At 39.1% G+C, this 62,659-nt stretch overlaps 1 protein-coding gene across 5 annotated transcripts; it reads left to right on the forward strand.

The window, feature by feature from the left end:
• Positions 1–25,286: 25,286 nt before the first annotated feature.
• C9orf72 (C9orf72-SMCR8 complex subunit) lies at positions 25,287–58,365 on the forward strand. Of its 5 annotated transcripts, XR_004486116.2 has the most exons (12): positions 25,287–25,466; positions 30,149–30,636; positions 31,763–31,822; positions 35,285–35,380; positions 36,099–36,163; positions 37,455–37,527; positions 39,290–39,406; positions 42,285–42,520; positions 44,762–44,819; positions 48,933–49,032; positions 56,923–57,021; positions 57,328–58,364. XR_004486116.2 is itself a non-coding variant. In XM_004275064.4 (11 exons), the coding sequence occupies exons 2-11, from the start codon at positions 30,193–30,195 to the stop codon at positions 46,601–46,603; spliced, it is 1,446 nt and encodes a 481-aa protein (XP_004275112.1). In that variant the 5' UTR covers positions 25,295–25,466; positions 30,149–30,192; the 3' UTR covers positions 46,604–48,239. The 5 variants fall into 5 exon arrangements, 2 of the variants coding, with proteins under 2 accessions (XP_049566989.1, XP_004275112.1); XR_004486115.2 differs by having other exon boundaries at positions 56,923–58,365; XR_007477922.1 differs by lacking the exons at positions 56,923–57,021; positions 57,328–58,364 and adding an exon at positions 52,649–53,309.
• Positions 58,366–62,659: the final 4,294 nt, after the last annotated feature.

Genomic DNA, 62,659 nt, shown 5'->3' on the forward strand with positions numbered 1-62,659 from the left:
AAATGTATTACTAAAATTCATTTAAATTTCCAGAAAGTGTAAAATGACATATAGGGTTTGTATTTTATTCCTATTAGATAACATGGCTTTAAAAGCTGTATTTCAAGGGAATGGGAACTTATAGAGGATGGAGTAATCTGGGTCCGCTGGCAGAAATGGACCTTGAATATGTCTTGCTAAATTTGGAGAGGCAGAGAGAGTAGAAGGCAAGTCAAATCTGGGAAATGGCTTGCTGGAATGAAAGTGGAGAGAGAAGGAAGAAAGGGAACACGAGGAGGAGAAGATGCACTTTGGGGAAGATTACAGAGAAAGCCTGAGGAGGATGGAGGAGGAGAAAGACAGAGGGGAGGCAAGGAGATTGAGTCTCTAAAGCCAGGCAGAGTTCCTCAGAAATAAGGCAACCCCTTGAAAGAGTTTGAGTAAAGAAGATTTTGGATGAAAGCTGAAGTTAAGGAAGAAAATTCCAATAGTGAGTTACTTAAACCTCTCATCATGTTAGAACATTCTCACATAGTCATTAAATTCAGATTCCCAAATAATACCACAAAACTATACAGCTCAGCCACTCAATTCAATAAAAAAATAACAGCACATTCTCACACATCCAATTAACCTTGGCCTTTTTTTTGTCATTTTCAAATGCAATTGCACAGAGGTGCTGTGATTTCTAATAGGGAGGAGAATAAGAAAATGGAAAGTAGAGTAAGTAGGAGGTGTGGAAAAGCTTTTGGATGATGCCATCTGAATTAACAGTCCCCTTTCATCGTCTATAAAAGAAGATGCCTTTCCTTAAAAGCCCTCTGAAATGATGAAGCGCTCATCCATAAACATCAATTCCTTTTAAATCGTAATGTTTGACGGTTTGTCTTCCTCTGTCTCACCCTTTATGTTGGCCCAGAATGTGACTGTCACAAATATCTGGGTGAACAAGATTGTGAAATGTGGTCATAAAACAAGCGATTATTTCTAAATTCATCTTTGTCACACTGTAATGCTCCACAAAACAGCTTTCCCTGGGCTATGACTCATTTTAATTGATCCCATCAGCACCATATCTATATCCTGAATGACTTCTCAATACCCTCCATTTCAAGAAAAGCCAATCAGGTTATGAGTTTGTTACTAATAAAAATTACCAAGGAGCAGTTTATGGACAATAAGAGCAATGCAAATTCTAAAGAGAAGTAGTAAGGAAAATAACAAGTATCTTCTCACTTCTTGGAAGTGAACAACCCAAGCTCCCTGAAGAAACACTTAACCTATCGTATTAAACAGTAATGGACAAATATAGAAATGTCGATGTCAGCTTTTAGAATCTGTTGGCATCAAAATATCATTTAAAAGTTAAGTTCTGGGGCTTCCCTGGTGGCGCAGTGGTTGAGAGTCCGCCTGCCGACGCAGGGGACACAGGTTTGTGCCCCGGTCCGGGAAGATCCCACATGCCATGGAGCGGCTGGGCCCGTGAGCCATGGCCGCTGAGCCTGCGCGTCCGGAGCCTGTGCTCCGCAACGGGAGAGGCCACAACAGTGAGAGCCCCGCGTACCAAAAAAAAAAAAAAAAAGTTAAGTTCTTCTAAGCATTCTTTGACAAGTTTCTTTCTAGAGTGCTCTTTTCCTACTAGGACAGAGTCTTAAACCCCAGAAGAAGAATTTTGCTCTTGTTTTAATGATTTGTGTACTGCTTCATTTCAGAGTGTGAGCTGGAAAAAAGGGAAGTGTCCTAAGTAGTTCTTCATGTTCCATAATTTTCCACTGTGTCACTCCTGGTAGCACTGCCCGAAACCGTTTGCAGAGCCTAGTAAATGAGCATTCGGCAAGCTGCTGCAGAGACCTCAGCACTAACTGGAGCGCAGGCTTCACGAACTTCTCCTTTGCCCCAGCAAGGGGGAACTGCAAGTCCCTGCTAAACCTTTATGATATATCACAGAGCGAGGAAAGTGATAGAACAGCCATAATTACACGGGCGGCTCTTCTCTCTCTCATCAACAAGAATTAGCTGGACTGGAAGGTGAGTTCTTTTGGGAAAGAGGTGATAGAATCAAAAGAACCCGAGAGGGCTTTGTTCTAGCAGACTGTTTTAGGGTCGAAAATAGACTTAATGAGTATGATGTACTTGAAGTGACTTTGGGGGCTCTTTTGAGAAAGCAGTCCAGGCTGAAATAGAGGAACCTTGCAAGATCTAGATTCTGGCAAGCCATGAGGGCTTGGTGAAAAGGAGGCAGGAGCTGAGGGTTGTCAGATATGCAGCACCAGCCTTCTCCCCTCCCACGCTTGGAGCACACAGCCAGCGTTACTCAATCACAGCACTGTTATCACAACCCTTCTTGATAAGGTGATCCAGGCACCACTACGCATGAATGGGCATTTGCACTTCAGGTGAACTCCATTTGCCACATACTTGCTTGACTTTAGGCTTAAAAGTAAAAGAAATCACCTGTTTTCCTTTGTAACTTGATTTAGCCAATGTTGCTTAGAGAAAGAAGGCAAAGATGCAGAAGAAAGCAAGGATAAACAACCAGTTCATAGATTAATAATACCAAGGGCGTAATTATAAAAACAGTTGTCAACCTCTTGAGTCACTACCCTTAAAATGTGCCAGTTATTCTGTGTCATTTCTAATCCTCATAACTCTTTGCAAAGGGCATTAGTATTGTTTCCCCCATTTTTTTTTTTTTTTTTTGGTTGAGGAGCTGGTACTCTAAGAAGTTAAGTGATTTTCCCTAAACCAAAGAACTTGTAAGTAGCTGAGCTGAGATGAGAACTCTTGTCCTCTGATTCCAAAACCCCAAATTCACTCTTCTAAGCCATTTCCCAAAGTAGGAGATGGTTTAAAGATATGCCTTTATTTAATATGTAACTTTTATTTATGAGAAGTGATAGTGTTTTTCCATTTATAAAAGTGAAATAAAATCTTCCTTGAAAACAAATTACTCCTGAAAAACTAACACTGATTTAAAGAAAAATATTAAGAAAGTAATAGCTTGGATATTTACAAGAATATGGCAAATGACACTATTAAATACATCCATTTACTGGTAAGTCAAAGTGAAACAGCTTCAGATAAGTTATTCGTACTGATCACTCCTTAAACCTCATGAAAAAGAGGTAGTACTCAAACTTAGACCTACAGCGTAGGGAAATAGCTTACTTGGCCTGTTGGGCTTTCTCTTCGACACTCTTGGGAAACCCCCTCTGTGTTAAGGGAGCACTCACAGGCCTTGAAGGGAGTTTTCTATTCTCAGTAAACTAAGACAGCAGTCAGGAAATTAAGAGGTATCTATCCTGCACGTCATTCCCTCAAGGTCAGGATCTGTGCTTTTAATAGGGACAATTAGCAAACACATACAATTAAGTCGTGCAAGTGAAGTAAGAGAAAGCTAGGGGAGAAACCCAGGAGCCCGTTTCCCTTCCCAGACATCTTATATAAACAGTACTCAAAGAAGGACTCAAAAGGTGGATGGTTCTTAAGGTGGCAGGAAAGAAGGGTAGACAGTAAGACAAACATTTGAGGGCAAGTGGCATTTCTGTAGAACTCCTGAAATGACACTTTGCACAAATGTCCCCATTACCTCTAAAGGGTATGTCATTCCTACCCTCAGTGGCAGCTGATGGACAGCAATATAAATTTCCAGAGTGACTTCCTGATTTTTTTCCAAATTTTTATTTCTAGAGGAAACTCTACCAACATCAAACCACCTCTGGCCAATATCATCTGCTGATATCATCAGCAAATGGCACTAATATAATTCCTGAATTCCAAGATGTACTTTCTCTGCCAATGCACACACATTTCAACATTTCTGAAACTGGTTGATACCTTCTACCTGACTGGTACATTCCATGTGGTCGCTCTTTTTCCTTCTTCATTGCATCTCACAACTGATTTCCCCTTGGAATTGAGTAAATATAATGCTCACATGGGTTCACAGGAATTAGGGTCAGTCTTCATTTTAGAAGTATGTCACCAAATATAAGCCTCTCTACATATTATTGGCTTTGAAGTCATTTCTTTTTTAAACTGTTAAATACTAAAACATTTTGTTATGGAAAATTCGTTTGAACAAGAGAACATGTTAGTAGAAAGAAAAAAAAATTTTTTTTAATTTTATTTATTTACTTATTTATTTATTTATGGCTGTGTTGGGTCTTTGTTTCTGTGCAGGGGCTTTCTTTAGTTGCGGCAAGCGGGGGCCACTCTTCATCGCGGTGCGCGGGCCTCTCACTATCATGGCCTCTCTTGTTGCAGAGCACAGGCTCCAGACGCGCAGGCTCAGTAATTGTGGCTCACGGGCCTAGTTGCTCCGCGGCATGTGGGATCTTCCCAGACCAGGGCTCGAACCCGTGTCCCCTGCATTGGCAGGTGGACTCTCAACCACTGCGCCACCAGGGAAGCCCCCAGAAAAAAATTTTTTAAATGATCAAAAGAATGCTACTATGTCCCTAGGGTTAGAGTCACCTTACTATCAAGAGAGAAAGTCTAGAGCAAGGAGAACCAGCTAATTCATAAATTGAAAATTTCGGTGCTCATTTATCTTTGTATTTAATAATTCCATTTGTGTTCATGTATTAGATAGCAAGGTCATGATGTTATTCTTCAATGCTGACGTCTCATGTAAATTATAAATGTTTTTATGATAATGCTTTATGGGGTTAGCTATTCATCTTCCTGACAGAGCTACCTACAAAGAAACAATTATTCTACCTCTGACATGGGATGTCATGAAAGGAATAGTTTCCAGATGCTTTGATTAAAAAAGGCTTCAAGAATATATGCAACATAAAATTCCAAAGCAGGCAAAACAAACCTGTTAGCAGTCAACACAGTGGCTACTTTCAGTGAGAAGGTGACGGGAGGGGGTTAGTGACAGAGAATGGGCTTGAAGGTCCCTCCTGGAGCGGGGGAGGCCGCTAATATTCTTTCTTAACCTGGGTGGTGATTACACAGGTGTGCTTACTTTGTGATAAGTCACTGAGCTGTGCATCTATGAACTGTGCTTACTTCTGAATATGTGTTATACTCTTCCATTTAAAAAGTTTACAAAGTAAATGAAACAGACATAGGACTTCCTATAATATATTATTTTTGACCAAAAAAATGGGGGTGGGAGGATTGATTCTCCCTTCGAGTAAACTGTACTAGTGGATTTGATATTACATTGACTAGGGGGTAAATATTGACCCTAGAAACATGAATCTTGATGTTCTCCCAAGTCATTTTCTGTTCTCTAGCATTATCAAAATGGAACACAGCTCTATATAAATGACAGTTTCTGGTCATTCTCAGACAATATCACTAAGCATGATAATCAGAAATATGGATCTTGTGCTGTATAATGATGTTTCTATTGATGTGAAACCATTTCTATAGAATTGTAGACTTACTGTCCTTACACACATAACTGGCCCTGGCGTGGCAGCGTTCAGAAGACACCCACAACTGGGAAGGACTTTCTTCATTAAGCAGGTTCCAATGAGATACTGCAAGAGTATCGATGCTGGGTTCCTCTGTCTCAGCTTTCCCTGGTTACTGAGGACCCGGAAAGGCTCAATAAGTATGACACGCTTCCTGCCCCCAACACAGAACTGAGAGGATACAGTGAATGGGTAGGGCTTTGGGCAGGGGCGATGAGTAAAGGATGGAGCAGAAGAAGCCTTATGTCCCTGGGAATCAGTCAAAATGGGAGCACTGCAAACATGTGTTTGAAATTCTAGCACCTACCAACACGTGTGGGGACATTAAATTGACTCAGGTGCCAAATTTACTTACTCCACCACTGACTTTGGGTGATGTCTGTTAGAGATTTGAACAAAGGCATGCAGGCCCCAATATCTCTTCCCACTGCCAGAGTGAGTATATTTATGTCAGTGGGTAAGGGCTATTATTCTCCCCAAAGGCTCTATACTCCTGTAGAATAATGCCTCCGCCACAAAAGGTACGTCCATGTCAAAATCCCTGGAAGCTAAGAATTTTCCCTTATTTGGGAAAAGGTTCTTTGCAGATGTAATTAAGTTAAGGGTCTTGAGATGAGGTCATCCTGGATTACTCAGGTGGTCCTTAAATTCAACGACAAATGACCCTTAAAAAGACAGAAGAGGACAATGTGATGTGGGACTGGAGCGGCAGAGACTGGAGCCATGTGACCACAAGACAAGGAAGCCAAGAAATGCCAACAGCCATCTGAAGCTGGAAGTAGCTAGAAAGGATTCACCGCTAGAGACTCTCAGAGCGGGGGCGGCCCTGTCCACACCCTGATTTGGAGCTTCTGGCCTGCGGAATAGTGAAGGAATACATTTCTGTTATTTTAAGCCATCCAGTTAGTGGTAACTTGTTACAGCAGCAACAGATAATACAACTCCTAAACCCTTAGAGACAATGCTCACCAAGAAGCAGCCAATTCCCTCCTGATTGAAAAATACTCATTCTTTGGTAAACTCTAGGCATTTATTTTGTCTCTGAGGGACTAGTGGAAGTGTATCTCTTCAGAGAACACAGAAGACAGAGCATGTACCAGGGACAAGTCATTGCCCCAGCTCCCCCACGCACAGACCCTGTGACAGGGTGTCAGTACACACCTTTTTATCCTCCAAACTATTTCATTAACTTTATCATCATACAAGTCTGATGGATCCAAGCACCCCAGAGTAGATGATAACTGGTTTCTACTTATGAAAGGAGCCTAATTGTTACTGGCAGTTACCAAGCAACACCCTTGAACTCAACTTCACTGAAAATATAACTAATGACCAGGAATTACAGTGCTTCCCTGGCCCTTCCTGCATCAGCACTATTCTTTCTCACTTATCTCAGGCAATGCCTCCGGTCTCTGCCCCATTTCTTTCCTCACTCAGCTCACTCTGGTCCTGATCACTCATAGAGACCTCTGCATCTGCTGAGCACACAGAAGGGTTCAGCCTTTCTCTCCCCTCTCCCTGCCCAGCTGGGCCCATGTCTCTTCCACCCCTTCCTCAGCACTGGCTGAGTTCCACTCATCTCCCTCACCCTAGTCCACAACACAGTCTTTTCAAAAAAGATATATGATCATCAGGGAAATCAAACCAAAATCACAATGAGATATCACCTCACACCCATCACAATGGCTACTATTCAAAGACAACAAAACAAAACAGAAAATAATAAGTGTTGGCAAACATATGGAGAAATTGAAACCCTTGTGCTCTATCAGTGGGAATGTAAAATGATGCAGCCACTGTGGAAAACAGTATGCATTTCCTCAAAAAAACTGAAAACAGAATTACCATAGGATCCAGCAATTACACTATTCAGTATTGAAAGCAAGGTCTCAAAGAGATATTTGGTACACCTATTCTCATAGGAGCATTTTCATAATAGCTTTCAAAAGGTGAAAACAACCCAAGTCTCCAGTGATGGATGAATGGATAAACAAAATGTAGTTTATACATACAATGGAATATTACTCAGCCTTAAAAAGAAAGGCATTTCTGACATGCAACTACTCACACAAGCCTTGTACTCATTATGCTAAGTGAATAAGCCAATTATAAAAAGACAAATACTGTATGATTACATTTATATGAGGTATCTAGAGTAATCAAATTAATAGAAACAACCCACACCTATATGGGTAATTAATCTATGACAAAGCAGGCAAAAATATACAATGAGAAGACAGCCTCTTCAATAAATGATGTTGGGAAAACTGGACAGCTACATGCAAAAGAATCAGTCTGGACAACTCTCTTACACCATGCACAAAAATAAATTCAAAATGAATTAAAGACTTAAATGTAAGACATGAAACCATAAAACTTCTAGAAGAAAACAGAGGCAGTATTCTCTTTGACATCAGTCTTAGTAATATTTTTTGGAAATTTCTCCTCAGGCAAGGGAAACAAAAGCAAAAATAAACTAATGGGAACACATCAAACTAAAAAGCTTTTGCACAGTGAAGGAAACTACCAGCAAAATGAAAAGGCCACTTACTGAATGGGAGAAGATATTTGTAAACAATATATCTGATAAGGGATCAATATCTAAAATATACAAAGAAGTCGTACAATTCAACTTCAAAAAAACAAAGAACCTGATTTAAAAATGGGCAGAGGATCTGAACAGACAATTTTTCCAAAAAAGACATACACATGGCCAACAGGCACATGAAAAGATGCTCAACATTACTAATCATCAGGGAAATGCAAATCAAAACCACAATAAGATATCATCTCACACCTGACAGAATGGCTATCATCAAAAAGACAAAATAACAAGTGTTGGCAAGGATATGGAGAAAAGGGAATCCTCCTGCACTCTTGGTGAGAATGTAAATCGGTGCAACCACTATGGAAAACAGTATGGAGGTTCCTTAAATATTAAAAAGAGGGACTTCCCTGGTGGCACAGTGGTTAAGAATCCACCTGCCAATGCAAGGGACATGGGATTGAGCCCTGGTCTGGGAAGATCCCACATGCCGCGGAGCAACTAAGCCCGTGCACCATAACTACTAAGCCTGCACTCTAGAGCCTGCAAGCCACAACTACTGAAGCCCACGCAACCAGAGCCCGTGCTCCACAAGAGAAGCCATGGCAATGAGAAGCCCGTGCACCTCAATAAAGAGTAGCCCCCATTTGCCACAACTAGAGAAAGCCTGTGCACAGCAACAAAGACCCAACACAGCCAAAAATAAATAAATAAATAAATAAATTTATTTTTAAAAAAACTAACAAGAAAACTACCATATATCCAAGAATTCCACTCCTGGGTATTTATCTAAAGAAAAGAAAAACACTAATTAGAAAAGATACATGCAGCCCTATGTTCACTGCATCATTATTTGCAATACCCAAGATATGGAAGCAACCTAAGTGCCAATAAATAGATGAATGGATAAGGAAGATGTAGTACATATATACAATGGAATACTACTTAGCCATAAAAAAGGAATGAAATCTTGCCATTTGCAACAACATAGATGGACCTAGAGGTTATTATACTAAGTGAAATAAGTCAGAGAAAGACAAATACTGTATGATTTCAATTATATATGGAATCTAAAAAACAAAACAATTAACAAACAGTGTTGTAGGTCAAACATACTTCAAAAACAAACAAATGTACAAACAAACTCAAAGAAAAAGAGATCAGATTTGTGGTTACCAGAGGCAGGGGTGTGGGGGGGAGGGGAAATTGGATGAAGGTAGTCAAAATAATTATACAACTCACCATAATGCAGAATCAGTGGGCTTGTTTTCACTTGCCACTCACTGATGGGGTTTTGATATGAGTCTGCAAGCAATTGATATATTATGGTCTCTGTGCAGTCAAACCTGTCTGCTAATGATAATCTGTATTTGCAGCCACTCCCCAGAGCTAGCATCATCCCTCAGCTCCACCTCAGATCATCAGGCATTAGATTCTCATACAGAGCACACAACCTAGATCCCTCGCATGCGCAGTTGACAGTAGGGGGTCTCACTCCTATGAGAACCTAATGCCACAGCTGATCTGACAGGAGGTGGAGCTCAGGCAGTAATGCAAGTGATGGGGAGCGGCTGTAAATACAGATGAAGCTTCGCTCACTCGCCTGCCACTCACCTCCTGCTGTGTAGCCTGGTTCCTAACAGGCCCACGGACCAGTACCGGTCCGCGCCCGAGGGTTGGGGACCCCTGGTTTAATGGGTGCAGAGTTTCAGTTTTGTAACATGAAAAGGTTCTGGAGATTGGGTGCACAACAATGTGAGTATACTTAATACTGAACTGTACACTTCATGGTTAAGATGGTAAATTTTATATTATGTGTATTTTACCACAATTAAAAATAAAAATTTAAAAGATATAAAATATATAGGAAAGTCCAGAGACTAAAGCAACCAATTTAAACCCAGATTTAAAGCTCCACTCCCACCCTCTGTATTCCTTCCCCTCCATCTCCCAGTGGGTATGTGTCTGGGTCATGCATTATTCTTTTACTTTGTTTCTCTCTACGCCCAAACAATATGTATTATCCTGACATATCTCAAAAGCATCTTGAGATGGGAAAAAAGCAAACTGTAAAAGAATGCTATTAATTTAAATTTTAAAGGCATACAATCCCACAGCAGCTTCAAGCAGAAGGGACTGTGTCCACACTTATAGACTAGACTCTTCTAAAGCATGCTGTTCTCAGATTTAACTTGTTAAAACATTGGAAATAACCTGCCTGCTTTTTGGTGAGCAGTGTCTTATATTTCATTCAAAGTCCTATATTTGTTCTCACTGGATGCCCCTCCCATTCAACCTGCCTAAGACCTCAGTCCCCCTCCTAATTCTGGCGTCACCTCCTGGCCTGAGCAACACAGTCATAGACACCTTATCACAGATTCACAGGTTCAATACCTAGCCCCATGATGCTCCTACTTGTCCGTTCACGGCTGCAGGTGCCCCAATTCCTGACCTACCACAGCCTAATAGGCGTGCCCCGGAGACTTTGGGGATTAACAGATAACTTTGAAAATATGCAGTTTTATTTTAGGTTTATGCTAAAACATAGCTTTTTGCATCATGGAAATACATAAGCAATTCAACTATCAAAGAAAGAATCAAAACACTGAAACTGGGACTTGCCTGGTGGCGCAGTGGTTAAGAATCCGCCTGCCAATGCAGGGGACACAGGTTCGGGCCCTAGTCCGAGAAGATCCCACATGCCACGGAGCAACTAAGCCCATGAGCCATAACTACTGAGCCTGCATGACACAACTACTGAAGCCTGCGTGCCTAGAGCCCGTGCTCCGCAACAAGAGAAGCCACTGCAATGAGAAGCCTGCGCACCGCAACAAAGAACATCTAGAGAAAGCCCGCGCAGCAGCAAAGACCCAACGCAGCCAAAAATAAATACATTAATTTAAAAAATAAAATAAAACATACACAGATATAGAAGTTAAAAAAAGAGAGATAACTATCAATAGTGTAGAATAGAACTAAATAAATACTGAAGGAAAATTACTTCTAGATCAGAAGAGAAAAACGTCCCATTGCTGAACTCATCAAGACAATGAGTAATGTTTTTGTTGTTGTTATTGGGTTCTAAACAAACCTTTGTCACTTTTGCATTTAAAATAATTAATTAGCTAACAATGTTTAGATTAATTGCAAAATAGGACATTACAGCATACTATATTAAATGTACCATTTAATCATCTAGTTGATCAAATTCACTTGAAAAATAACATTTTTCAGTAGTGCATCTTAAACACGTAAAATGATAAGTAGAATGCTAATTGTCTTCTAAGCATGCACTCTGAAGTACCTGAGTAGCTCCCATCATTGTAGGACCCAGGTGCTCAAAGAAACAATATTCAGTATTGATAATCAGGAGACAAGCCTACTTATCTTCCACCAGAGTTATGGCCACATAGAAATAAAGTGTATGAATGCTTTTCCTGGAGAATAAGAATTATTTTGAATAAAGTGCTGTCACCTAAGTTAGTAATACCCCAAGCAAGTTTTATGGCTCTGTCAGGAAAGAATTAGCCTACTCATTTGGGAATTTAGTGGTGTTTCGAATGCAGAAAGTGACAATGAGGTTGGAGATGGGCTGGCTTTGGGGCTTTATAAATAATAATGAACCTTTTCCAACATGAAGTAATGAAAAAAAAAATCTATCCCTAGAGTATAAAATTACCTCATAAGCCAATTTACATTTCTCCACTCTAAGCACATTTTCTGTGAGTTCCACTTAGAGAGTGAAAGCTGCTGTATGATAATTAATTTAACAAGCACTTGGCAGACTGAGCTGGCCCATATACAAGGTACCCTAGACCAACTGTGAATTTGAACTGCACTTTTTATGGTGTTTTTTTCACAATGACATTATTTAGGCCTTTAAAATCATACAGACTGTAACTTTACTTTTGTTCTTTTTTTTTTTTCATTTGGATTTTTTTCTTGTAATTCTACTTGAATACACAAGCAGTTTGTAAAAACTGTTAAGAAATGTGGGAGATAATTGGATCTTGGTATAGCAAAACCAGAAGGGTATTAGGTATTTGCTATTCATCAAAGGGGTCACTTGTTTTTATTTTCTTTTTCCCCTGTGTTCAGAAAAGAAATGTGCATATCGCCTGACTTATAATGTACAGTTCATTAGTGGAAAAAGTGCTTTAGAATTAGATCCTTATGCCATTTATCATACAGCATTTTCATTCTTAAAGCACTATTTGTAAAAGCAGGTGATAGTCAAGAGATGCAATGAGCAATGTTTGAGCACTATTTCTCTTTTATACCCCTGCACATGGAATGTGGGCAAGCAAATAATGTCACTTTGGGGCAGGAAAATAAATTTGGAGAGAACTTCTACTCTGATTTCATAGTAATAACTTACCTCTCATCTATCCATCTAGTTTATTGTTCTATACTAAATGATTTATGCATGTCTGTATGTTTATAATTTATATGAAAATTTGCAAAATCTTAATTATGGTAAAATAAAAGACACTGTAATTTCCCAGGCAAGCTACTAAAAAGATAAATATCTCTCTACATATTTTAAGATGAAAAACAATGACATGATAACTCATTCCTTTTTATGTTTTTGAAAACAGACTTACTGCCTGTGACTAAGTTATTTGCTCTCACAAAGACTCCTAATTAACCTTCATGATAACAACTCATCAAATTCCATTACTTCCGTAAAGGCAATACTTTCTCATCTTTCAGAATCAAATTTTAAACTGGTGATTAATGCCATGGGCACAATTACCAGTTAAAAATGACGTGTCTGAATTTCTCATCCTTTTCACTTAGCAGTATAAGAAATGTTTATCTAGAAATCTTGATGCCAGTGGCCTGTTTGTGTCACCTAAAAATGCAGTAACATTCAAGTTAAGCTTTTCCTTACTAAGATCACCTGATAATGTGCTATATTTGGAGCTTAGCAAAATTCTTCAAAGTCAAATCTATGCACTGATTAAAGGAATCTTCTTAATTTATTCTTGTTCCTGATGGGAATTTTCTTAGGTTAAATTGTATTCACCATTTACCGAGAATCTAACATGAGCAAGGCACTGTGCTCGCAGGCAAGGGGCAGACAAAGGTGAATCAGAGAAGCTCCCTGCCCTCAGGAAGCTTAGTCTAGTGAGGAGATAAACTTATGTTCACCTTATGTTGATCAAGCAGAAAGAGCCCACACCTACTTGTTAGCACACAAAAGTGTTAGTTACAGATCTGCCCTAAACTAAAGGTATGACCTTGAGAAGGTCTCTTTTTTGCCCTCTCAATATCTTCATCTGTAAACTAGGAATTGGGAATAGATTTATTCAACAAATGCCAATTGAGTATCTACCATATGATATTAGTGGCCAACCTGAATGAGCAATTACCATGTGGCAGGTATCAGGGTAAACATTTTACATAGATCATCTCTTTTAATCCTCAAAGCAATACCATATTCAAGAGGAAAAAACAGACATTCAAAGATGTTAAGTAGTTCTAACAGTTTTTTGATGGAGTCTTTAGGGTTTTCTACATATAATATATCATCTGCAAATAGTGAGAGTTTTACTTCTTCCTTTCCAATTTGGATGCCTTTTATTTCTTTTTCTTGCCTAACTGCTCTGGCTAGGGCTTCTGATACTATGTTGAGTAAAAGTGGTGAGGCATCCTTGTCTTGTTCCTGATCTTAGAGGAAATGCTTTCAGCTTTTTACCATTGAATATGATGTCGGCTGTGAGCTTGTCATATATGGCCTTTATTATGTTGAGGTATGTTCTCTTTATATCCCTTTGTTGAAAGTTTTTATCATAAATGGATATTGAATTTTGTCAAATGATTTTTCTGCATATATTGAGATTATCATACGATTTTTATCCTTCATTTTACTAATGTGGTGTATCACATTGGCTGATTTGAGATGTTGAACCATCCTTGCATCCCTGAAATAAATCCCACTAGATCATGATATATGATCCTTTTAATGTATTGTTGAATTTGGTTTGCTAATATTTTTTTTGAGGATTTTTGCATCTATGTTCATCGGTGATATTGGCCTGTAATTTTCTTTTCTTGCAGCAACCCTGTCTAGGTTTGGTATCAGGCCAATGTTGGCCTTATGAAATGAGGTGGAAGAGTTCCCTCCTCTTCCAGTTTTTTGGGAAGACTTTAAGAATTGGTATATTAATTCTTCTTTAAATATCTGGCAAAATTCACCCATGAAGCCATCTGGTCCTGGACTTTTGTTTGTTGGGAGGTTTTTGACTACTGATTCAATCGCCTTACTAGTAATCGATCTGTTCCAATTTTCTATTTCTTCATCATTCAGTCTTGGTAGGTTATATGTTTCTAGAAATTTATTCATTTCTTCTAGATTGTCCAGTTTGTTGGCATATAATTGTTCATAGCAATCTCTTATGATCTTTTGTATTTCTGTGATATCAGTTGTAACATCTCCTCTTTCATTTCTGATTTTATTTATTTGAGTCCTCTCTCTTTTATTCTTGGTGAGTCGAGCTAAAGATTTGTCAATTTTGTTTATCTTTTCAAAGAACGAGCGCCTAGTTTCATTAATCTTCTCTAGTGTCTCTTTAGTCTCTATTTCATTTATTTCTGCTCTAATATTTGTTATTTCCTTCCCTGTACTAACTTTGGGTTTCATTTGTTCTTCTTTTTCTAGCTCCTTGAGGTATAAAGTTAGGTTGTTTATTTGAGTCTTTTTTATTTTATTTTATTTATTTATATATTTATTTATTTTTGGCTGCGTTGGGTCTTCGTTGCCACACATGGGCTTTCTCTAGTTGCGGTGAGTAGGGGCTACTCTTTACTGCGGCGCGCGGGCTTCTCACTGTGGTGGCTTCTCTTGTTGCACAGCACAGGCTCTAGGTGCATGGGCTTCAGTAGTTGTGGCTTGCGGGCTCTAGAGTGCAGGCTCAGTAGTTGTGGTACACGGGCTGAGCTGCTCCACAGCATGTGGGATCTTCCCGGACCAGGGTTCGAATCCATACCCCCTGCATTGGCAGGCAGATTCTTAACCAGTGCGCCACCAGGTAAGCCCTATTTGAGTCTTTTTTCATTTCTTGGGGGAGGCATTGATCACTATGAACTTCCCTTTTAGAACTGCTTTTGCTGCATCCCACAAATTTTGATGTATTTCTACCATTGTTTGTTTCAAGGTATTTTTTTACATTTCTCTTTTGATTTCTTCTTTGACCCATTGGTTTTTCAGCAGCATGTTATATAATCTCCACATACTTGTGGATTTTCCAGTTTTCTTTGTATAATTAATTGCTAGTTACATACCATTGTGGGCAGAAAAGATTTTTTAAATAATTTCAACCTTCTTAAATTTATTAAGCCTTTTTGTGGCCTAACATATGATCTAGCCTGGAAAATGTTCTATGCACACTTGAAAAGAATGTGTATTCTGTTGCTTTTGAATGGAATGTTCTATATAGGTTTGTTCAAACATGTCATTTAAGGCTGATGTTTCCTTATAGATTTTCTGTGTGAATGATCTATCTATTGACATAAATGGGATATTATAATCTCCTGCTATTATTGCATTGCTATCCGTTTCTCCCTTTAAGTCTGTTAATATTTGCTTTAAATATTTAAGTGCTCCAATATTAGGTGCATAAAAATTTACAATTATTACATCCTCTTGTTGGATTGACCCCTTTATCATCATGTAATGCCATCTTTGTCTCATTATTATTTATTATAACTAATAAATTCAGTAAAGTTGCAGGATACAAAATCAATACACAAAATCTGCTGCATTTCTATACACCAATTACAAACTATCATAAAGAGAAATAAAGAGGGCTTCCCTGGTGGTGCAGTGGTTAAGTATCTGCCTGCCAATGCAAGGGACATGGGTTCAAGCCCTGGCCCGGGAAGATCCCACATACCGCGGAGCAACTAAGCCCATGCACCACAACTACTGAGACTGAGCTCTAGAGCCCATGAACCACGTGCCACAACTACTGAAGCCTCCGCACCTAGAGCCCATGCTCCACAACAAGAGAAGCCACGACAATGAGAAGTCCACACACTGCAACGAAGAGTAGCCCCCGCTCAGAGAAAGCCTGCGCACAGCAACAAAGACCCGACACAGCCAAAAATAAATAAATAAACAAACAAATAAATAAATAATTTTTTTTAAAGAGAAATAAAGAAAATAATCCTATTTATAATTGCGTTAAAAAGAATAAAAGGGGCTTCCCTGGTGGCGTAGTGGTTGAGAGTCCGCCTGCCGATGCAGGGGACACGGGTTCGTGCCCCGGTCCGGGAGGATCCCACATGCTGCGGAGCGGCTGGGCCCGTGAGCCATGGCCGCTGAGCCTGTGCATCTGGAGCCTGTGCTCAGCAGCGGGAGGGGCCACAGCAGTGAGAGGCCTGCGTACCGCAAAAAAAAAAATAAAAATAAAATACCTAGGAATAAATTTAACCAAGGAGGTGAACAACCTGTATACTGAAAATTATAAGACATTAATGAAGGAAATTCAAGAAGACACAAATGGAAAGATATTCTGTGCTCATTAATTAGAAGAATCAATATTGTTAAAATGTCCACACTACCCAAAGCAAGCTACAGATTGAATGCAATCCTTATCAAAACTCTAATGGCTTTTTTCAAAGAAACAGAACAAATAATTCTAAAATTTGTATGGAACCACAAAAAACCCTGAATAGCCAAAGCAATCTGGATAAAGAAGAACAAAGCTGGAGGTATCATGCTCTCTGATTTCAGACTATTACAAAGCTATAGTAATTAAAACGGTATGATATTGACATAAAAATAGATACACAGATCAATGGAACAGAATAGAGAGCCCAAAAATAAACCCACACATATATGGTCATTTAATTTACAACAAAGGAGCCAGGAATATACAATGGGGAAAGACAGTCTCTCCAATAAATGGTACTGGGAAACCTGGACAGCCACATGAAAAAGAAAGAAACTTGACCACTATCTTATACCATACACAAAAATTAACTCAAAATGGATTAAAGACTTGATCATAAGACCTGAACCCATAAAACTCCTACAAGGAGACACAAGTGGTAAGCTCCTTGACAAAGGTCTTGGCAACGATTTTTTGAATCGGACAGCAAAAGCAAAAGCAACAAAAGCAAAAATAAGTATGTGGAACTACATCATACTAACAAGCTTCTGCACAGCAAAGGAAATCATAAACAAAATGAAAAGGCAACCTAGTGAACAGAAGAAAATATTTGCAAATCATATATCTTATAAGGGGTTAAGATACATATAAATATATGTGTATATATTCAAAATATATAAAGAACTCATACAACTCAATAGCAAAACAATCTATCTGATTTTTTAAATGGGCAGAAGATCTGAATAGACATTTTTCCAAAGAAGACACACAAATGGCCAACAGGTAGATGAAAAAATGCTCAACGTCATTAATCATCAGGAAATGCAAATCAAAACTACAATGAGATATCACCTCACAGCTGTTTAGAATGGCTGTAATCAAAAAGACAAGAAATAAGTGTTGTTGAGGAAATGGAGAAAAAGGCACCCTCCTGTGCTGTTGGTGGGAAAGTAAATTGATGCAGCCACTGTGGAAAACAGTATGGAGGTTCCTCAAAAAATCAAAAATAGAACTATCACATAATCCAATAATTCCACTTCTGGGTATTCATCCAAAGAAAATGAAAACACTAACTCAAAAGGACATCTGCACCCCCATGTTCATTGCAGTATTATTTACAATAGCCAAGATATGGAAACAACCTAAGTGTTCATCGATGGATGAATGGATAAATTGTGGATATATAAAATGGAATATTATTTAGCCATAAAAAAGAGGAAATCTTGCCATTTGCAACAAATGGATGGACCTTGAGGGCCTTATACTAAATGAAATACTGTATTATATCTCATATGGAAAAAACAAACAAACAAGCTCATATAGATGCAAAGAAAAGATTATGTGGGTGCCAGAGGTGGTGAGTGGGGGAGAGTGGGAGAAATGGGCGAAGTGGGTTGAAGGTTAAAAAAGGATTAAATAAACACAGTGCATTACTAAGAAACATAAGAAAATAGTGTACTATTGCCTAGTAAATTGTGACCATCACCTATAACAAATAAATAAACAAACATATTTGTGTGTGTTGCTATATAAACTGAGGTCTGTAAAAAGGATAATGTCATTAACCTTGGTGTTCTATCATCAAGAAGTTCTACTTTTACAATTCAAACAATCAACTTTTCTCCATACGCAAAAAAAAGTCACCATCACTTAAAATAGACGTACTTTAACAATGAAAATGTTTGCATCTTTGTCAAACTAAATATTATGTTGAGATATTTCACACATTTCCACAGAGGGGAATAAAAAGAATGACATTGAATTTACTTCCTTCTTTGTGGTATAATCAGTGCTTACATTAAGATTGGATGACACACCATTTCTTTTGGAGATAGACTGAAAAAGAAATGGTAATTTTTTTTTGAAAAGATTGTTGGAAAAACTTATACCTGTTGACAAATACATTATTTAGTAATTAATTTAATCAGATCTAGTACATATAAAGGAAAATTTTCTTAAGTCTTTCTGGATCTCAAGAATTCTAATCATTTCAATGGCTCTTTGCTTTGTTTTGGTTTGCTGGTATTTACTAACATTCTGATTTATATTTATTTGGAAGCAGTACCCATTATCTCAAAATAACTCTATCTCCATCTCATTCTCTCTCCCTTTCTCTCTCTCTCTCTCTCTCTCACACACACACACACACACACACACACACACACACACACACACACCCCTATACTCAGAAACAGTCTATTTTGCAGGAACATAACTGGATTCCATCTCCCTCATTCTACTTTGAAGGAGTAATGCTGTTATGAGTTGATTAAGATGGGAAGATGGCCTTAATGTTTCCATCAGCTCGACTAAACTTCAAACTGGCTTCTCTCTAACTCTAGGCCCCGATCTCCCTTTTCTTAGAGTCTTTACATTAGAAAACTTGTCACTTCTTTATCTTCCCTTCTGAGATGTAAATTTTTAAAAGCCTCTTGCAAGTTTTACAACACGGAATGTCTTTCTGGGATCATACCTTTGAAATATATTCATCAAGGAAGATAGCAGCCCATCTCCCAGTCTCTGTAGGAGGGTAGGAGCCCACCTTCAGTAGGCAGGCAGCCTTGCTCCAGGTTGTAAAACTACCTCCTGTCATAAAGATAAGGGAATGATTGCTTTTCCTTTTGCCAGTTAACAAATATAGGTAACCTAAGATTACCCTTCAGGTCTTAAAGACCTCAGCTCTTAAAAACTTTCCCAACTCTTTTTTTTCTACAAGTACCATGTCAGTTTGGTTTTTTTTTTTAATATTTTATTTATTTATTTATTTGGTTGCCCCAGGTCTTAGTTGTGGCAGGTGGCCTCCTTAGTTGCAGCTTGCCAGCTTCTTAGTTGTGGCACATGTGCTCCTTAGTTGCAGCCCGCAGGCTCCTTAGTTGCAGCCCACAGGCTCCTTAGTTGCAGCACATGTGCTCCTTAGTTGTGGCTTGCCGGCTCCTTAGTTCCCAACTTCTCTTTCAATGGAGTTTTCTGTCTCTCTTCCCTATTGCAGTAGCCTGCACAAAGTCCTCCTCACCTGTTTGACTTTGGTCAGTTTGCTGTTTGCTGTGACAGAGCCAAATTCATGATGTCAGGAAACAATGCTTTTTTGTGACGTGGGATGATATTGAAAATCTCCTGTTCCAATTCTTAGTCTATAACCTATTTCTGAAACCCTTTTTCAAAAAACAAAAGCAAAAAAAGATGTTACATAACTCACCCAAGGTTACAAAGTGGTTGGGCCAGGATTCAAGCTTTGGTTGATTCAAGCCTAAAAGCTGATACCTTTAAACCCTACATTGTGTTGCTGTAACCATCTCCAAAAGTTTCTAACTTCAATATTATATGACCATTATTTGCCCTAAACATGTAAAGTATAAATACAAGGTGTTTAGTTTTTATATTAATAGTGGAAGTTAAGGGTGCACAAGACACATCTTTTCCTTCCTGAAGGAGGCAACATGTGGTGCAATTAACAAGATTTCCTCGCACAGAATTGGAAGGATAAGGGTATTCCAGGCTGAGAGAACTGAGTGGTTACAGAACAGTGAACACTCGTGCATCAGAAAGCAATGAGGGGAAAGGGCAGTAAGAATGAAGTCTTGAAAAGTCAGCTGGAAGCAGATTGGGGAGAGCCTTGAGAGCCATACTAAGGACCCTGGACACTATAAAAAATATGGGCAGCTACTGAAAGTTAAAGACCATGAAATTGAAATGACTAGTACCTTTTTGTTTGAGGCTTACTTCTTTGTTTTGTTGTTTTTAATTATTATTTACAATCAATAAGAACATTTAGCAAGGTTGCCAAAAACAAGATGGACATACAAAGCTAGTGTAAACTGAACACTAGCAACAAATAATTTAAAATGTCATTTTTAGAAGAAACAATTTTCAATAGCAACACAATTACAACATAACTCCGAAAAATCTCACAAAAGATGTAAAGTGTCTTTTCTGAGAAAAGTATAAAACCTAATTAACGAGTACAAGAGAAGTTGTAAGTAGAGAGATAGACCATGTTCCTAAATGGAAAGACAAGAAACTGATCTATAAATTCTATGCAACAACAATAAAAATCTCACAAAGGTTATTTGTGGAAGTTTACAGGCCAGTCGGTCCTCAAGTTCACAGAAGAAAAATGACCAAGTTGGTCAAAATGATTTTGAAGAAGAAAAAGAATAAATGTCAAAACTGCCCAGGTGTTAAAACATTTTAAAACTAAGTGACCTGACAGAGGCAGATATACAGAACAAACTAGTGGTTACCAGTGGGGAGAGGGAAGGGGGCAGGGGCAAGATAGGGGTAGGGGATTATGAGGTACAAACTATTATGTACAAAATAAGCTATAAGGATATACTGTACATGGGGAATACAGCCAATATTTTATAATAACTGTAAATGGAGTATAACCTGTAAAAATTGTGAATCACTATATTGTACACCTGTAACTTATTGAAAAAAAAAACTTAGTGACCTGTGATTTTGGCTCAGAGACATTAGTTGTGGTTTTATATTTCTTTGTTGGGTTAAAGAAATAGTGTGGAGAAGGGAGATAGGAAAAATGACACAGATGACAAAAAAGAAACGGTCTCCTTCACAGCTCCTCATCCACTTTAAATCAGAGTGACCCTGATCCTTAAACAGAACGACCCCAACTCTTAAACAAAGACAAAAGCTAGTTTCAAAAAGAAGCACTTACACCACAGGAGCCTGACCTAAGGATAATAACAGTTGGAGGGAAGCTTCAATCAGCCACCTGGCATTTGCCCATCATCTGATATGAGCTAAAAACAAAGGAGTCGGAACATGAAACTGTAAGCACACTGCCCTGGGTCTCAGATAGCCTGGGACAAAGCTGAGAGGCAGAAGTCACACGGGAAATAAGGAACCTACTTACAAAGCAACATCCTAGTAAGTACAATAAAGTGCAGGTATAAACACAAAAACATGCTGAGAGTTGCAAGCAGAGGGGTAACCACAGGCAGATGTGCTCCGGGGCACATTCTGAGGTGGGTCTGGGAAGCTTATGGCTAGTGAGGGAGTCATTGCAGTTGAGAGCGCTTTTGCTCATCTGTTCCTGGTCCACTGCAACTCAGGCCTCCAGTAGGGCAGCACCAACACCACCACTGCGCACTGCTGATTCCACCCAAACTCCATAAACATATGATAAACTCATCAAGCTAAAACTTCATAATCTGTCTTCTATAATAAATTAGCTAATGATCTTGTCTTAAGATTTTCGAAAATGGTCAGCTTGTCTTCCTACTTCTTGTCTTTCTTGCTGTGTGTTACATGGGGCTGCAGTGAACTAGGAATTTCTTCCCCTGAAGACTCTTTATCTGAGGCTTTAGATCACTCACAACTGTTGCTTGCAGATCACCAGTATGGAAGGAACAGAGGTTAATACCTGGCCAAGAATGTGATTCCTCCCACTGAGGGGCTTACTGACTTGTTTATAGAATGGTGAGTCCCAGGAGGACCCTAAAAGAAATACATATTGGATCCTAATGATGTTCTCTTTGCAGGGGCACTGCCTACATTGAGCATTATTAGAACTATAGACTGTTAGCTCCAATCATGGACCCACTACAGCTTTCTAAACCATTTATATCACACTAACTCACTAACTTGATATATCCAGGAACCAAGATTCCAACTGGAAGTACCTCAGTTGGGTGTTGGGTCATTCATATTCCAACCAAAAGGTAACATAAATTGCATATTGATAAGTCTGAAATGATTAAGGCAACCACATAAAATCTTATTACTTAAAAGAAATTAAACTCACTGTGGTTTATTCAGCAATATTCCTCCTCCATGTCCAAAGTCAGATTGTTCACCAGTTAAATCTAATTTGCTGTAATCTTGGTAAATAGGAGGTAATCAACAAGTCCTCAGCTCCAGCTCCGAAGCAACACATAACACATTTCTGAAATACATTAATAAAAAGAGGATGGGGAAAAGGCTTTCTGACCATAACTGACATTCATGATGTAGCAAGAAGGTTCTCTGAGTTCTGACATTCTATTTGTTGGAATTATAAATACGTACATTGCTTACGTGGTTTGTAATTTGTTATTGCTTCTGTTATCCCTGCATAGTTACTGAGATTAGAGCCCCAATTTCTTGACTGTCTGTCTTAAATTACTAGCTTGCTTGATCTCAGGTCAGCCTCACAACAACCCTTCCGGAAATTATTCTGCTTGCCATTTTGCAGCTGAGGAAACTGAGGCACAGAGAAGTTAAGTATTGCCCAAAGTCTCATAACTAATCAAGGGCAGAGACAATACTTACAACAACTCTGATGCCAGAGCCCAAGCTCTTCAACATGAGCTCCACGGCTCCCCTAGGGTAAAGCCTTTTTGTATATTTGCTCATTAATTATATGTGGATTGGTGGTTAGCTCAAACATTTCTAAATAGGGTCTTAGGCCTATCATCCTGGTTGGAAATGGGGAACTAGGGCTCTTGCTTGAAGATATGTTTCAATAGCAAAACCTATTTTCACTTAAACAGTATAGTTATTTGGGGTGGTTTATTTGGACTGATGAACAGAATTTGGAGGGGTTAAGGGTTAAAGTCCTCCCAAGCCATCCTTTGGTGCTGCTAGTGTGGATCACATGACTACATACTTAACATCATTTTTTTTTTGGTTTCCTGAAGAAGCAATGTGTGCTAGGATACCTGTCTTCCTATTTTACACCTTTGAGCATGAAAATACTCTGAACCACAGTATTAAGTCACAACTACTTTTTCCCTCCGACTGGATTTTTCCTGCTCTGATCCATTGAAAGACATACAAGCTACTGCTACACAATGCCTAAACAATTGTTCAGTTAGATGTGTGGGGGAAAATGCACATTCACTCACTACAAAGCATCATGCATGCAGAGCCACTTTCAATATGTATCTTATTCTCATGGTCATGCAGAATTTAGACCTTGGTGTTTGATTCTTTCTTAGGAAGCATAGTTGTTCTAGGGTTGATATTGCACAAAACCAGAATTGGAGACAAGGGAAATTTTGTCCCTAGGCAGAATTCTGAAGTAGGAAAAACTGTTCTTGGCACTGTATTCCTTTCTTAGGCACTTAATCTGAGTCCCAATCTTACTCTGAACTGGAGGTGTTGGTACTGTCCCCCATAGGTATTCTGAGAAAGGCTGTCATCCACTCAGTACCAGCCTGGTGTCCTCAGGACTCAGTGGGCTCTGGAACTGCGCAAAACCGGCCTGAATCAGCTAGCTAAGTGGCTTTGGGTAAATAATCGCTCTGAACCTTGGTCATATCCTCTGTAAAACAGGGATGATAATATCTATATTCTAAATGTGTTAGGAGGATTGAGTGTAATTCTTTTTTTTTAATTTATTTATTTAATTTATTTATTTTTGGCTGTGTTGGGTCTTTGTTGCTGCGCGCGGTCTTTCTCTAGTTGTGGCGAGCGGGGGCTACTCTTCCTTGTGGTGTGCAGGCTTCTCATTGCAGTGGCTTCTCTTGTTGTGAAGCACCGGCTCTAGGCAGGTGGGCTTCAGTAGTTGTAGCACGTGGTCTCAGTAGTTGGGGCTCGTGGGCTCTAGAGTGCAGGCTCACTAGTTGTGGCGCATGGGCTTAGTTGCTCCGTGGCATGTGGGATCTTCCCAAACCAGAGATCAAACCCATGTCCTCTGCATTGGCAGGCAGATTCTTAACCACTGCGCCACCAGGGAAGCCCCGAGCGTAATTCTTTATGTAGGCTGAGAAGCACAATACCAAAGACACAGTAGGAACTAGATAAACGGTAGATTTTTTGGTGTTTGATATAAGCATAAAGCATAGGTAAAGGGTCTATTTCTGCAGAGGGTATAGGTTTGAGGGAGTTATTTTGTGTATTTCTTCCTCTGAATGATAAAGATGTCCGCGATTTTTAAAGATGAAAAATGTTAAGTGCCACTCATCTGTAGCGAATAACCTGAAAATACACTTGCAGACCAAAAGACTGATTTAACTGGAGATTAAAAAAAAAAAAAACTTACAGCACATCACAAAACAATAAAGTACATTTTCAAAGGTGAAAAAAAAACCCCACCCAACTCATCCACATTGTGCAACTAGCTTATAGGATGTTTAAAGACATGAAAATCATCCTTGAGAAAATGCTTACATGTAAAGAAGACAAAATTGTCGTGACTATATATTGTGGGAAAGAAAATTACCTAACGAGGCTTGGGGTGAAGTTACAGCGTACTGAACTGTGTCATTAAAAAAAACCAAATCCATTCGTTCATCAAATATTTGTTGAGCGCCTGCTACCTGCCAAGCACAAACAAAATCATTCACAACCACCAACTCTTTGCTTTCTTGGGGCCCAGAAGTCCTCCCCGTTAAGAACGGAACTATCTTGGTTATCAGCTTACGCTAAATTTACCGACCGCGCCACTGAGCAAAGGGACAGAGTAAGTACGCCCCGAACCCCGCCTCGCGCAGACCTCGTGCGTTTACGTATAATCGCATCTCGAAAACACCAAGGCGTACCTACGGTGTCCCACGAGGAAATGGTAGTGCAGCAACAGCGACTTGTTCCGCCCGCGTGAAAGATGGCGCTTCGCGCGTCAGCCATCCCTGCTGCCCGGTTTCTTCCTTGGGGGGCGGGGCCTAGAGAGAGCAGGGGGTGTGTTTAGGAGGTGTGTGGCTTTGTTTTTCCCGCCCTTTCTCTCCTCCCCTTGCTCTCACAGTATTCGCTAAGGGTGAATGAGGAAAGAACTGATAAAATTTACCAGGAGAAGAGCACAAGGCGGGAAACGACCACGGCGTGAAGCGGGTTCGCGGACGCAACGCGCGCGGGGGCGGGGCCAGGGCCGCGGGGGCGGGACTGCGGTTGCGGTTCTATGCCCGCGGCGGCGGCGGCGGCGGAGGCGGTGGAGGCGCAGGCGGTGGCGCGTAGGTGAGTGAGAAGCCGGCGTGTAGGTGGCTGTTTGGGCTCCGGGTACCTGGACCGCGCGGGGGCGGCGGCGGAGGCTCTCGCCAAGGCTCTGCTCGGCTGGTCCTCTCTTTGCCGCTCTCTTCCCTGATCGAAAGCCGGCATCGGGAATTTCAGCCCGGCGACCAGTGGAGTTGCCTTCATCCGGGCTTTCTGGCAGTGGCGGCGCAGAGGCAGGGGGATAGGGGTCGGTCCGTTTTTCCGCCCACAGTCCCCGAGCTGGCTCTTTCTCGGGGTCCCGGCGTGACACTCAGAGGGACCCGTCGGACCCCCTGTGCCGCGGGCTCAAGGGGAAGGAGCCTCGGGCACCGAGAGGCCTGGCCCGGGGAAAACCAGAGGGTGGGCGGCGCGCGGCTGCTCCGTACCAAGTCGGGGTCCGAGAGGGGATAAAGCGGCGTGGCGTGGGGTAATACTACTAGTCTACAGAAGTTGAAGTTTCTAAGGATTGCTGTTGTCTTGTAAATTTGGGCAGCAATTCTAGACTGTCTTTTGCTCCCGTTCTGTGGTTCATGACCTGCTTACTTCACTTCTCCAAGGATACACAGACTTACTTAAAAGAATTGACCATTATGACTTGGGCATCACTTGACTGATGGTATCGGTTGCAAAAAGAAGTGCACTGATTACGCGTCTGCTGTGACCATTCAGGGTCTGACTGGCCCCGGTGAACTCCACCAGGCTTCTGTATTCAGGAGACCGGGAGGTCATGCACTTGCCCGAGAGACATGGCCCTTTCAGAAACAATGAAGTTTGTTAGGCTCTCGTTAAAACAGTCTGGTTGTGGCCAGTGGATAAATTTCAATTCAAACTGTTCTCATCTCTCTTGTGATTCAGAGCAAGGGGGCACAATACATCTGGCACTTTAATTTGTACAAAGAGATTGGAAAATACTGTTAGATACGATCTTAGACATTGGAAAACTTTTAACATAAAGGGAACATCACAGAAGCAAGAATACAATATATGGGAAATTAATAATATGGAGTCAGAATACTTGAAGTATGATGGTGTTATGTGACACAGACACTGTTGCCAGCACCTTGGCAGTCTAGGAGAGCCCTGAATCAGTTGGAAACTACCTCATGATGCCTGTTCTCTTTACACATATGAAACAAAAACAAGAGAAGTGATAGACCACATTGCAGACTGTGCACTATGCCAGGACTAACCTGCTCCAAGGAAACAGTTACATGGGGGCTAAAGTGTTTTTTCCCCACCTTTTAAAGTTGATAAAATAGTGTCTTTCTTTGGCCCTGTTAGCAGTTCAGAATTTACTTTCAGAGAGAGAGAAAACCAGAGGAGACGCCTATCTTTCAAGCCTGCCCTTGGGCTCTATTTTAATTAAGGAATTCTAAGGAGTAGTAGGTTAGCCTGCCTATTTGAGAAACTGGAGCTGTGAGAGATGGCCTGATAGTGATATGATGAACTTAACCTCTGAGTCTTGAAGTGTTGCGAACTATCTGGTGTTACAAGCAGATCACTGTCAATAGTTGGTCTGGGCAGCTCCTGTTTTGGAAGGTGGGCTGGTTTAGGATCCTGCTTCTCTTAGAGCTGGGAGAAAATAAACAGAAAACATGGTTACAAGAAGTGTGGGCCTTATGATGGTTGAATTCTGATTTGCAACAGCAGTGGACCAACCAACTTTCTAAATATCAATCAGAGAAGAGATGACTGATTTTTAGCAAAGGTTTAAGAAAAAGCAAAACTTCAAAACTACCCCTGTGCTAACAGTTTTAACAGATGATAATTAGTATAATCTTTACATCTGCATATGTTGGATGATTTTCAGGAAGTATATTGGGTACATCCTCATGAACTCTGTTTTTTGTTTACAGGAGTGTGGCAAGCCACTGTGTCACCCAATTTGAATCCTGGCTTCCCTCAAAGACTCTTACGGCTTTTGTTTGATAACTGTCTGGTGTAGCCAGCACTGCATGTAAATAAGATATATAGATAAAAGACTCTTGGTTTTGAACTGATTTTTTTGAGCCATGTCTGTATGTATGGATTGTCTTTACCAAAGATGATGACTCTAAGTGTTAGTAGACTCATTTTACTACTCTCCTAAGTGTACTCCTCTGTGACTTTTGGCAGGATTTAAAGCTAAACAATTCAACATAGCCTTTGTCCCTTATTCTCTTTCTAATGATACTAGCAATGAGATTGAATGTAATTAGTGGTCTATAATAGTTGAGTTTTCACAATCAGGTAAAAAGTTGTCCCATAATCTAACCATATTTGCTCCAGGGCTCAATTCCATTTAAGGAAGTGTTTTTATTTTCAACATAATGATGAAATGTTTGAGTAGCAGTATTGCCTTTATGATTATTCACCTTTTTTATCCAAAAAGGAAGAACAAAAGAAGAATATGTTACCATATAATTTTATAGCTCTGTGTTTACTTAATTCGTCTCCTTGGCCTCCAGTTTGCTATTGTTAATTATCATAACATCATTACAGTTTCAATTCAGATTATGTTCCTATAGTCTGCCATTATAAACTGACTGTTTAAATTGTATCCATAACAGTGGATATTTTAAACAAACTATACAACTTATACCCAGTATAGTCTCTTAAGTCTATTAAATTGATATAACACATTAAAAAAGTGAATATTTCCTAAGTGAATTTCTAAAATAAAAAATACACAAGAACTGTTCTTGTGTTAAGCCATTTCTGCACATATCCACATACCTACTGTAAAGCGTTTTGCCAAGCACTGTATAACTGTTCTTGACATCATGATAAAAGTGCTCATACAGTACTCTAAAATTAGAGTCGGTTTTTGTTGGGTTTTTTTTTTTTTTGCTTTTCATCAGTCTCTGAACTCTTCTGACAAGATGTAGATCAAATTCTTTATTTTAAGTAAAATGGTTTATTTTGACATGAATTTAGTTACAGATAAAATGTTAATTCCCAAAGCAAGCATACAGGCAAAGATAGATATATCATAGTTCACCTATTATTAACTACTATCCTTTACCACTATATGACGAATAGATTCCACAATTTTAGACTTGTTTAAATGAAATTGGTATTGAATATGCATAGGTATTCAATTTTAACACTAGGCAGGAATGATTCATTTTACATTAACATCACATTGAATGTACACTTTCAGAGTGATACAATGGGGTGGGTTAAGATATACAAGAGACCTGGATTCCAGCCTGGCTTGGTGAACTTGGGCAGTTCCTCTTCTCTGTTTTCTCAGTAGATTGAAAGGTTGACCGGGCCCATCCAATCATTTAGTTCTCTACATGTTTTAAATAACTAAAGCTTTTTTACCCGTTTAGTATAACTCTCTTTGCAATGATAAAAGGCTACGCTGCTGTCTTGAATAGCATATTAAATGTATTTATCTGTCATTTTAAACACCAGTATTGGGCTTTACCCAAAGAGCATCACTGAGTGCATTGAGGACTTTTTGCTTATTTTCTCTTATGGTTCTAGATTGTTGTATTCTTGCAAGCTTTTGCCTTTTTTTTTTCTTTTCTTAGCAGCTTTTAAGGTTTTCTCCTGTCAGGTGTGGACTGCTGTAGTAAAGTACCACAAACTGTGTGATGTAAAAATGAGGAAAATGTATTCTCTCTCTGTTCTGAAAGCTAGAAGTCTTAAATAAGGTGTTGGCAGGAGCATGCTCCTCTAAAGTTTCCACGGAAGAATCGTTCTTTGCCTCATCTTAGCTTTTGATAGTTACCAGCGATCCTTCACATTACTTTAATGGCTTGTTGCTGCATCACTCCAGTTTCTGCCTTCGTCTTCGCATGGCCCTATTTTCCCTGTCTGTGTGTCTCCAAATCTTTCTCCTTGTAATGACACCAGCCATTGGATTAGGACCCCATCTTAACTTGATTACACCTATTTCCAAATAAGGTCACATTCACAGATACAGGGGGTTATTAGGACTTGAACATATATTTTGGGGGGACATAGTTCAGCCCACAAGAAGTGTCATGGTCTCTAGCTGAGCCCTCCCTTTCTCAGTTTGTTTCTCTTTAGTTCCTATGGTTTAGGAACCAAATATCCAATCATATTAGAATTGCATATAGGCTGGATGTTTAGAAACAGTGAGGATCTATTCTATGAGCTTTAGTATATAATAGTTTATATTAATGTTCAGAGGCTTTTTTTAAGGCCATTATTATTTTGGATTTCTAAGTGTATGCCCTGAATATAAGTGGCATGTTACTATGTATGGTAGTACATTATCATCATATCGCAAACACTTAATATGCACCTGCCATGCTAGTTTAATGTCTCTTTCATGTAGGAGACATGCTTCCAAATCGTTTTGACTGAAGAGGAGAAAACCACATATACGTAAATCATTTGAGGGTTTGGGGTTTTTTTGACCTTAGAATGCCCTTTATTTCTTTTGTAAAATTGATTTACAATGTTGTGTTTCTGCTGTACAGCAAAGTGAACCAGTTATACATATACATATATCCACTCTTTCTTAGATTCTTTTCCCATATAGGTCATTACAGAGTACTGAGTAGAGTTCCCTGTGCTGTACAGTAGGTTCTTATTAGTTATCTATTTTATATATAGTAGTGTATATATGTCAGTCCCAAAATATGCGTTTTTGATGGATGGCTTAAAATCGCTGAACCTAATCACTCGTTTTGTTTGTCATTGTTTAGATAACCTTGGAGCTTTTGGATAATGTGACAGTTGGGATGCAGTGATGTCGACTCTCTGTCCACCACCTTCTCCAGCTGTTGCCAAGACAGAGATTGCTTTAAGTGGTGAATCCCCTTTATTAGCAGCAACCTTTGCTTACTGGGACAATATTCTTGGTCCTAGAGTAAGGCACATCTGGGCTCCAAAGACAGAACAGTTACTTCTAAGCGATGGAGAAATAACTTTTCTTGCCAACCATACCCTCAATGGAGAAATCCTTCGAAATGCAGAGAGTGGGGCGATAGACGTAAAGTTTTTTGTCTTGTCTGAAAAAGGAGTAATTATTGTGTCATTAATCTTCGATGGAAACTGGAATGGGGATAGGAGCACCTATGGACTATCAATTATACTTCCCCAGACGGAGCTGAGTTTCTATCTCCCACTTCACAGAGTGTGTGTGGATAGATTAACACACATTATCCGGAAGGGAAGGATATGGATGCACAAGGTGAGTGGGTTTGGAAGCGTATTAAGCATGCCAACCTAGCTACTGAAAGTTTACCTCCTGATACATTTTTATCTAATTTTTAGAAATTATATGCAATTAAGTTCAAACAGGAGCTGTTATTTGCTTCTACCCTATTAGGTACCGGTAGATCTTAGGCTGATGTCTGTGGTCTTCTAACTCTGCAAAGTAGGAGATGATAGCTTCACATTGTAAATAGAAAGCCAAAGCTTAGAGAAATAAGGAAACATAAGTTTTAGAGTCTGGATTTGTCTTGGGAGCCTTTGACTCTAAAAGCTTTTTGTTTCTGCATTGCATGACCCTGTCTTTCACTTACCACTGTGTGGGCGTAAGCAGTTCAGAACAATAGTTTCATAAGCCTTTGCCCAAATAACCTTTGGTCCCTTTAATTTCTTTGCCAAGTTCCCAATTTGTAAAATGAAGACGTTGGACCAAACGGTTTTCAGGAGATACTCCTTTTAATTTTGTAGATTGAGGTAGAGGAAATCATTGTTGTCCCCTAATCTTATAGTTTAATATATAATGATAATTATATTTCCATATACTGTAATTTTGGCAGATGAGAAGAACAAATTTAATTCTCCTTTCTGCTTTGCAGTTTGATACTAACATGGAAGTCCACTAAAGCCTTACTGATTTTATAAGGCTTTTACCAAATAGTAAGGAAAAATAGTATCTTTTAAAAGAAGAGTTTTTTTTACTGTGTTTGCAGGCTTGCCAGCTTTCTTCTCACGTGCGTATGAAAATCATTTAAAATCTGGAAGCTGTATAGTCACTAGATTGGTCTGGATCTTATCTAATTTGAAAAGTACAAATCATCAGTTTCCTTTGTGAAACTACACAGATGTTACATTGACTCTTTCTGTCACATTATCTGTTTTTAACTGCAGATAAAAAGGGTGTTTTTATTTTATTTCGTATTGTCTGTGAGAGCATGGATTTGTTGGGTTAATCCCCCCCCTTTTTTTTTTGCCCTAAAGTGGAACATGTTGTTCCCATGAACTAAATTACCCAAGAAGATGTCTGCCATTTAACTGTATTGTGAAAAATAAACAAGTATCAAAATGTTGTGTTTTTTTTTTATTTTAATGAATTTTCTCTCTCTCAGGAAAGGCAAGAAAATGTCCAGAAGATCGTCTTGGAAGGCACAGAGAGAATGGAAGATCAGGTAAGGTGCAGATTGCATATTACAAGACACTGCCAAACCCACTACATATGTCTGTATAAAGCTAAGGGCTGCTTCTGTTAAGGCCTTGAAGACATACTAGTTTGACAGAGTGAGCCTGAGCACGAACAGAATCTTTATGGAGATAAATGGAATAAACTGGATGAAAATTTCCATATCTTAGACCTGAAGAGTTAAATAAGTAAAGGATAATAATAATTGCATCCACAAATTAATATTTTGCTTCCCTTTTTTTCTGTTTGCATGGGATAAGTTTTGGATAACTTGTTCATAGTAAAAATTTTAAATTCTATATGAGTTTTATTTTTTTTTTAAGGTATTGCTTCTCAAAGATTTCCACAGAAGTAGTTGTAACAGGAGAGTGAGTGCCCCTAAAGTATCTGGGGGTACAGACACAGCTCTAAGCATAATATTTCTTTGAAGTCTCGTGTTGTATCTTTAAAACTCATGCAGTTTACATTTTATTCCGTGATATATCTTTTTGTTTTAATATTACAGTTTGCCGGTGATATTCCTCACCTTCTTACCACTTGGGCTTCCAGTGGTATCAAGTCTCCAGGAAAACATGCTGTGTTTATCCCATGGTTTTGAACATCCTTAGGGAGCAGGCACCAGGGTTTGAGAAGCATGATTGCAAGGGTATGGCTTCCCTTATGGTAATTAATTGCAAACATTTCAGCCTAGGGCAGAGGCATTTGGAAGGCGAATCCCCAAAGGATGTTCTTTGCTTTTACTTTCATTGCTTCTGGCCACCCTCCTTGCTCCTCTGTTAAAACTCCAGTCTAAACAAGCCTTCTCCCTGGTTCTCTTTAGCCTGCCTGAGACAAATGATATTTTAAACAATAACTTTTTCTAAAAGTTTGTCAAAATACAGGAACATGAACAAGGGAAATACAAAACCCTATAAAATGATCTTCTTTACAAAATTGTTAAGTTTGTACTTTTGTAAATAACTTTTACAAAAGTCAGAAGGAGGTAATTATGGGGCGAGTTCTAAGACTTACAAGGAAATGTTTCCCTTTACTCAGAGAAGCCCAGCCTTTGCTTGCTGGTCAGTAAGCAGGGTGCCAAGGAATGGGATGAATTTCACCGACTTCTAGATGTACCTGCTAGTTACGGAGTAACTAGTAGAGTTATCTGAACATAACGAAATTTAAGACCCAGTAAAATTCTACTTTTTCTGGGATTTTTTTTCAAACCAGAAACCTGTACTTATAAAGTTGACCACTATTAACATTTAGGTTTATTTCTCGTTTAAGGGCTTTTCTTGAAAATGTTATCCTATCCCTTCTATGTCAGGAGGAAAGTATACTTGGACAAACTTGGAGGTTTTTAAAGGGGAAACGTTCACCTGCTGAAAAGTTCAAGTTAGAGAAGTCCAAGGAGGAAATAACTGGAAGCATTTTCTTTTAGAGCCTCTTCTGTGTTCAGCCGTCTAGGATTTGTCATTGTTGTTAAGCTTCAATGAGCATAGCCATTTGCTTATGATGATAAATGTCTGAGATGCTGTGTATGACATACTATATATGCCTACACCTAAGGGAAGGTATTTTCCCATAACTATCCTTTCTGAAAAGGAGGAGTCACCTGATAATCGAGTTCTTGCAAATCTCATATCATGTGCTTGCAGTGACTTTATTTTGAACAATAAATACTGTTTGAGGATGATACTTAGTCTAAAACAACTTTAATCAGTGCTAGTTTTAGATGCTTATAGCTGTCATCTGGTAAAATCATTTTACAAGGAAGCAGCTTCAGTTATTAATCTTCTTGAATTACAGGTGTTGATTGCTGTAATTGTAAGCAGACATTTAAAAAATTACTTTGAAAAGCAAAAACAATGAGTGGTTTTATGTTTGTAAGTTACTACAGGATGGATTTTTTTTTAAAAAAAATAATAAAACCTCCTGTGTGATGCAAGGGGGCCTATTAGGATAAAATTTCCAGAGACAGCATCACATTTAAATTCTGAAGCAACTTATATGATAAGGGGCTCTGAAAACTAGGTTTGGTCACTCAAAAAATGGACTGACTGCAAGGATGACAGGTTCTAATTTGAATATGCATGTAAAGAGTTTGAATATAATCATTTCATAAAACGTGAATGAGGGGGAAAGTTTTATTGTTAGATCTTAAATAATAGGTGATTTTAAAACATGCGTAGCTAAAAATTGATAGACATATGACAATTTCATCTGCCTCTAAAAGTTTACATATTCAGGATGGGCAAAACATTTTGGAGGAGTGGTGGTGGCAGTGAATAAATGAGGGAGCACCCGTATTTGAGACACTTTATGTGTGTGGTGTTCTGTACTGAATTTTCAATTTCATTCCAGAAACTGCAGGTTTTAAAATTACATCTTTGAGGTGTAATAAGTAGTAGCATTACCTTGAAAGAACACTGAAGGAAATGTGTCTGCTTTATTGATTCTTAAAAATATATGTTATGACTTTGATTTGCATTTGGGTAGATTATACCTTATTATGAATGTAGAGATTGAGGGGTTTTTTTCAGATTTTTTTTTTTTTTTGATGTGGACCAATTTTAAAGTCTTTATTGAATTTGTTACAACACTGCTTCTGTTTTATGTTTTGGTTTTTTGGCCGCGAGGCATGTGGGATCCTAGCTCCATGACCAGGGATCGAACCTGCACCCTCTGCATTGGAAGGCGAAATCCCAACCACTGGACCACCAGGGAAGTCCTGAGATTGAGTATTGATTCACACTTTACTACTGAGTTATCTGCTAAGGATTTCAAAGCCTTTTTATGCTTGGCTTTCCTTATTTTTAATATAAAATGCATCAATGACCTTTGATTAACAAAAGTTCTTATATCTCAAATAAAATTTCAAAGGACAACCTTTCTAAATTTGGTGTGGTGATTTAATTATTTTGTGTAAATGATAAACCAATGATTCCATTCTGACTAAAGAAAATTACTCCTGGGATTTCCCTGGCGATTCAGTGGTTAAGACTCCATGCTCCCACAACATTGCAAAACAACTGTAGCCCCAGTAAAAAAAGAAAACAAAACTGTATACTTTTAATGAGTAACATATTCTAGGCATACTATGGGATATGGGAAACTTTCCCGTAATAAAGATATTTAATTAACAACAACAAAAAAGTCTTCGTGCTCCCAATGCAGGGGGTACGGGTTCGATCCCTGGTTGGGGAACAAAGATCCCGCATGTCGCATGGTGCAGCCAAAAAAAAAGAGAAAAAAAGAAAATTATTCCTGGAAGAATGAAAAGGAGTTTTAAACAGCATGTAAATCCTTTAGAAATAGAAATATTTTGGAGTAGTAGACTTGTTTGGGGCTGTTTGAACAAGTTATCAAGTATTTCTATCAAAGGGTGTTATTCTTTGCTTTCAGTTTTTTATTGCCCACTTTATCCTATATTTTGTGATTTTTCTTCACCTCATTTTACTTTTTTATGCAGGGTCAGAGTATTATTCCAATGCTTACTGGAGAGGTAATTCCTGTCATGGAACTGCTCTCATCTATGAAATCCCACAGTGTCCCTGAAGAAATAGATGTAAGTTCTCACTTGTAATGTTAAATAGGATATTACTATGATGTATATTAGTAATATTCTAATTTTAGTAATATACTTTTTTTTGTCATAGATACTGTTCATATGAATTATTAGCCACTTTAACAAACACACTTAAAACCCTGAATTTTATGGCCAGAGGCTTTTTGGTCAGTAATGGTAATATGATAAAATTAAATTCATGAAGTTAATTTCTCCACTTTTGCATTTCCTAAGCAGGAGAATTTCAGACCTTAGAGAATCAGTCAGTATTTAATGCAGTACTTTTTGTAACAAAGCAGTGTACGAATCACTGGCAGTTAATGGAAGTTCACTCACCTTCACTAATCTGATTTCCTTAATCATTCATTTGTTGAGGACATTAGGAATTACACACTATGCATGTATAGAGAAATCTTTAGGAAACTATTTTTGTTGCTCCCTGACTTGGTAATTAAGATGTGTCTCCTGATTGTGACAGCTCAGAAGAGGAAATTGTTCTTGTAAACATTGTTGCTTAAGCTGTCTGACCAGCTTTCACATCATTTGTTCTGCAAGTTTATAATGATGCACACAGATTGTTTTATGGGGATTTGTGATGCTCAGAAATGAGGGCAGTGTGTTATATTGAGCCTAGACTTCAGAAAACTTGCCTATTAAAAGTGTTATTTCAGCGTTTTGTTACAGACAGAATAAATTTTTTTTTTTTGGTTCATCTTAGATAGCTGATACAGTTCTCAATGATGATGATATTGGTGACAGTTGTCATGAAGGCTTTCTTCTCAAGTAAGAATTTTGTTTCTTTTTGTAAAAGCTGGGTGAAGCAGATGCAAATCTTACGCTCACCTGTGACAAAATTGGGAAGGAAGAAAATAATAACAGAATGCCTACCTTCATTATTCTGGGGTCAAAAATGCATATTTGAACTATTGCTTAGTTTTGTGTTACTTCTTTACTTATCACATGCCTATGATATATTTGATGTTACTCTATTTAATATTTAAAGAAGCTGAATTTCCGTAGTACTCAGGCAAGAATTCTTGGACCCTTGTTTGGTTCCGGTCTCTTGTTTTTCTTCTCATTAAAGCTGAAACTAAGAATCCTTTCAAATTAAGTTGCATTGTGGATAGACTTATTTCGGCCTAGAAAAGAAAATTATTCATATTTGTACTGATCCTTTCCATTTTACAACAGATTTCAGTGCTTAAAAGTGTGAGCTCTAAAACCAGACTTCCTGGCTTACTGCTGTGTAACCCTGGGCAAGCCACCTGAACTCTCTGTTCCTCCATTACCTCATTTATAAAATGGGAATATTAGTAGTACCTACTTCATAGGATTGTTGTAAGCCTTGAGTGAGATAAATCATATTAAGCATTTAAAACAGTGCATGGCACATATAAGCACATAATAATAGCTAATAGCTTACATTTTCTATTTATATTTCTTCTAAGAAAATGATAATAACAATAATAATAGCCAGTATTTATTGAGTGCCTATGTGCTAAGTCCCTTAACTGAGTACTGCGTCTACGTGTATAATCTCATCTCCTACTTGAGTGTTTCTTTACAATTACAGATTATCACAAAATTTTATTTTAAAAAATAAGGAGTGAAAGGATAAAGTATTTGCTTTTATGTCTACAGTCTTCTCCTTTAGGTGCATGATGGAGTCTTAGAGGTGTGAGTTTGTTTAATCTCCAGGCCTTACATGGCTTGAATCAGGAGCTCTTTAGTCCTGATTCTGATCAGTGTCAGCCATTCATGTTATTTTTAATCCCATTTGACTTTAAATTAACCACTTAACCTCTCTACACCTCAGTTTCTTCCACGATAAAATGGTAATATTTTACTAACTGCATTGTTTTAAGGTTCAAATAGAATCTGTGAGAGGCATGTGGTGGAAAATGCAAAGTACTATAGAAATAAAAGATGACGTTATAATCAGAGTTTTGGTGTTCATCATGTAAAGCTATTCAGAGTTATTTGAAGCTCACTTTATTATTTTTTTTTTTAGTTTGTGAAATTGTTTTACAGTCAGTGTTTTTAATCTTTTTTTTTTTTTTTTTTCAATTTATAGTGCCATCAGCTCCCACTTGCAGACGTGTGGCTGTTCTGTTGTAGTAGGTAGCAGTGCGGAGAAAGTAAATAAGGTAATTTATTTTATAAACCAGCAAACGATCTGACTTTTTAAAACTGCTAACATATTATGGATTGTAATTTAAAGGTTAGGTTGCCATCAAGATGATCTAATAGTATAAGGAGGCAATATAATCTGACCAAATTACTGTGACACCCTGTGGCAAAAATGAGTTTAAAGTAAACTGTTTGAATAGGAAGTCATTTATCAGTTTCATTGTGGTAATTCATAAATACTTGTCTCAGTACTGTATAAATGGTTTTGAGAATATTTTAAGGTCAGATGTTTTTAAAAATATTTGTCTTCTATTTCCTAACGTTATCTTTAATAAATGTGAAGATAGCCATGTACTTTTGGTACTAATTACAAAGAAATGGTATCTGATCATTCATCTTGATTTCACTATCTTGCTTTTCCCCCTAAATCTATTCCTTTTAGGGACCTATTGCTATTAAGTGATCGATGGAGGTTATATCTTATTCAGTAACATTTGTGACCATTTGTTTTAGTGCTATATGAGTTAATAAATAATTAATGAACAGTTACCTTTCCAAGCATTAGGTAATAAACTAAGGAATTTTGTACTTTTCTTCACTGATGATTAATTAGAGAGAGAAAAGTGCACATATCTATCAATTTAAGCAAACCTAATTTTTCTAAGTTTTACACAGGAAATATATTAGGAATGATTATTTGCTTGACAAATATATTTATAATTTTTTTCTGTAATATAATAAGCTACCCTGTATAATTACTTGACCCTTGATTTACCAAAATTATATTTCTGGTACAAACATTTATGACAGGTTAGCTTACCTCTGTTATTATATTGCATCTAGTGACTTATTATTATTTCTGTTACCCAAGGAAGGTAGCTTTCAATTTGTGTCCTCCAAAGCCTTCAGGTTCCACAGGGCCTTCCCAGTTGCTTCTTGGAGGGAGAAAGCCTCTATGGTTGGGGCTCTGTTTTTCAAACATTTTTCTCATCCCACATCCTCTTCTAGCTTAATAACTTCTCTTTTATCTTTTCTCTTTTTAATTTAAGAAAAGGTTGCCATCACTAGTTTGAAAACCACTGCTCTAATATAAAAGCTCTGAATATAGTCTGAATTCCAAGGTAGTTAGATGGCTTTTTATTTTTCCTAATAGAACTATGATCAAATCCTGCTAGAATGACAGGTTTCTAATCCCCAACCAATGGCTTGCTTGTTTTAAATTAAATTTGAAGGAATTAATTCTCATTCTGTTGAAGGAGTTAGACACTTAGATATTCATTGTAATGGGATTTTACATATAGAACTATTAACAGAAGCCATAATTCTCCTTGATTTAACTGCATTTAGTTTTCTCGTCCAAACGGTTTACTTGTTTGAAATACACTTGTTGCTGGGTGGAGATACAATCAATAATTATATTAGGTCATTATTTCCTAATATAAGATTAGGAATAAGGGTTCCATGGTCAAGTAAGTTTGAAAAAGTCTGCATATTGTTTCAGTCACCTGGAGAGTCACAATATGTATTCAAATGTTAAAGGTTTTGAGATACCATACAATAAATTTACTAACATTTCCCAAACTTACTTGACCACAGAATACCTATTTTAAGCAACAAGTGTGATATCCCATAGACTATTCCAGGTGACTATGGAATACTTATTTCTCAGAATAGATTTTATTGACAATAACAATTGAAATTTCTATTCAGATCTCTTTCATAAGCAAACCAGTGACCTTTTTACTTCATATTTTAATGCTAAAATATTTTCACTTACAGATAGTAAGAACATTATGCCTTTTTCTGACTCCAGCAGAGAGAAAATGCTCCAGATTATGTGAAGCAGAATCATCATTTAAATACGAGTCAGGGCTCTTTGTACAAGGCCTACTAAAGGTATAGTTTCCATTTATCACGGGTGAACCCAATTTTTTGTTTTGTTTTGTTTTGTTTTTGCGGTACGCGGGCCTCTCACTGTTGTGGCCTCTCCCGTTGCGGAGCAACAGTCTCCGGACGCACAGGCTCAGCGGCCATGGCTCACGGGCCTAGCCGCTCTGCGGCATGTGGGATCTTCCCGGACCGGGGCACGAACCCGTGTCCCCTGCATCGGCAGGCGAACTCTCAACCACTGCGCCACCAGGGAAGCCCGAACCCAATTTTTTTAAATCATTTTTGAGAATCTTTATACATATATTTTGAACATTAGCATTTAATGTGTCTCATGTTTATATGCCAAGGAGCTGACTTCCTTTACACAGGTCTGAACATGGAGTATATGTCATATGAATTTATAGTTAGTATCTGTGAAACATCACAGAATAGCTTTCTTTGTGTTTCTCTCTGGTTTCCTGTAGCTGCCTGTCTGGCCTCAGGATTTTTTTTTTTTAATATGTGCTTGAATCAGGTTCCATAACTAAATGGGAACATTTCATTTTTTACTGAACGGATTTGAATTTTTGTGTTACCATTTTATGTTTAAAGTACCATATTCATTTATTGAAAAAAATGTTAAGCTGCTTCCTATCTTGAAACAGTGTACAGGACTCAAGCAATTCCTGGATGTATGTATGTGTGTGTGTGTATACACACACATATATACAAAAGAAAAAATTATTTTATATTTTTCCTTTATTTACTTGAGTCTGCTCTTCAAGGAGCAAAACAGATAAATTAGCAATTATTTTCAGTAATTATGGGGAATTGTTCTTCACTTTATTGAATCTGTTATTGATGTTTCAATTATAGTCAAAGGTGCGAAGAAGTAGATTTCCTAATGGCTATGTGAGTCTCTCAGAGTGAATGCTTTCTTGAGGATATAGGCATAGTAAAATGAAAGAAAAAAATACTAAAAATTGTTGCAAATAAAAATTATTTTCAGCTTTTACATTTTCAATAATGTGCGTGCTCTGAGCTGAGAATAATAGTGTTGTTTAAATACAGAAACTACTTAAACGGAACTCATTTTTGATTTGAATTGTACAAATCTGAAAATTAGAACTTCTCCTATCAAAGGCATAATAAGGTACTTAGTACTTTTATTTCCTCAGCATCATCTCATTTATTGTATAATTTTATCCCTAAAAGGGACCTATACCAAATGCATAGTGGAAAACTTGAAACTATAATTTAATGAAAAAATATTTGTTAAGAGTTTTCCACGCAAGTTTAAATTGTATAGCTTCCCAGAGAATACTTTGACATTATAACAATAGGTACTTGTTATATGTCAGCTGGCTACCCAAGTGACTATACCTGGAAAGAAGTACATTTTTTACTTACTGTAGAAATACATATTCATTGAGACTTAACAGAATATATGGATAATCAAGAAGAATGTAAAAAGTCACTTGTAATCTCATAATCCAATGAATAACCCCTGTTAATATTTGGCATATATCTTTCTGGTCTTTTTTTCTTCTGTTAGTGTTTTTTTCATATCTTCCCCTCCCTCCAAAAAAATTAGATTATACTCCACATGTTTTAACTTCCTTTTTCACACTGTATTGTGAACATCTTTCAATATGAACACATAAACATTGGCAACTTAATTTTTAGCAGCTAAACAATAAAACATTTTTATTTATTTAATCACTTCTCTTTTTGGATACTTAGGTTGTTTCTGGCGTTTTACTATCTAACCCAGTGCTGTAACACACACATCACTGGAATTTGGCACACAATCATGATTCATTGTCCAGGATAAATTTCTAGAGCTGTATTTGCTAAGTTAAAGCCAGTTGTTTTTTTTTAATTAAAAGATAGCTCTTCGTACCTTTTGGCGTAAAAGACAGTAAATTTTCTTTTTCTGAGGTTTTATCTTGTTCCTTCATCTGGTACATAGCCCTCTGCCTTTTCATCTTGTCTGTCTTTCTGTGAATGTGGTTTTTTGTTCCACAGGCTGCAGGACTGTAGTTCTTCTTGCTTCTGCTGTGTGCCCTCTGGTGGATGAGGCTATCTAAGAGGCTTGATGGGAAGGACTGGTGGTGGGTAGAGCTGACTGTTGCTCTGGTGGGCAGAACTCAGTAAAACTTTAATCCACCGGACTGCTGAGGGGCTGGGTTCCCTCCCTGTTGGTTGTTTGGCCTGAGGCAACCCAACACTGGAGCCTACCTGGGCTCTTTGGTGGGGCTAATGGCAGACTCTGGGAGGGCTCACGCCAAGGAGTACTTCCCAGAACTTCTGTTCCCAGTGTCCTTGTCCCCACGGTGAACCACAGCCACCCCCCACCTCTGCAGGAGACCCTCCAACACTAACAGGTAGGTCCGGTTCAGTCTCCCCTGGGGTCACTGCTCCTTACCCCTCGGTCCTGATGTGCACACTACTTTGTGGGTGCCCTCCAAGAGTGCAGTCTCTGTTTCCCCCAGTTCTGTCAAAGTCCTGCAATCAAATCCCAGTAGGCTTCAAAGTCTGATTCTCTAGGAATTCCTCCTCCCGTTGCCGGACCCCCAGGTTGGGAAGCCTGACGTGGGGCTCAGAACCTTCACTCCAGTGGGTGGACTTCTGTGGTCTAAGTGTTCTCCGGTCTGTGAGTCACCCACCCAGCAGTTACGGGATTTGATTTTACTGTGATTGCGCCCCTCCTACTGTCACATTGTGGCTTCTCCTTTGTCTTTGGATGTGGGTGTCCTTTTTGATGAGTTCCAGTGTCTTCCTGTCGATGATTGTCCAGCAGTTAGTTGTGATTCCGGTGTTCTCGCAAGAGGGAGTGAGAGCACATCCTTCTACTCCGCCATCTTGGTTCCTCTCTCAGTAAATTTCTTTTCGTTTATAACAGGATTCAACTGGAAGCTTTGTGCTTCCCTTCCGGCAAGTCATGTACGCGCCCTATCCCACCACACACATAGATGTGGACGTCAACACCGTCAAGCAGATGCCACCCTGTCACGAACATATTTATAATCAGCGTAGATACATGAGATCAGAGCTGGCAGCATTCTGGAGAGCCACTTCAGAAGAAGACATGGCTCAGGATACCATCATCTACACGGACGAAAGCTTCACTCCTGATTTGTATGTCGTGCCTTGCTTTTTGATATTGTCATTAAGCAATATTAGGAAACTGTATCTTTTATGAGTAGAAAGAAAACAAACAATTTGTTGTTTAAAAGGAAAGAAACATTACTAGGAGAATTATACTGGAAGAAGTATTTGGTTAATCAAGCGTTTTTTCTTAAATGTCAGCTTTTCTTAATATAATTGTGTTTCCCATAAGATAGGTTAGATTAGTCCTTAAAAATAAGTATTTAAGTATTTATTTAATAAATGTATATTGAGCCCCTAGGCGCAGTACTTGGTGCTAAGGTTTTTCCTTGATATATAAATATAAAATATGGCAAAACTGTCAAAATATATTAATAGAGCATTCTTTTACTTTGCATTTTATATTGTGTTATTCATTTCTTACCATAAAGTCTGATCAGTAAATTAACAAGAAAAAAAGTAACGATAATAACATGTTGAATGTGGACTCAACTAGAAAAAAAAAAGATGATAAATCTGAATTATAAAACACTTAAGTGATGTTCTGAAATCAGGAAAAGAAATTGTAGTATACTATCATGGTTCTCTTTAATCAGTTTAAAATGCCTGGCACATAGAATGTGCTCAATAAATGTTAACTAGTATAATCCAGGTTTGAGTGTATAAGGCAGCAGTAAAATTGGAGCAAGCAACCTTGTCCTGTGTCTTGAAGAAAAATTTTGAGCTGAGGCAACAGACATGTGAAGCACCAATAGTCAGACAGAAGGTGTTGCCCAAAAGCATAGTAAGAAAACACCATGTCCAAGGAATCCCCAGCCTCGTGTGTCTCTAGGTGCAGAAAGATGGCTTCATTAGGACCCAGCTTTTCCCAGCTCTCTGGTGTTCTTGTTGAGTCCTTTGAAAGATTTAGGGGAATTGGTTTAGAAAACAAAACAATAAGAATTTCAGGTCCCGAAGTTTTCACATATAGGTAATTTTGGCACACGTGTCAGAATTCTCAAAATTAATCTGATCCTTCAAGCATTTTCTTCTTTCCTAAAGTGTTTGGGGTTTTTTTTTCCTATTTTTTGGTGGGCTCCTGGAGAGCGCTTTTGGGGGAATTTTTTAACGCTTTGCTTCACCTAATTCACATATGACCAATACAAGCAATTTATGAAACAGATACATTCAGAACACTAGACTTAAATAGCTGAATTCTCTCTCCAAAGCCAGAGAAAGGTTGTTGTCAGTGCCCACACTGGCCACCAGTTGGACAGCCAGTAATTGTGAAATGCTGATTTTTCCCCCTCCTGAGTTTCCTTCTTCTGTAGTAGGGAACACCCATCTGCTAAAACTAGGAAATTTTAGGTACTTTCCTATTACCTCTGCGCACACACCTCCCTCCCTGCTACTCCTGTCAGTTATATGATGATCCCTACTATTTTCAGTCTTTCTTTTCAGTTAAAAATTGCTTACCTTAGTAAATGTTATATTACCCTCTGACTTGAGTATAACCTAGCATCCCAGTAAATTCCTTAGGGAAGTAGAAGGCAAGGAAAGGGAAGGAAGAAGAGAAAAGATCAAAGAGCGTTGGGAAAGGGACAGTCTTTTTTAAGAACCTACTATATCCTAGGTTGTGTGGTAGATAAACATTATCTCCAGTGTGAATTACAACTTAACTTCTTACTCTGCTCATTGCCAGTGTAGCTAACATTTTCTTAGGTAGCTGATTCATGTTACTTGCCAGATGATGGGCTTGTGGATACAAACCCAGTGATCAAGACGTTGCAGATAACCATCTGTGTGTGTTCCTTAATCCCACCTGAATGTTTCCCAGCATTCGTCCTCTTACCTTTTTTTCTTCCTAAACTGCTTATTAGAAGTTATTAGTATGTGAAGTTAACCTTTTATTTTGTTTTGGTTTTTGGTGGTAGTGGTATGTGTTTATTTTTGTTGCTGTTCCATATTTTTGAGATGGCAGGAATTGGTAATTATATTTATTAATTGCCTAAGGCAATTGGTATTTTTTTATAATGTGTATGATAGATACATACATACCCTTCCTGCGACTGCTTATACTATTTAAGAGAAAATAATTACTTTGTGGCCTGACAAACTCCAGTAATAGACAAATGTATCCTTGAGTTAAAATGAGTATGTATTTTATATTTTCAAATATATATATCTAATTCTTATAAATATGTTTATAATCCCACTTCTAAGAATTTAATTTATTGGCTGGTGTGAGAGGTTGTGGAAATCATCTCAACATTTGTCCTGTTTTCTTCATAGGAATATTTTTCAAGATGTCTTACACAGAGACACTCTAGTAAAAGCCTTCCTGGATCAGGTAAATGTTAAACCTGAGATTGTCAGAGTGAATGGTATGACATGTTTTCTTTTTCAAAATATCCCACACTGCCTATAATATAATTTAGAATTAAGTCCTTTTGTAGAGTCTCTGATCTTTCTAAAGTGTCAAAATTATTTTTCTTCTGAATTGTTAGAGGGGAGTAGCCTGTATATTAACAATTAAAGATGCAGCATCCCCCAGTTCAAATAATAAATGTTTTAATTCTAAGCACTAACTTATAACCCAAGGGTGTTTTCTTTTGGTAAGGGGGATATTGTACAAATGTTTATTTGCCTTAATTGAGCAAAAAATGTCTTTAAAACTTATTTACATGATAGCATCTTTATTGTCTCATTCCTTTGAAAAAAATCTAGATTTTGAAGAAAATTTTAGATTATATGGGTCTTATTTCTTAAGGTAACAGAGATTTGTCATAATTATCTTTCTGGGGATCAGGCCAAGAAATAGTGTCATAGATGTAGCTTTGAAATAACATAATCGTTAGGTTGACTAGGAATTTTGGACCCAGGTCTGTGGTCTGTGACATATTGCAAAGTTCAAGGATAATTCCAAGTCATGTAATTCCATGCTTCCCAAGCAGAAATAAAATCTTTCTACCACTACACATGTACCCCCACCCCCCCAGAATAGAAAAATATGAATATCTCAAAACCATAGTCTAGGACTTTCCTGGTGGCGCAGTGGTAAAGAATTCGCCTGCCAACACAGGGGACATGGGTTCGAACCCTGGTCCAGGAAGATCCCACATGCCATGGAGCAACTAAGCCCGTGCGCCACAACTACTGAGCCTGCGCTCTAGAGCCCGCGAGCCGCAACTACTGAATCCCGCGCACCTAGAGCCCATACTCCGCAACAAAGACAAGCCACCACGATGAGAAGCCCGAGCACCGCAACGAAGAGTACCCCCCGCTCAGCGCAACTAGAGAAAGCCCGCGCACAGCAACAAAGACCCAACACAGCCAAAAATAAATAAATAAATTAATTAATTAAAAAACCCCATAGTCTAAGCATGGCTCACCTCTGGTAGCTCCAATTTTATTTGAAGATGTGGGCAGAGAAAACTTAAACACAGCTAGACGTAACTTATATCATGATTTTTAATAATAAATAAAATGAACACGGATATAGTCTAAGGCAGAAGGAAAAATTTGAGTCAATTCTTAAAGATAAACAGAACTGTTAGATCACTCCTAGACCCGTACCTCCACCTCCTCCTGTGTGTCAGGGCGCATCTGTGGAAGTGGTTAGCTGCTCTAACGTGAGTTATCTGCCAGGCACTGTCAGCGCTGAGACAGAAACATGCTGTGTATAAGTAGAACGGGGCAAATTATTTACAAAAACGCTTCATTATCCTGCAGGTCTTTCATTTGAAACCCGGTCTATCTCTCAGGAGTACTTTCCTTGCACAGTTTCTGCTCGTCCTTCACAGAAAAGCCTTGACACTAATAAAATATATAGAAGATGATACGTAAGTCAGACTCCTAAATGGAAGAAAAACCTTCATACGTTGCTTTTGTTTTGTTCCCTTTGGACATTTTCTGTATTATAATTTCTTTTTTATTATTATTTGTAGGCAGAAGGGGAAAAAGCCCTTTAAATCGCTTCGGAACCTGAAGATAGACCTTGATTTAACAGCAGAGGGCGATCTTAACATAATAATGGCTCTAGCTGAGAAAATTAAACCAGGCCTCCATTCCTTTATCTTTGGAAGACCTTTTTATACTAGTGTCCAAGAACGAGATGTTCTAATGACTTTTTAAATGTGTAACTTGTTAATATTGCGTCCCGATCATAATTGCTGGTAAAGTAGCTCCGTGTTATTGGGAGACATGATTCCCTCGGGTTATGCCCTAGAGTCCTACTCAGCAATGGTAGTTAGTTACACTGTAGTTGTCACAGAAAGCCTGTAAGGGGATGTTAGGTGCAGTTACAATAAATGCACCTTTTCCTAGATGTGCTCTCTTGGGAGACAGACGTATGTTTACAATTATAATAAATATTATTGCTATCTTTTAAAGATATAGGATATAAACTTGACCACAGCTACTGTTTTTTGAAACTTATGATTCATGGTTTACAAGTATCCAAGTGAAATCTGAGTTAGCTTTCACAGATATAATACTAGTTGACTTTCCATCTCTTGGTGTTCCTTGGTTTGGGGGATTACTGTAATACTTCTACAATCAGCTAAAAATTAGAGCGTTCAAATCATTTCAGTTCCACAAAAGGAAGTTAGCTTGAACATAGGTTAAGTTTTAGAAAGAAAATATTGATCAAGCAGATGTTTTATTGAAATCAATTGTTCGATCCTACTTTGCAGACTTAGTCCTTGGGATTCAGTCTGTGTAGAAACGTCAGGCAGTATGTATAGTCCCGATTATGGTGAACCACAATCAGGGTGTTTTTCTGTTTGTTTGTTGAGCTCTGTCACAGAAAATGTAGAGAATTGGATTTTATGTTTCAGTAGTTATTGCCAAGTTTTTCAGTTAATTTTCATTATTTTTGAGCCAAATTGAAATGTATACCTCCTGTGCCTTTTGTTTTTCTTGGAAAATATAATCTCTTGGAAGAAGTTCAGATTTCACTAGTCTCTCATTTTTATCTTGTTTTCCTCTTGTATAGTCTTCCTTTGATTTAGCAGTCGTCATAACTCCGAGATTATTAAATGCAATAGAGAAATACTAACTAGTAAGATTTTTTTTCAGGAACAAGAATAGTATCTTCTTCCTTAAATTTCTGCCCATGTTTTTGAAGTTGACGCCACGTCTCTTTGCCTGCATCGTAGGAGGACTAGCAGGAGAAACGCTACTGACATGCTATTTTACTAGGTGCTACTTTGGCAGAACTAAGTGGTCAATTTCTTTTGTTTCCTTAATGTGCTTGGACCATTTTGCTAGCTATAAAATAACCAATTAACATAATTCTGTGCTAGAACAGTATTGACAAAATAGTATACACAAGCATAAAATATATTTTTATTTAAAACTGTGGAAGTAACTTAAAGAGAAAAAGTATTTATAAGAAAGGGATAAAAGTGATAGAGCCCCTCTGCCCTCGCCCACCAAATTTAACCCAAACCAACATAGGTCCTAATAGCCTTTCACATCACTAATAAAGGTGTAGACATCTCGATTTTTAGACACATACTCAACTAGATTGACAGATGCTCTGGCTCAGTCATGAAAAAATGTACAGATTCCACCTTGTTGAACGCTGTATTCAGTGCTATTTACATGATAGATTATTTAAGTGCTAATTATTTTCTTTTGCTGATTTATTGTACCATTGTATGGGATGCAAGTTGTACAGTGAAATAAGTTATTAAAGCATGTGTGCACATTGTTACATATCTTTTCTCCTAGATGGAGAATTTTGAATAAAAGATCTTTGAAATTTTGTGTCTTTCAGTTATTTACTTGGAAAAGCAGTGCTATGATATTGAAAGACTGATTGGCTTCCTGCTCTGCTGACAGTCATGTTGTATCTAAACAATTTTTTTAATTGATTTTCTCTTTTGAAAGAAAATATATTTAAAGGTTCTGTGTGATGCTGGAATTATATGTGGTTTGATTGTTTTGTTTTTTATTTTTTTGTCTGCTTAACTCCCAGGACTGCATTTTGACTTTTTAATTTCTATATTAATATATCAGATATAAGATAATACTTGTGTACATTCTTTTTTTAAATTATTGTTATAATAATATTAATACAATCTAAGTTGAAGTTATTCCTTCCAGGTCCCCAGTATAGGTGTCCAGTATGAAAGTGAAAGTGTAAGGAATCTAAACCCCTTAATCTGAAAAACAAATAAGATTGACACTTTTACTCCAGGAAAACAAAATTAATTCATAAATATAATAGTTGAGTTGAAAGGTTTCTCTAGAAGAAGACTGATTCATTGCATTGCTAAGATTCTCAAAGAAGAAACCCAAACTTCATATAATGCTGGAAGTTAAAAATGAGACCTCTATGGTCTATTTCTGTAGTGCTGCAGGTCAAACAGGAAGACAGTGAATGTCACTCTTCTCTAATACTATTTTGGTTTTTACATGGAATTGTACCAATTGATATTTCTTGTGTCATCTGCAGAGTGCAGGTTAAAGTACCAAAAGCAGTTCACCACCCCCACGTGACACACACTATCCACTGGACTTTCTGAATCTATCATCGCAACAACACTATGAGGCAGGTATGTTTAATTCCATTTTACAAATGAGGAGACTAGAGCTTAAGGAAGTATAATACACAGCCTGTGGTCACTCAGTTGGTTAAGCTGGATTTCATCCCAAACAGTCATCAGAGTTGTCCTGTGGCACAGCTCCTGGGACAGTTCCTCCATGTAGCAGGTACTCAGTGCTGTTGAATTGGAGGGAGGGGAAGGAAGCAAGTGTTACATACAGGCTTACTAGCACTCTGCAGTGCCCAAGTGTGATTCCCTGCTTTGCTACTTGGAGAAGTTACTTAACCTCTCTGAGGCTCATTTGTTAAATATTTGAAATGAGGACATGATGATAACCTCATGATTGTTAAGAGGACCTAAATGAGGGCTTCCGTGGTGGTGCAGTGGTTGGGAATCCACCTGCCAATGCAGGGGACACATGTTTGAGCCGTAGTCTGGGAGGATCCCACGTGCCGTGGAGAAACTAAGCCCATGCGCCACAACTACCAAGCTTGTGCTTTAGAGCCCGTGAGCCACAACTACTGAGCCCTTATGCCACAACTACTGAAGCCCATGTGCCTAGAGCCCACGCTCCGCAACAAGAGAAGCCATCACAATGAGAATCCTGCGCACCGCAACGAAGAGTAGCCCCCACTCGCCACAACTTGAGAAAGCCCACGTGCAGCAACAAAGACCCAACACAGCCAAAAATAAATTTAAATAAATTAAAAGAAAAAAAGAGGACTTAGTGAGACTATGTAAGGTACTTATCTGAGTACCTGATGAGTGTTTCATATGCTCTTTTACCTAATTTGACAATCATTACCATTTAATCAGGGTGTTTAGAACATTTACATTTAATGTAATTATTGATATGGTTAGATTCAATCTATCATCTTGCTATTTGTTTTCTATTTGTACCATTTGTTCTTTGTTATTTTTTTCTTCTTTTTCTACTTTCTTTTAGATTGGGTATTTTTTCATGATTCCCTTTTATCGCTTTTGTTGGCTTATTAGTTGTAACTCTTTTATTTCAGTGATTGCTTTAGGGTTATAGTATATACATCTTTAACATACCCGTCTACATTCAAGTGATATACCACATGACGTACAGTTTAAGAACCTTACAATGAGAAACTTCTATTTCTCTCTTCTTGCCTTTGTGCTGTTGGGGCCTCACATTCTACATCTACATATGCTATAAGCTGCACACTTACTATTTTTGCTTAAACAGCCAATTATCTTTTCAAGAGATTTAAAGATAAATATTCTAAATACCTCAATTAAAAGGCAGAACTTGTCAGATTGGATAAAAAAAACAAGTCCCAACTATATGCTACCAACAAAAACCACATGTAGAAAATAAAGGACAGATTAAAAGTAAAAGGGTAGAGAAAGATATACCATATTAACACCAATCAAAAGAAAGCAGGAGTGGCTATATTAATAGCAGGCAAACTGGTACAGATGAACCGGTTTGCAGGGCAGAAATAGAGACACAGATGTAGAGAGCAAATGTATGGACACCAAGTGGGCAAAGCAGCAGGGGTGGGGGGAGATGAATTGGGAGATTGGGATTGACATATATACACTAATATGTATAAAATAGATAACTAATCTGAACCTGCTGTATGGCACAGGGAACTCCACTTCGCTGTACAGTAGAAACTAACAACATTGTAAGACAACTATACCCCAATAAAAAAAAATTAAGAAAATCAGGCAAAGTAGATTTCAGAGCAATCCCTTTATCAGGGATAAAGATTATTTCACAATGCTAAAGGAGTCAATTCAGCACGAGGACACAAAAATCCTAATAACAGCTTCAAAATACTTGAAGTAAAAACTGATAAAACTATAAGGAGAAATTGACAAATCTACAATTATTGTTGGAGATTTGAAAACCTCTTTCAATGTTTGATAGAATAAGAAGACAGATTTTAGAGCTACATTATGCATAGGCTCAATTTTAATGAAAGACTTAACAGGAAAAAAAAATCTTAGTAAGGATATAGAAGACTTGAACAAGACTATCAACCAACTTGATGAAAATGACATTTATAGAACATAGCCATACCCAACAACTGTAGATTACACATTCTTTTCAAGAACACATGGAATGTGTACCAAGATAGACCACATTCTGAGCCATGAAACAAGTCTCCATAACATAAAAGGATTCAAGTCTTGCAAAGTATGTTCTCTTGACCACAGTGGAAATAAATTAGAAATCAATAACAGATATCTGGGAAAACCTCAAATAGTTGGAAACTAAATAGTTTTAAAAGATTAGATAATTTCTAAATCATGTGTCTGGGGGATAAGAGGAAATGGATTGGAGAACAGAAAGGGATGTATCAGAATGTAGTGGAGTGATTTTTATGAAGACTGGAACTCATCCTGCCTTTGATGTCTCCCCTCTGCAACCCATTCTTCATATTGATAACAGCATGATCCTTCTAAAATTAAATCTGATGATCACTTCTGTTTAGTGGCTGTACATCACTCACAAATCTAAGTCCCAAATCTTTGCAACACAGTTTCTGTTCATCCCTCTAACCTCACTTTTCACTGTCTTACTTCTAACTTCTTAGTACATTCTTTTGTTGCGTCTATTATACCATTTCTTTGCTTCTCTTTCTCCACCACTAGGCTAGACAACAAGATACATGTCTTCATTTTTGTATCTCAGTGTCTAGCATGGTATTGGGCACAGGGCGTGCTTCTAAAAAAGTTACTTCAATGAATATATTGAGTTTATTAAATATTATTTTCTTTGTCCTCTCCAAAAACAATTAGTTCTTGCAAAATAAGGAAATTACTTTCTTTTTGTAATCAGAAGCTTTTTTTCCCCCAGAGAGTCCAGTAAAACTCAGCCTATGCACGACCCAGCTCTAAAATTTCAAAGATCTTAAGGCGGTGATTTTCAGTCCCTTCAAAGTAGTAAGACCTTGTCATTTTCTGTTTCTGCATTTGTGTCTCACTATCTCATCTCTTGCTGAAATGTTCTTTTTAAATGAATAGCTTGATAAATTGCTAAGCAGTTTTCATCAGACCCATTAGGACAGTGGTAAGTATCCATTTGTGGAACGTGGACATTCAAGAAATCTGATCCAGTATTTAGAAAATCATTCCTGAGCTCAGAGTTGGCTCAAACTGGCACCTTCTGGCATTTGCTTGTGGGTGGGGAATGTGGAATGCTTTGAAAGCTGAATGGATTTGTCAAGTTTTAAAACTCCCTTGTGGCTAAAGGAAAACAGCATTCATTGTTTAAAAACACCATTGTTTGTTTTTTCTCCTTTTCTGTTCTTTGGAACCTGAATCTGCAAAAACGTTCACACCCAGCATTTTGCTTCATGTACCTCTTCTACTACACTTCTAGAGGACATGAGTGGCATGGAAACCTTTTTTTGTGATTACAGTGTTCAGAGCAAATTGAAAAACTCCTTTTTAATGCTCATACTGATTTTTATGGGAAAAGACACTATAGCTATCATTATAGGCAGAGAGTAGAGCTGATAGGAGCGTGAGTCCTGGAACCAGACCTCAAGGCTCAAATCCCTGTTTTTCCACTTCTTGGCTGTGTGACCTTGGGCAAGGTATTGAACGTTTCCGTGCTACCTCAATATCCTCCTCTATTCCACAGGAATAAAAGAACCTACATCACAGGATTGTTTGAAAAAATAAGTGGGTTGATACATGCAGAACGCCTGAAAGGGTAACGGGCACAGAGCAAGTGAACAATAAAATCTAGTTGCAGCTGTTATCAGTGGTATCCGTGTCATTATCAGCATCATTAAGCAACTGAATATAAAGTTCCCATATCTGATTCTTAAACCACAACAATTCTACGGCTGTGATTCTAGGTGATACCACCTTAGTAGCCAGATTATTTTATTACTGTGAACCCATCACTGCCTGATCGCACAGAGTAGAGTGTCGCCCACGGAGAAGGTCATTCTAGGCCATGAAACGTACTATCCGGACGCTTCACCCTGTGTTTCAAATCTCTCCACTGCCGTTATTTCTCATCCACGTTAAATCAACAGCTCCCCACTTCTGATCTTTTCACCCATTAACCGCCCTCCTTTCCATGCCCTTCCCCCGCCCCAATCCGTTTTCTCCACAGAAGGCAGAGTGATCTTTCTAATATCATCTCCTCTTTGGCCTCACTCGCTTGCTTTAAAAAACCCTCCGTGGGCTTCCCTGGTGGCGCAGTGGTTGAGAGTCCACCTGCCGATGCAGGGGACACGGGTTCGTGCTCCGGTCCGGGAAGATCCCACGTGCCGCGGAGCGGCTGGGCCTGTGAGCCAGGGCCGCTGACCCTGCGCATCCGGAGCCAGTGCTCCGCAATGGGAGAGGCCACAGCAGTGAGAGGCCCGCGTGCCGCAAAAAAAAAAAAAAAAAAAAAATCCTCCGTGACAAGCTTTGACACAATAGAAGGCCTGCCATCTTGGGTGAAGCACAAGGGCCTTTGGGATCTGACCACAGCAAACCTCTCCACCCTTCCCTCTCGCCACGCGTCCCCTCACTCAGGGGCCCTGATGAAGTTTGTACTTCCCCACCCACCATACTCTCATCACTGCTCTCGCTGCCGGGAATACTCACGCCCTTCACCTGGATGGACTTACTTGTCCATCAGGATTTACCTGTGTCTGGTGTCCTGTTCGTCCAGTCCCTTCCCTCAAGTTTGGATTTAGAGCCTCCAGACTTTAAGCTCCTTGAGGCTAGGACCATGTCTATGCACTAGGTTACACCTAATTGTCTGGCACTTAATACGTTTATTAAGTATATGTTGAATTAGTTACCCTCCGTTCAGGGCTCTTGTAGGTCTCTATGCCTATAGGCCTAGCATAACACTTAACTCACTATTATCACCATTATCATGGGTTTGTTTGTCTCCATTAGACTGTGAGCTTCACACACGAGGTTGGGTCCTTGTCTTATATATCCTTGTGTCCCCAGCTTCCAGCATAGTACCAGCCATGAAACAGGAACTCAGCAGGTTCTGAAAGAATGAATGGTATCCACATACCGTTAGTCTCAGTTTTGAAGTTTCTCCAAATTCTGAAGCAATAGGATTTATGGACCCCTCTTGGCAGTTCTTGGGTGTTATCCCAATGGTACCACTGACATTTTAAGCAAAAGTTTGTACATATGTATATTTTTCTGGGTGGTGGGGTCATAGCCTTCATCAGGTTCTCAGAGGGGTTTCTGATTCCCCTCAAAGGTAGGAATCTATGTCCTAAAGAGTTATATGTAAAAACCAGTTATGAAATAAAATGTTTGCAAGGAATCAAAGCTACAATGTGTGTACTACCTCACACCGGTCAGAATGGCCATCTTTTTCTTTTCTTTTCTTTCTTTAATTTATTATTTAGGCTCTGCCGGGTCTTAGTTGCAGCATGCGGACTTAGTCGTGGCATGCATGTGGGACCTAGTTCCCCGACCAGGGAATGAACCTAGGCCCCCTGCACTGGGAGCGCAGAGTCTTACCCACTAGACCACCAGGGAAGTCCCCAGAATGGCCATCTTTAAAAAGTCTGCAAATAACAAATTCCGGAAAGAATGTGGAGGAAAATGGAACTCTCCTACACTGTTGGTAGGAATGTAAATTGGTGCAGCCACTATGGAAAACAGTATGGAGGTTCCTCAAAAAACTAAAAGTAGAGTTGCCACATGATCCAGCAATTCGTCTCCTGGCCATATATCTGGGCAATACTATAACTCAAAAAGATACATGCACCCGTATGTTCATGGCAGCACTATTCACAATAGCCCCAAGACATGGAAACAACTTAACCATCCATCGAAAGATGAATGGATAAAGAAGATGAGGTGTGTGTATATATATACACACAAATATATGAATATTACTCAGCCATAAGTAAGAATGAAAATACCATTTGCAGCAACATGGACGGACCTAGAGATTATCATATTAAGTGAAGTAAGTTAGAAAGAGACAAATACCATATGATATCACTTATATGTGGAATCTAAAATATGATACAAATGAACTGATCTGTGAAAGAGAAACAGACACAGATACAGAGAACAGACTTGTGGTTGCCAAGGGGAAGGGATGGATTGGGAGTTTGGGGTTAGCAGATGCAAACTCTTATATACAGGATGGATAAACAACGAGGTCCTACTGTATAGCACGGGGAACTGTATTCAATATCCTGTGATAAACCATAATGAAAAAATATGAAAAAACATGTACATACTTATATATAACTGAATCGCCTTGCTGTACAGCAGAAATTAACACAACATTGTAAATCAACTATACTTGAATAAATATTTTTTTAAAAAAGGGAAGAAAAACCATGCACGCACAAAAGATGTTTCCAAGGTAGTCTGATGAATAAGCCCATGTGGCCCGAGGAGGTAGAGGGCTTGTGTCTCTACAGCCCCACCGCCTCAAGCAGTCTCCCTGCTGCTGGACGGTGGGGGCTCCACCTGGCTGCAGCGGCTGTCTCTTGCCACGTGGATATCCACCTGAAAGCCCCCTCCCACACACCTGTAGGAGCTGTTTGAGACTCATTTGCAGGACCTTCTCGGTTCTGGAAGCATCAAGGATTTCGGCCCCAGGACCAGCCACTCAGTGTTTCAACTCAGCATTCAGGGAGGAGAGGCTTTTCTGTTCAAAGCTGAGAGCCTCCCTTGAGCCACTTTGGCTAGACATTTTCTCTGGCTTCCATCAATAGACTCGGAATTTTTTTTCTGACCTAGACCCACACAAACAAGAGACTAGAGCTTCTCTAATATGCTAAGGAAAAAGCACATTTTAAAAATAACTTGAGCAAATGAATTCATTCTGGTTAAAGCCACCCAGCTACATAACATAAACTAGGGTTTCGCAACAGCAGGTCCTAAAAACATAAACAAACCCAGAGTCCACGTGAGCCAAGCCATTTGCTGAACAGAAAGAGTCCCTGGCCCAAATTCTTCCAGAATAAAAAATACTTTATAAAAGTAGGAGTCGATGGCCATGATGTGAAAAAAAAAAGGTGGGGCAGGTGGGAGGGGTGGGAAAATGAGAAAGTCTCATGACTAGATACTCAAAATGCCAGCTTTCCCAACCAAAAGCTAGAATGATGAGGGATCGGGGGCGGGGCGTGAGTACAGCCTGTGCCTCAGGACCCTGCCTTCCCTAGGGAAAGTCAGAGGCTACTCACTCTCACGAAGTCAGAGGAAGACCCTGCAGGTTTTACCATGTGTCTGTTGACAAGATAATGGTTCCACTGAAACGGTAATAACATACTGGCCAAAGAAGCCCATACTTTTTTTTTTTTTTTTTAGCCCATCCTTTTATAGTAACTTCATTCCCAGCCTGAGTTTTTCGAGCATCATAATAATATGTTCTTTCTGATGAGACCCATACTGTTCTTATGAACTTATGCAGAGTTTCATCTCTGTTCTAGAACAATACTTGCTATAAATAATAAATACAGTGATCATCATTTTATATTTGAATAGCTCCCCTTCCACAAAGAAAAAAAAAGTACTTTCTCATTTCTTAGTAGCAGTGAGGTCCTTTCTATGCTGGGAGCACTGTGCTGGAATCCGCATCTTAGAACAGACAGAACTTGGAGAAATTCAGAGAAAGGGCACAGGAATCATTTTTAAAGACTAGAAAATGCAATTTATGGAAAAGGGTTAAAGAACTTGCTATTATTTGCAGTAAAACTTAATACTATATTTCAGGTATACAAAGGATCATGGTCAAATAAGCCACATTTATTGAGTAATGGCTACGTGCTAATTTCTCATTTAACCCTCACAACGACCTTGGAGATAGAGTATCCCCAAGGTCCACCACAAGGACACTGAAACTTAAGTTAAATGATTGTCCAAATGTGGTAGACATTTCTCACAAGTATTCTGCTTTTCTCTCTCTTTTTTCTCACCGAGGAGTTGGATAGTACTTTCCCCTTCCGTGGAACTCAGGCATGACCACCCGAATGGCCAATGAAATTTGAGCCAGAGACGTGTGTCGATTTCAGATGGAAGGTAAGAAAACCGCTGTGAGCTTTGCCTCCTTCTCACTCTGCCGCAGTGACCATTAACGTTCTGGAAAGTGGCCGCTCCCCAGCCTTGGTCCTGCAGTGGGAGCCACGGGAGCAGAGTCCCCCACCCACTCCTATCCACCCAACGTGAGCATGGTGCATGAGCGAGACCTTCCCCTTACAGTTTTAAGCCACCGACTTTGGAAGATTGTTTCTGCAGCGAAACCTGTTAGTCACCCAGCTGACTAGAACTTGACCTGCCTCTACTGCCCACAACTTATTTTAACTAACATGCTGTGCTACCTTCCAGGTAGAGAATGATGGTTGTGTCTTCTACCTGGTGTAAGGAGAAGGAAAAAAAGGTCATTATCTCCAATGACTGGAATTGAGATTCCCCAGGGCGCAGTGAAGACTGAGATAAAAAGAAGTGAGGGGAACTTCTATTGACAATTTACTCAGAAGAGAAAAACAGTTAATGTTTTGATGTATTGTCTCCCAGGCATGTTGAATGAACACTTTGCATAGATTTTCGCAAAGAAAGCTCTACTTAAGGGAAATTTTCGTAATAGAATTTCCGGCTTGGAATTGTTTACTCTACTTCACGGTCTCTCTCTGGTTTAGCCTATTTTCTTACAGACCTCACAACGATAACCTTCTCCCTTACTCATCAGCCCACAAGATGGTCTTCATTTCCAGTCTACCAGGAACCCAAGGATCTTAGTTGGATCTCCCCCAAATCAGAGCCTGAGACAAGGACTCGAGGGCAGTCAGTTTCTTTGGGAGGTGATTGCAAGCAGGAGTGAGAGAGCAGGCTGACTGAAAGGAGAAAGAGGAAAGGCCAGTATAAAGCTGACTCATACCTACCATCCAAGGTCACTGTGAGGATAAGAGGAGCTAATATAATTGAAGATGCCCAACACAGCTCCTAGCACATAATAGGCACTCAATAAATGTGAATCCCCTGCCCTCCGTCTCCTGTGAAAGTTCTGGAGCTGTACTAGACGCTGAGGCAAACCAGCTCTAAGGTCCTTCCAACTCTTCACTTGTGCTTTCCTTTGGGTTTCTGGTGAGGACTCTACCCCCAGTCTGAGTAGCAGTGAGGAACCACTTCAAGTGAAAACCTGATTTAGCATCTGCTGAGATAAACAGAAAAGAACGCAGGAAAGCAAAAAGCCAAGGAAAGGGAATGCAAGTGTAATTCAATTTTATAAAAAAGGAGATTTGTTCTTCTGGAACGTTGGGTGGAAATCTTGCTGAGTGACCTAGCTGTCATAAATCCTCTCTGGAACAAAGTAACACAGGAAGGAAGGGAAAGAAAGAAAGGAGGACGGGAAGAGGGAGGGATAAGGGGGAGGGAAGAAGGAAAGAATAAATAAAAGAAAGAAGGAAGGAAATTATCCAGCAGGGACTCTGCTGGGAATTAGACCATAAGACTCAGGGCCAGTTTAAAATGAAACTTCCCTGAAAACCTTTCAGAGAGATGTGCTTCCTCAGAAGAGCATCATCTGGGCTGTTCAATGCCCAGGGCAAGTCTCTTTCATCTAATTGGACATGAAACACTATCACATTTGAGGTTGGCTGGAGGCCATTCAGAAATTAAATAATTATTCAACCCAAGAGGCTTTCCAAATGATGAGGTAGCTCCTTAGGAGGAAATTAAATATTGAACAGTGTAGCATATCTAATTGGAATCTTGAGGAAATAGGGTCCTGAGTAGGTAAAACATCTGGGGGCTAACGTAGGGCAGAATGAGTGATGCCCTCAGTTTTGTGTTTTGCCTTAATTATGATGTAAAAAGGAAAATCTTGTTGATTTTTTTATGCCAGGAGGGCAGGGGTTGGTTGGGAGAGGTTCCTCCATGCACCTTCCGTTTGACAGTAGAAAGTTTACTTCTTTCATTTCTTTGTACAGATATGCAAGGAGAGCTGAATAGTCACAAACGGCTTCTTGGTTTGCCTTACAAGGCAGTTGGGAGTTAATGACTGGCTTATCAACCATGGTAGTGGGTAGGCACTGAACACAAAGGTACTGTAGTGATTTCCCCCCTTCAAGAGAAAGTCTATTTGAGACCCTTGCTATGTTCCTGTTTGGAAGAGGGAAGGGGGTTGTGATCAAGTTTGAAGCACCCATGACACAGCAGCCTCTTCTCTATCTTCCTATGCCCTTTTGTATGAATTACTGTGAAGCACAACTTCCCAAATCCACTGAGCACACAACGGTCTGATTTTCCCACTTGAGAAAGGTCCTCCAATCTTACTCTTAAATTGACTTTGGGGATCCAGACTACGTACGGTGTCTTCAGATAAGACTACATTAGATGCTGGTGTTCCTGGCAACTCTCCCTCCTTGGATCATATCTAAGCTGACCTGTTTAATGGTGAGACAGTTCCTCTCAATTACTCAAAGTGCTGAGGCCAACCACAAGTGTACCACACCTGGCTTGTGTCAGGCCACAGCAAAAACGTCAAGCTTATGTCCTGAGAAGAAGAGTCCCTCACTCAAGATTCAAATGATTTAAAAAACCCCAAACCCAGAGTCTATTAGGAAGATCTGAAAGAGTATTGGGTCACTGTGAAAAGTACAAACAGATCTTAAAAACAGAAAGGAAGATCACAGTCTCCTTTCAATAAAATTGATGTTAAAACGACTTAGGAAAGAATACGCACTCTATTCGTATAGAGTTGCAGGTAATTGTCCATTATGATTCCAAACTGCATCTTTGTTTCAACTGCACTGATATAACTCTGAACAGTATCATAGGTTCTTTCCAGTCCTCAGACTATGACCTTTCTATGCCTCAGTCCCACTCCTATAAAATGGGATTGGTCTAGGGTTTCCCTGGTGGCGCAGTGGCTGAGAGTCCGCCTGCCGATGCAGGGGACACGGGTTCGTGCCCCGGTCCGGGAAGATCCCACATGCCGCGGAGCAGCTGGGCCCGTGAGCCATGGCCACTGAGCCTGCGCGTCTGGAGCCTGTGCTCTGCAACGGGAGAAGCCACAACAGTGAGAGGCCCGCGTACCGCAAGAAAAAAAAAAAAAAAAAAAGGGATTGGTCTAATGTGGATTTCACCGAAAATGACTATAGACATCTAGTGTCATTATAAAGATAACATGTGTAACATGGATTCTTGTCATGGTTTGAAATTGCTTGAAATACTGGGTTGGCCAAAAATATTCATTTGGGTTTGTCCATAAGATATTATGGAAAAATCCGAATGAACTTTTTTGGCCAACCCAATATATACATTGTTTGAATTACCATTATTTCAGTGCTTAGAAGGAGCCATGCACATTTATTTCCAGGACCCAACGTCCATTAACATAAAGGCTAGTATTACAGATCCCACAAAGTTTTGAGACAATTCCTCCAACCTTGTGACTAGTCAGAATTTTGAAAACAAAATCAAAGTAGGTAAGCCGGAAGCGCCCCTTACTTTTGATTTGTTATGTAGACACTTAGATTTGCAAACTGTCTTTGCTTCGGATGAAAGGAAAGACTCTGAGAACATCTACTGTTTGTTAGTAAGCTGCCTGTAGTAATCGCAGTTAGCGGCACAATGACACTGGGTAATCAGACTCAGCTAAAATGAATAGAATTTTCACAAAATCTTACCTCTCAACAGATCTAACTGGAGTAGCCCTTGAACTCTGAGTACTGCTCTCCAGAGCAACATGATTATGGGTCTAAGTTCATCAATGACTAGGCAAACATGCTTTCTCCATTTTTACTCTATGGCAATCTGACTGTTATGACGTTGCTATGGTGACACCTTCCCGATATCCCTTTGCTCTTTTGGTACCCTCTCAGAGGAAGCTGTGACGAAGTGGTTTGGCAACAGAATCTTTCTGGGACTTTTCTCACACGTGATTGAAGACCAGCAGGGCTTTCCTCTTCCCAAGAATGTATAAAGTGTGAACTGAAAATGATGAAAAATAAGTTGCACTGACTTGAGCAAGGAATGTGAATGTTATTCACCCTGTATCAACCTAACCTAACCTAACCTAACCTAACTGTGATCTTCCTTTCTTTTTGTTCCCAATTCCAGGAGATGTCATCCCAAGGGACAGTGAGTCTTGGATTCAGTGTGGAATATAACACATGCTGGGTGCTGGGATCTCTTACCCTCAAGGGGGAGGGGCTACATGAGGGTGGTGTGAGAATGACATGCTGGAAAGAAAAGAAGGTAGTGTTTTCGAGCACTTATCTGTCAGCACTTACAGTGACAGGCACTCTGCCAAGCACCTTACATGCAACCCTTCACTGAGTCCATACGATTACTTATATTACTTACCCCGTGTTACAAAATGAAGTAGCTGACTCAGAGAGATTAGACACAGCTAACATGGATCTTTCAGACTCTGAAGACTATTCTCTTAATTACCACGCACCTTGTCTCTCTATAATTCATCCTTCAGATGATCCTGGCTTCTCTCTTTTCCCAAGAGAAGCTTGGAAGTGAGATTCATGAGTGGTCCCATCCAAATGCCTCAGTCTTGTCCCATAGGAACCTGGAGAGGATTATCTGAAACAGCTGAAACGCTGACAACGTCATCTGGGACAAATGCACCCTTGTGGCCTTTTCCACTTAGGTATCAGGACACACAGAACACTAATGGTCATGAGACACAGAATCAATGTCCCAGTTTTACTAGTTGTGTAATCTTGGGTGAGTCACTTAATCCTTCCAGCCTTAGTTACTTTATCTGTGAAACGGAAGTGGTGAAAACCATACTTGTCCGAAGGTCGGGAATGGACGGTTGCTCTCATTATCCATTTTTGCCCTCTTTTAGAACCTTTTGAGTCTCAGGTATTTGAGTCTGTGCCCTGGACTCAGATTTATAGGTCCATGATTGCCCTTTTATAAGGCAGCAAACAGAGTTAACAGTCTAATGAAAACATTATACTCAACAAGAAAAGTTGATTTTTCTCTTCTCAAAAGTTCATTTTTCTCTTCTACTTGTTGCCTTTTGAGGCAACTTGTTGCCAGCTTCAGACATTACTTTGGAAGCTCCTTGAGGAGATTTTTCTCCATTAAGAACTGTTAACAGAAACCATTAAATCCCTTTGCTCTCTAGCCTAGCTTTCGGGATCCCAGCCCTTATCCTCTAACTGCATGAAAACTAGCTGTACCTTGGTTTCCAGAGCACACCTAGCATTTTCTCCCTTCTTGTGTCCTTACTGCTGTGGCTCCCTCTAGCTGAAACAGCCTTTCCATCTGACTGCAGCAAGGTCCACCATCTTAAGTGCAGCTCAAATGCCACGTCCTCCCTGAAGCTCCCTACCATCAGCTCCACCCAGAATGAATCTGTCCCATCTCTCTGCTCCAATTAGTGCTATTGCTATTTGTGTTTCTCTTGTCACTTTTACTAGACTGTAAGCATCTCGAGGGCAAGAGCCAGGGTTGCCCATTGCCATGTGATAGTGGCGAGAAAGTGTGAGGGTTATGGCCATGGGCTTCAGTCACACTGCCCAGTCTAAAACCTGCCTACATGATGTACTAGCTGCATGACCTCGGGCAAGTTAATTCAAACTTTTCTAGTCTATAATTTCCTCACCTGTACCTACTACCTAGGGATCTTCTGAGTATTAAATGAGATATTCCATGTAAAGTGTTTAGCAAGTACCTGGCATATTGTAGGTGC

This window comes from Orcinus orca, chromosome 6 (assembly GCF_937001465.1).
Source record: "Orcinus orca chromosome 6, mOrcOrc1.1, whole genome shotgun sequence".
Taxonomy (NCBI): Eukaryota; Metazoa; Chordata; class Mammalia; order Artiodactyla; family Delphinidae; genus Orcinus; species Orcinus orca.

Excerpts from the sequence above, each read along its gene's own strand:
- C9orf72 (XM_004275064.4), top strand. The coding sequence starts at position 30,193 with ATGTCGACTCTCTGTCCACCACCTTCTCCAGCTGTTGCCAAGACAGAG. Across the intron at positions 30,637-31,762 it reads GAAGGATATGGATGCACAAG|GAAAGGCAAGAAAATGTCCA; the intron begins GTGAGTGGGTTT and ends TCTCTCTCTCAG. Across the intron at positions 37,528-39,289 it reads GTGCGGAGAAAGTAAATAAG|ATAGTAAGAACATTATGCCT; the intron begins GTAATTTATTTT and ends TTTCACTTACAG.